Genomic DNA, 69,817 nt, shown 5'->3' with positions numbered 1-69,817 from the left:
TCTGGGAAGCGGCCTTGGGTACCATCTCAGGAACCCACTCTCGGACTGCTGGAACCTCTGTCCTTCTGGGCCTGGATTCCACAGTGACCACAGTTTGAAGTGGAGACGTATCTCACCTTGACACATAAAATTATAGTTTATCTTTAAAAGGAAATAACACCTCTTTTTCTCAAAAAGAGCTTCCGTTTCCCGGGAGGAAGGAAGGGAGATAGGGCTGTGGCTTTTCAGGCCTCCCCAATGTCCTTATGAACTGCAGTAGAATTAGACACCATCCCACTTCAGCATGGAAAGACCTCTGGCACCCTCACTCCCTATAGCAGGTTTTATCTCCTAAAGAATGCCACAGAAATACATCCCATCCCATACATTCTTCTAGAACCTTGCTACTCGCCCATCAAGAGGTGTCCTCCCTGAAGCAGGGAACCTTGTGACTGCCCCAGTCCAGAGAGTACTGTGGAAGTAAGTACTGCCATGTGACTTCTGGGTGCCAGGTTTTAAAAATGTTGTGCCCTTCCATCTCCATCTCTTGGGACACTTGCTCTTGGAAGCCAACCCACCAGGCTGTGAGGAAGCCCAAGCAACTTGTGGAGAGGCCCACTTGGAGAGGGTCCATGGGCCCAGCCCCACGGCCCTGGCTGAGCGCCCAGTGGATAGCCAGGACCGACTTGCCAGGCCTGTGAGTGAACCATGTTGAGGCAGATTCTCCAGCCCCCATTAGGCCTTTAGATCAGTGGTCCCCAAACTTTTTGGCACCAGGGGCTGGTTTCGTGGAAGACAATTTTTTCATGGACGGCGGGCGGCGGGGATGGTTCAGGAGGTAATGCGAGTCATGGGGAGTCATAGGGAGAGGCAAATGAAGCTTTGCTCATTCACCTGCCACTTACTTCCTACTGTGAAGTCCGGTTCCTAACAGGCCGTGGACCTGTACAGGTCTGTGGCCTGGGGGTTGGGGACCCCTGCTTTAGATGACTGTAGTCCCAGCTGACGTCAGGACTATAATCTTGTGAGAAAGACCCCAAGCCAGAATCCCCCCAGCTTAGCCACTTCCAAATCCATAGAAACTGTGAGTGATAGTAAATGTTTATTGCTATCTTGAGCCACTGAGTTGTGGGGCACTTTGTTATGCAGCAGTAGCAGAGTAAGACAGGAAACAATTAACAATGACTGTCACAATGAGTAAATAGAGAAAACTGGTCTGTAGATGGAAAAGATGACAGAAAAGAAAAAAGAAGGGATTCATTTCCTGGAGAGAATGGAGATTAATGGCAATTTTTACTTTTTAAGCTTTTGAATATTTTTCAAATTAAATAATGTTACAGTAAGGATGCTATTGAAGGGATTTCCCTGGTGGCGCAGTCAAGCTCCCAATGCGGGGGCCCTGGGTTCAATCCCTGGCCAGGGAACTAGATCCCACATGCAAGCCGCAACTAAGGAGCCTGCCGGCGGCAACTAAGACCCAGGGCAACCAAGTAAATAAATAAATAAAATAAATATATTTTTTTAAAAAGGATGCTTTTGAAGCCTGGAGTTTTAGAGAGTGTGTCAGAGGGGCTAGGCCTGGGACAGCCATAGTCCCAATCACCTTCCTGAAGACGAGGCTGCTGCAAAGACCCCAAATGGGTCATGTGCCAGATAAAGGTGTGCCATGGAGATGGGTCCACCTAACGGTCTCCACCCAGCCTCTCAGAGGAGGGTCTGAGGGTCTCGCCCCTTGGGGTCTCTCCCTGAGCCGTGAGGGGAGTCTCAAATCAGTCTCTAAGTCAAACAGAATAGGTCAAGCCCCTTGAAAATCCCTCAGCTCACACGTAGGGTCCAGACCTCAGACCCAAGCCCACCATCTTGGTCTTTCCCTCCCCAGGATCAAAAGACATCCCTTTTCTTTGATCCAGACTAGGTCAGTCATTTCTTGGTTTAACCCTAAATGTAATAGCCTAGAGCAACAACCGTTGTTCTGTGGATCAGGAATTTTGATGGGGCGCAGAAGGGATGGTTTGTTTCTGCTCCACTGATACTTGGGCCTCAGCTGGGAGGTCTGGAGGCGGCAAGACCTGAGAAACAGCTGCAAGATGCTTCTTCACCCATAGGCTGGCTTCCAGATCAGGGTGGTTGGAAGTCTTACACGGAAGCTCAGGGCTCCAAGAGGGAGCCTGTGATGGGTGCACTGCAGGACAGCCTGGGGAGGCCGCTGCCTTTTAGGACCAGAGGTCACACCACTCCCCTTGCGCGGGGCTCTATGGGTTGAAGCAGTCGCCAGCTGCCCAGAGTCAATGGGAGCCTTATCAAAAGGTTTGCGGCCATTTTTAAAAACTGCAACAAAATTGCAACAATATTTTAAACTGCCTTGTGATACTGCAACAATTTCTGCCTTGAAGAGTGAGCTCCCCTTCAGCTTGGCAGCCTCAGGGGATCCCCAGGTCCCTCCCATTTGCCACTGTGTCCCAGGCACACTGAAACTGCTGTAGGTAGAATTGTGTACATCACTGGGATGGTTCAGATGAGCCTGGCTCCCTCCCTCTCCCCACCCAGGAGTCTGGGCTGCAGTCTCTGAGTCAGGCCCTCCCAGCCTGGGAGTTACTGCTTCATAATGACACGTGGGTGGACAAAGGTCTTGAAGGAGAGACTTCAAGGACACAGCAGAATGTGTGGACCCATGCACTGAGGACCCATGCACTGAGGGGCTGCATGCCCCGAGGCACTGAATGTCACGGAGCACTGTCCAGAGCCAGGGGCATCCTTGTCCCCTTGGAGAGGAGCCTTTGGAGGGCTTGCCTCCTGGTGACCCACCAGAGCCAATGCAAACCACTCAAAGGGCCTCCGTCAGCCGTTTCCAGTGGGAACTATTTCTGGACTTTCAGGAAATGACTTCTGGTTAGAGATGGCTGCCTCTTGGCTGCTCTCAAGTTACCTGAAATGTGATTAAAACTAATTCATTTTCAACTTCTCCTTTCCTTTTCCTTGGGGGAAAACATTTCTTTTTCTTTCTTTTTCTCCCCCTGGAACACCAATAGCCCTGGTTGTGCAGTTCTCTGCTTTACATACGAAAGAAGTTTCATACCAAAGACCAAATCCCAAGTCAGAAAGCTCCGGTTCAAAGAGCCTCGAGTAGAAAGAACCAACTCATACTACATTTGGAAAAAATTTTATTTAGTTATTTATTATTTTTTTAAAAAATTTTTTATTTTACTTTATTTTATTTATTTATTTATGGCGGTGTTGGGTCTTTGTTGCTGGGTGCGGGCTTTCTCTAGTTGCGGCGAGCGGGGGCTACTCTTCGTTGTGGTGCGCGGGCTTCTCATTGCGGTGGCTTCTCTTGTTGCGGAGCATGGGCTCTAGGCGTGCGGGCTTCAGTAGTTGTGGCATGCGGGCTCAGTAGTTGTGGCTCGCAGGCTCTAGATCGCAGGCTCAGTAGTTGCGGCACACAGGCTTAGTTGCTCCACAGCATGTGGGATCTTCCCGGACCAGGGATCAAACCCGTGTCCCCTGCAGTGGCACGTGGATTCTTAACCACTGCACCACCAGGGAAGCCTGGAAAAAATTTTAAATCAACTAGTTGAACTGTAAAATCAGGTCTAATAGCTACTGACTCTTTCAATGTACCATCCTACGTAGGAAGCCCAAGCCCAGAAAACCAAGTGAATGTACAAGGATGTGATCCCGAAGGTGACCCCAGACGCCCGGTGCACAAACTGAAGTGCCCACCTGACTGGGCATGACCCAGCCCCACCTTCTAACTCCCTTCAGCACTAACAAAAAAAATACTGCTTCCCTTGGGTCCTGTCAATCATCCTTCAGTTCTTCACTGAAGAAGGACTTCACTGAAGTCCTACATGCAGACAGCCAAGAATTTTGAGAATTTTGTTGAGTCTTTATCCTACATCGTTCATGGCAAATCCACCCATTCCCATTAATGGGAATACTTATCAGACAGGATTCCCATGAGAGCCCAGAATGGGCTAACCTGGCTCTTATTTAATGGATCTGATAAATCCCCACATTAATTAGCTAGCTTCCCAGAGGCTGGAGATGCAGGCACCATGGTGAGGCCAAAGAACCCGGGCTCTGCATCTTGCTAGGTATGGCCTTGGGGAATTCTCTCTGCCTGACTGAGGCTCGGTTTTCTCACCTGTAGAGTGGGAGGGAGTGGCCCCTTTCTTGTGCCTTTTCCACGTGTGTCAACGTGTCAGGGGGGCTATGAAGCATTACCTGAAGGTTGGGACTTATTGACCTTCACTGGTGCTGGGAAAGGATCTCAGAGTCAACTCAAAAGGATAAAATGCAGCATCTGGCCCAGAGCATCCACCAGGGAGGGGATTACGAGTTACGAATGGCAGACTACTAGGGGTTTATTGTCGGGGCAGAGGGGGCGGTGCACAAAAGAACAGACAATTACCATTGAGACCAGAGACCCTCCCAGATCATCGTGATGTAGGGGGGGATCCCGCGTCGCTTGTGCTCAGGAGTGGGAGCCATCTGCTCCAGCAAGCCTGGAAGGGACTATCCATCATTTTAACATGCTTTCCTCATACATTTGTTGCCGACTCTGTAAATATCTCTTAAGTCTTTCGATGGCTGGGTCTCAGAAGCATTTCTGGTTTTAATCTTTCCCCATGTAAACGTGCACCAGATGTGAAGCTGGCTTTCATCATTTGGGCCCTGATGAATTATTCTGCACTCCAGGACCACTGGGAGACAGGACGTGGAAATGGTTTTCTGCTCCACCCCCATGTCATACAACAGAGAATGGCTTGTTCTCCTATTAGCATGGCAAGCCATCAGTGACTCCCTGGGAAGGAGGAAGGATGATGCCCAGAGCTGGCACCCCTGGCTGCCACCAGGAAGCCAGCCCCAGAGAAGAACACTATAGCACAAAGCACAGGCCTCACTCCACATGCCACCAAGCCCTCTCCTCATATGCCTTCTTCTGTTGTTTTCCTTCCATCCCCTCCACCCCCTCCCACCTTCGTATTAGTGAAGGTAGGCTAAGCTGCAGTAACAGGTAGGCCCTGGATTATTATGGCTGAAACACAGTGACCATCTGCGAGCACCCTGGGCCAGATTTCTGGGTTCCAGCCTCCTCTATTTCGTGACTTCATCATCCCCTAGGGCTTTGTTTACATAAGCATCCAGCAGGCAGAAAGGAAATGAGAAGATGCAGGAGAGAGATCCACTCTCTTAAAAGCCCACAGCCCCTCTGCTCATAGTCCCGCCCTGCGGACCTAATTACCTGGTCACACCTAACTGCACAGGTGTGTCGGAAGTATGGTTGCTCACTGCTGTGGAAAGAGGGGATGGATTTTGTTGATGTCTTAGTCCATTTGGGCTGCTGTAACAGAATACCATAGACTGGGCAGCTTATAAACAGCAAATATTTATTCCTCACAGTTCTGGAGGCTGGAAGTCCAAGATCAAGGTACCAAGCATGTTCGATGTCTGATGAGGACCTGGTTCATAGATGGCTGTCTTCTCACTATGTCCCCACACGCAGAAGGGGTGAGGGAGCTCTGTGGGGGTCCTTTATAGGGACACTAATCCCATTCATGAGGGTCCCACCCTTATGACCTAATCACCTCACAAAGGCCCACCTCCTAATAGCATCATTGGGGGTTAGGTTTCAACATATGAATTTGGGGGGGGGGGACACAAACATTCCATTGAAAGTAGTTGGGAGGCTGGTAGTCTCTGACATGATCTTTCAATATTAGTTTTTCCTTACATCAAAGTTCTACATGCAGATAGCTTAAAGCTGCAAGGTTAGGAAACATAGCCGTCCCTAATCCCTTCCCTTCCCTCCTTCCCCCTCCCCAGAGACAATCCTTCTTGCCTCTTTTACCTGATTGTTTCCACAACTCAAACAGTATATGCATTTGTTTCCTTTTGCTGCATACTAAATTGCCACAAGCCTAGCTGGAAACACACATTTATGACCTGTGGTTCTGTAGTCAGAAGTCTGGGCCTGGTGCAGCTGGGTTTTCTGTCTCAGGCCAAAACCAAGGTATTGCCTGAACCATGTTCTCCTCTGGGGCCTGAGGCCCTATTCCAAGCTCAGGTGGCTGTGGCAGGATTCTGTTCTTTGTGGTTGTAGGACTGAGGTCCTCTGTTCCTGACAGCCTGCTGTCAGCTGGAGGCCACTCCCAGCCCCTCATGTTCCTTGCCATGAGGCCTTTCTACCTTCAAAGCCAGCAACAGAGAATCTCCCATGCCTCAAATCCCACTCCTGCTTCCAATCTCCCTGACCTCCCTGTCTCTGACCCTAGACCCAGATGAGAGGGCTCATGTGATTGGGTCAGGCTCACTCAGATAATCTTCCCCATCTTAAGGTCAACTGATGTGGCACTTAATTCACATCTGCAAAAGCCCTTCACAGAAACACCTGGGTTGGTGTTGGGCTGACTGGGAGGAGGTGTGGACACCAGGGGTGGGGAGGAGGGGGGCCACGGTGGAATTCTGCCATCACACATGATCACACTGCCGCCTCCCGAGGTTTTGGTCTGGGGTGATGTTGGTTGATCTCCACGATGTAGGTGTGGACTTGGCTCCCTTTCCTCCTGCCGCCTCTGCCCACGTGGGCATGTCTGGGGGCCCTGTTCCTCCATTAGATCGATGTTCCTTGTTTACAATGATCATTACGGAAATACTGTCTGCAACTGAACCAAGTGGTCAGTGACAATGGACCTTCTTTTGTTCTCTTTGGAGCTCTTGATTATCTTCCGTTTGCTTAGTTTTCTATCTCCTTACCATTAATCCAACCCCAAACTCTTTGCCAGTTTTCTCAATAGCCTCTCAGGTCACATCAGGTTTTGTGGAAAACATTAACGCTTTCGGCATAGCTCAGCTCCTTGCCTTCTGGGGACATCGTGGGTCTGCCCCTGGCTCCCTGTGGGCAGGATGGTCCATGTGACTAGCTAAGAGCACAAGTGATGTGCATCATTTCTGGGCCAAGCATTTAATTGCCAGACCTTCCTTCTTCCCTCTGCTGTGGTGACTGCCAGTGTTCCAGAGAGGGATTGCTCTGTCCCTCTGGATGCTGGGGTGGGAATGATCATGCCACAGAGCAGAGTGCTCAGCCGACCCTCCAGGTACTGAGAACTAAACTTATGGTATATGAAGCCACTGAGTTTTGGAACTATTTGTTACTGAAGCATAACTTAGCTGCTCCTGACTGGTACAGAAAACGGTAACCAGGAGTGGGGCATGGCTGCAATAGAAAGAAAGGCATGTGACATTGGCATAAAGGCTGGTCCAGTGGGCAGTAAGGACACTGATTGTGGAGGCTGGAAGGATGGCCATCACAAAGCCAGTGGTAGAACGTTGGGTACATTGTCACCTGGGATAACTTAGAAGTTTCAGAGACTAAAGAGACTTGAGAGTGTTCCTCTACCATCAAAGACCAAGAGGCTGAAAGAAGCTGCAATTCAGTTGAGACAAATATGTCTTGTGACGCCCTTGAGAGTGGCCACTGACAATGAAGCAAGCTGGAATCGAACAGATTAGGTAAGACATTAACTAGAGTTTTGAGGAACTAGTAGGGCAAAAAAAGACATGTACAAGCACTAATACAGTTTGTGGCTGGAACTTAAGATGACCCTTCATCTCTAACCTTCTATAGGCTGAAAGCGGGCTGGGGAAACTGCTCAGCCTCCAAGGAGAGCATATTCCCATTGCCCCTCTCCCGCAACATGCAGCCAAGGAGGATGATGGTGGAGGAGGAACCCCGCAAGGTGGAGCATGGCCCGTAGAACAATTGGGTGGCCGGGGGACTGGGACTATTCACCCAGTCACTCCAGGATGAGGGGCAAAATCTGCCCAGCAGGGTCTCAGAATTGCTAATGGACACTGTCTGCTGGGATCTCCCCCTCCTCCCCTTTCTGAATTGGGCTGTTTGTTGTGTCATTCTGTCCCTTTCCATCACTGAATGCTGAGATTGTGTATTGGAGCTGTGAGTGGGGTGGAGCCGCCTACAGAGGTCCTCGATCTCGAGCAGGATGCTACCTCCCTTGGCCTCGAGTCCCTGTTTTCCTTCTCATCTCCGATTTCCCTGTCTCTGGCCCCTAGGTCAGGATTTAAAAGTTTTCCCACCTGGGGAGGGGGACAGTGTATCTTGTGTGAAAGGAGGCATGAGGGACACCTCTGGGTCCCTCTACCATGGCGACCAGCATGTTCTAGACAGAGGTAGGCGTCCCCAGGCGACTCACGATGGATGTGTAGCATGGCCAGAAAAAACCTTTGAGATTTGCAGGTGGTTTGTATTTCGGGACCAGCTTCTCCTGATGGATACAGGGATCCTGTCTATTTCACCTCCTGAAGAAGTGCCCGTGGAGCATTTGACCTGCTCCAGCCTGGCCTGGTGGCCCTCTGCACCCCTCCCCTCCCTTCTGCATTGAATGCCTCCTTCCTGGATCACATGCCTCCCTCTTTCTCGGTTGGCTTCTTTATTTTGGTGAAGAATTATCTCTGGTAGCATCCTACCATGAGAAAGAATCCATGGGTAAAATTTTTGAGATCTCATTCATCTCAAAGTACTTGGTTTATATTTTCACTGGGTAAAGACTGGAGAATAACTTTCCTTTAGATTCTCAAGGCTTTGCCTCTCGCCTTCTGGCCCCTGACCATCTCTATGTGACCTACTTCTAATGTCAGGACACTTTGGTCCCCATTATTCTGAACTTCCAACAGTGATGTGCCTTGGGGTAGAACTATTTTTTCCCATTGAGCTCCCTGTGGGCCCTTTCAGTGCATGCTCCTGAGTTTTAGAGATTTTTTAAGGATGAATTAAATGATGATTCCCCCCATTTCCACCTCCCGCCACCCGTGTTTCTCCAATCACTCTTTTGGGGTTCCTATTATTTGATCAATGGACTTTCTGGATGGTCCCCTTTTATTTTTTTCTCTCCTATCTCCCATTTTTGGGGTTCCTTTTGTTCTGCTTTCATAGAGATTTCCTCAACTTTATCTTCCAATCCCTCTCTGGAGGTTTTTTTTTTTCATTTCCGCTACTTTAAATTTCCAAGAACACTTCTTGTTTGTTCTCTGAATGTTTCTTTATATGTGGCCTCCCTTCATGGGTTGCCATATTTTCTCTGACGACATTATTGATGACTACGTTGCCATGTACTTCTCTCTGCATAGTCTCTGTTTCCTCCAAGTTGCTTTTAAAAAATCTATTGGAGCTTTAGGTTTCATGACACAGGCTTTCCTGAGATGCTGGGTCAGCTTCGGCTGCCTGTGAAACCCCGATTAGAAGCTCTGCACACGTGGGGGCTCATTACCTGCGCCCTTCCCTCTAGGGTGGTCTGGCTGCTCCCTTGGGTAACCACACGTGTCAGAAAGTTTAGGTGTTCCCCTCAGCCTGGTCTAATGCCCCAGGAAAGACCCTTTCAGCCTCCTGGCTGCGGGCATTCTGAAAACCCAGAAGAGGGGATGGGGCATGGTCTCAGCATCTAACACCTATAGGTTCATTTAACCCCTCTGTTCCTATTATGGCACCTCTGCCCTTAATTGTGAATGGTATCTCTCAGCCCAAGATGTGCCCTTTTACCTTCTTTAGATGACAGACATCCAGTCTTTTATCAGGATGGGGAAGGCAGCACAGATCTGGTGAGAGGATCTGGGCATCTGGGTGCTTCTTAAGCAGACTTTATGCCAGTTATTATCTTAGCCCCCATTCACACCCACATCCAGAGGTGCCTAGTGCCATCCATTGGTGAACCTTCTGGGGACTCCAGAGTTTGTTCTTGGCTTTCCTTCCTGGCTACCATTTCAAGATTTCGTTTTCTCAGGCCTGCTAAGTATTTTAGCTTCAACAACCGTGTTGCAGTTACTTCTTCCCTTGCTTGCCCCATTCTTGCCAATTTCTGCCTTAGAGCAAGCAAACTTACTGCTGTGTCAGGAGGCTCCAAAAGTCAGAGTCAACACATACCATCAGTCCCCCACCTGCAGCGGAAACCTCAGCCCCCTTTCCAGTCCAGCCTCTTCACTCCAGACACATCCCCATCCACTTGCTCTGGGCTGATCCTCCCTACCCTGCTTTTGTTTATCCTGTTCCTTCCATCTGACACTAGATACTCACCCACCTCATACATACAGAAGCCACCTCTGTCAAAATCCTCTTAAGCAAGGAAAACACGGGCCGGTGGCTATGGTGAGATTTTCCTCTGGGGAAGAGAACTGTATGTATCTGGAAGATACTCCCATGTGGGACTGGGGTAGTCTGCTGGGCCCTGGGGCCTCCTTCCATAAACAATCATTTATTTATTTATTTTATTTTATAAAACATTTATTCATTTGGTTGCACCGGGTTTTGGTTGCAGCAGGCGGGCTCCTTAGTTGCGGCATGCATGTGGGATCTAGTTCCCTGACCAGATATCGAACCCGGGCCCCCTGCATTGCAAGCGTGGAGTCTTAACCACTGGACCACCAGGGAAGTCCCCATGAACAATCATTAAAGGCCTGAGAAATAAGCCAAGGGGCTGAGTTTTGCCTCCAGAATGCCACGGGGGCACAGCCAAAATCCTCAGGGAGGCTGCATCCATGCGGAGGCCTGTGGGCTGTTTCGGGCTGTGGATGGGGGTGGGGTATGTGTCAGTGCAGACGACCCTTGACCCAGGCCTGCCTCTCCTCACCCAGGGCAGGTGTCTTGTCCATGGTCAAAGCCCAATGCCTAGAAGGGTGCCTACTCCTAGGTGTGTGCAGGCTGGGGTGTCCCGAGGGATCATGGAGAAAGTGGGGAGATGTGGTACCTTGAAAACTGGGCAGAATCCTGCTGGCTGGAGAGGGATGGGGAGAGGATGGGTGGCTGGTAAGTCAGCGTAGAGCCAGCTCCATCCTTAATGAAGTGACTGATTGTGACATGTGGTGAGACTGCAGGAACATTCTGAATCATTATTTGGTCAGAACACAAATCTCTTAAATGTCATCAACACGGTCTGCCTGGGAGAAGAATGACTACTTCCTGCCAATAGGAGACCGTCTTAGAGGAACCTGACCCAGCTGGCTGGTACAGAGCCCACCTCTGAATAGCATGCTGTGTGGTCTTCCCAGGGGCACGGACTCCACCAGGGAGAGGGAACTTTAGGGTTTTAGTCACAGATACCCAGGGCGCCCAAACGTCCACACCAGTTTACAGGTCACCATGACATGCAACGCAGAATGCCTGTCTCCGTTCCTCCTTAGTGACCTGGAAAGAGATTTTTCTACCCAGGCCCCAAATTAATTCTGTGAGAATGGCTGCTATTAATTTTGTGCGCAGAATGACTTTGCCCCACCCACCCCTATTCTCCGGTCCGAAGGGATCCGGTGCCTGGGCTGCCCTCCCTCTCCAGGCTCCCCGCGGGCAGCTGACATGTTTGAACGTCCATTAAGAGCTGCAGACGCCAGCCAGTCTCCCCGGGTCAGGGGTTTGCTGCTATCGGTTCCGGCCTCTACCCTCTACGGTGATGGCCTAGGCCTGTAGCAGAACGGCGGGGAGGCGCCTAGAGAGAGTGAGGGTGAGGGCGCCGGTGAGAGCCAAGGGCAAGTGGGCGGGGCGGGGCAGGGAGCATTTCCTCCGCGAGGCCCGACAGTGGGTGGGTGGGGCGCGGTGGGCGGGGCCCTCGCAGCCGGTGGCTTTTGAGGCCTCCCCGGCCGAGGTGGGAGAGGGGCAGCCGGGAGAAGTTGGCAGCGGGCCTGGGGAGGGGAGGCGGAGGAAGGGGCCCTGCGTTCCCTAAGCGGCGGCGCCGACGCCCCGGCACGTAGTTCACTCCTGCGAACACAAGACGCGGTGGACACATCACCCGCGCTGCCAGGCTAACCACCAGCTTGGGGCCAGTCGGGCTCCGGATGACCCGGGCTCAAGGGCAGGGCGGCGCGGCTCGATTCCCGGCCGCCGGACGGTCGGGGAGCTGCGGGTCCCGCCGGCGGGAGCGGCCCCTCCCCACCCGAGACCCCGCTCCCGGCCGGGCAGGGCCGAGCGCCGGACTCAGCAGGGGAGGAGCGTGCAGCGGACGAGCGGTCTGCCTCGCGGCGAGGCCGCCCAAGAACCCGGCTTCGGCGTGGTGCGGCAGGGTTGTTCCGCGCCGGCTGGAGCGGACACGCCTCCTCGCCGGGCACCTCACTCCGCAGAGGAAAGGGAGAAGCGGAGGTGAGCCCCGCAGGGCGAGCTCTCCGCCGCGCCCAGCACAGGCGGGGCTGGAGGGACAAAGGGGCGCCCTCCAGAGCGCTCGTCTCCGCGCCGGGGTTCAAGGCTGTCACGGTACAAAAGCTCCGACAGGAAAATACCCCGCAGGGTCCCCGCCGCGGAAGGGAGGGGGCGCGGCCCCGCCCCAGCCCCAGCCCCAGCCCACCGCCCTCGGACGTCGTGCGTCAGCGTGCCCGGCTCCGGGCTCCAATTTCCGCCCCTCCTCCCGCCGGCCAAGGGGGCACGCCCATTGGCACGCGCACGCCCCGAGGCCGGGTGGGCGCCTCTCTCTGTACGGATTGGCCCTGCCGCGAACCCGCGAACCAATGGCGTTCGCCTTTGTCCTCGGCCACGCCTCCTCCCCAGGCGTGGGCGCGTGACCGCTCCATCCCGCCGATGCGCGCTCCGGGATCCCCGCCCCCTCCGCGTGCGCAGCTCCCCGCTGCCGCCGCCGCCGCCTGTAACCTGCGCCGCCAGGATGTGGCTGGGGGCTGACGTCGGGTCCAGATGTGGCCCCGGCCCCGCCCACCCCCGGGGCCGGGCCGCCCACACCGAGCAGCGGCGCGCGCGGCGGCTGTCCCGCCTGCCACAATGCGCGGCGAGGCTGCGGCCGCGACTTGGCGCGGCCGTCCCTAACGTCGCCACTCGGCATCCTTAGGACAGGCCTCCCCTGACGCCCCGCGGGGACCCCACTCGCCCGCGCCCCCCAGGCGCTCACTCTTCGGTGCCCAGCCAGGCGGGCGCCTCGCAGACGCGGAGCCGCGCGGGTGACGGCAGAGGCGGCTGCGCGCCCAGCCCAGCCCGCGGAGAGGGCGCGCCGCGCCCCCGCCCCCTGCCAGCTCTCCGGAGGCCGTGGGTGCGGATGCGCCGCTGACGACTCGCAGCGACCAGCAGTGCCGCCCGCCCGCCGGCCGGAGCCCGCAGCATGGCAGCCGCCGCCTATGTGGACCACTTCGCCGCCGAGTGCCTCGTGTCCATGTCGAGCCGCGCGGTCGTGCACGGGCCGCGGGAGGGGCCTCAGCCTGGACCCGAGGGTGCGGCCGCTGTCGCCGCCACGCTGCCCCGCGTCGAAGAGCGCCGCGACGGCAAGGACAGCGCCTCGCTCTTCGTAGTGGCGCGGATCCTGGCGGACCTTAACCAACAAGCGCCGGCGCCCGCCCCCGCGGAGCGCAGAGAGGGCGCCGCGGCCCGGAAGGCGAGGACCCCCTGCCGCCTGCCGCCCGCGCCACCACCCGCCCCCGAGCCCGCCTCCCCCGGCGCCGGTGGCGCGGCGGCCGCGCCCCTCAGCCCGGCGTGGAGCGAGCCCGAGCCCGAGGCGGGGCTGGAGCCGGAGCGAGAGCCGGGGCCCGCGGGGAGCGGCGAGCCCGGCCTCAGACAAAGGGGCCGGCGGGGTCGAAGTCGCGCCGACCTCGAGTCCCCGCAGAGAAAGCACAAGTGCCACTACGCGGGCTGCGAGAAAGTTTACGGGAAATCCTCGCACCTCAAGGCGCACCTGAGAACTCACACAGGTCAGTGGGGCGGCCCGGGGCCAGTGCGAGTTACCCGGCCACGCCCCCGGAGCCGCCGGCGGGTAGCGAGGGGAGGTCGGGCCGGGAAGGGTCGGGGCCTCGCCCCTTTCCCAGCCGCTTGGGTCTGCGGGCGACATCCCGCGCACCGCGCGAGGCGGGTCCCGGCGCTGGGAGCCGGCGACCGCGCCCCCGCCGGGCACGCCCCCTCCCCGGGCGCGCTCGGGCGGGGCCGCGGGGGCGATCGTCGTCATCTGGGCCGGGGCCGGGGCCGGGGACCCCGCCCAGGCCGGGGGGGCGCAAGGGCAGGTGCCGGCTAGCTGGGTGGGGGCCGCGGGTGCCGCCCGGGGAGGTGGGCGGCCCGGGAGCCGCGGGGGAGGGGTGTCCTCGCCCGGCCCCTCCCTCGCCGGCCGGGCGCGCGCTCGGGTGGGGAGGGGCCGGCCCGGGCGCGCGGCGGGCGGAGTTCACGCGGGGACAGGGCTGCCTCCAGCCACTCGGCACATTCTTCGCTCTCCTCTTCCTGTAATTTTTCCAGCGCTCTAAGTTTTAATTTGTCGAAACCAGAGCCAGTGGCGGCCGACGCGGGGGGCGGTCCTGGGTCCTCTCCCGCGGCTCTTTGTGGGAGCCCCGCCCATCCGGCCGGCGGGGGCGCGCTGGACCCGAGGGGTTCCTGGGGCCCGCTGCGCTTTCTCCCGAAAGGAGCGCCCTGCCTCCTGCCCGTAGGTCTGCGCCGCCCACCTCCCCGCCGTGCTCTCACCTGCCGGGGCCGGATGCGGGCAGGCAGCACCTGCACGGGGGCGGGCGGCCGGAGCCGGCAGCCTGGGATCCGCGGACCGCCGCCCGCCCCCGACCCCAGGGCAGCACTTCCCTTCGCGCGAGTCTGGGACTGTGTCGTTGATTCCTCTGTGGTTGTTTTTTGTTTTTTAAACACAAAAGTGGAAACAATCTTTTAATGGTTAAACAACCTTTCTTCCCCAGTTTGGTTTAAAGAATTGTGTATTTCATCTGAGCTCACGCGAACTCTTCTGGACACTTAGGTCTTCCACCTTTGGGACAGTTTTTAAGCCTTTATACTGTTAACTTCGTGATCAAAGGTTTAGGTTTCTCATTTGTAAAACAGCTCACAAACTGATTACATGACTGATTTAAAAACCGCAGTAGGCTTCAAGAACCTAGAGCTGAAAGGCTTTTTCTGCCGGTACATTTGGAGCTGAGTCGGCCCAAGGTCTTCGGGTGTCAGGTACCGCGGATCTCACGACCGCTTCCCCGCGAGGCTGTCCCCTCATTTCTGGTCCCACGCTGTGGCCGCTCAAACCACGTGGCAGGTGGTGGGGTCGCGGGTGAAGGCGGGCCGTTTCTAGGCTGTCTGAGTCAGAGTTCGGGCTGTGTGGACTCTTGAGGGGGGTGGGGACGTTACTGCAAGAGTGGGTGTGGTCGTGGGGGAGGGGCGAAGCTAGGTTTGGAGCCAGGCGGACCCCAAGTACCCGGGCGGGGCCAGCGTTTGGGGTGCGGCTGGGGTTGAGTACCCCGTTGAGGCGAGGCCAGTACTGGGTAGGGAACTTGATTGGAAAACCTTTCTGCAGCCACTTTTACTGTGGCCTTCCACCCGGCAGCACCCGGTAGCCAGCTTCGCGAATTGCGGAGGGACTGGCCCGGGGCGGGGCTCGCCCGGGCCTCCGCCGGGGCATGCCTTCCGGGTTGTCTCAGCCCCCCTGGTCCAGGGTCCGTGTGCCCTGCGCAGCACAGGGCAGGATGGCTAGATGCTTGGGTCAGGGGCGCTGGGAACCCACGCCTTCGCAGTGGGATGGAAGCCAGCCTCTCTGGGGTGCCTGGAAGCCCAAGGCAGTCAGAAGAGGATGGATCCATACGTTGCCTGCAAAGTGCTATGTCTGTTCTTAGAGCAGGGAGCCGGCCCCAACCTCCAGGTGTGCAGAAACTCGGAGCTCTACCTCCAGAGCAGTTGCAGACCTCCAAGTCAGGAGTGCACAGGGTTTCCTTGGGGCCCTCGGAAATGCAGATTTCCAGGTCCCAGATGCCGACTGCAGTTTAAGGGGTCCCCCAGGTGAATCTGCTTATGAACCAAGAATCCACCTCTGGTCCAGGGCACCTCCAGGAAGCCCATTTCCAGGCTGAGCCCAGGTGTGCAGAGCGTAAGTCACTGGTGTTCATAGAGGGGACAGAGGCAGCCCACAGAAGGGAGAGGAGAGGCAAGTTGGCTGCAGGGGGTGACCGAGAGGTGACCCTGGGAAGACCCGAGCAGCAGACCCTGGTTTGTGGGCTCCCAGAGTGTTCTGCGGTGGGAGGGGTGGTCTTTGCAGGCAGTGGCTCAGGTCATGCCAGGCATTTCATTAGGGACCCCCCTACCCCCATAGCGATTGTATGGTGGGGAGTGAATACCAAAATGACCTTTAGCCAAGGAGGCAGTTGGCACCTTGCTCTGCCTAGCTTTGTGACCAGGGACTGGTCCCCAGGTCTCCCTGCAGCTTGGTAATGTCTCCCTTGACCACCTGGAAGGTTTGCGGGAAACGAGGGTGTGTGTGTGTGTGTGTGTGTGTATGTGTATGTGTATATGTATATATATATATATATATGTGAAATTCCTTTGGGAGTTCTTAGGGTCATCTTTTTTTTTTTTTTTTTGATGTGGACCATTTTTAAAGTCTTTATTGAATTTGTTACAATATTGCTTCTGTTCTATGTTTTGGTTTTTTGGCTGCGGGGCATGTGGGATCTTAGCTCCCCAACCAGGAATTGAACCCTCACCCCCTGCATTGGAAGGTGAAGTCTTAACCACTGGGCTGCTAGGGAAGTCTCCTAGGGGCATCTTTGACTCTGGGGGAACCTGGGCTTCCTGGCTCTGCTCTGATCTCCCACCCCCACCCCTAACCGACTGCACGCAAAGAGCTGCTGCTTGTCCTGGTTAGCTGTGTGGCCGTGTGGTCCCCCAATGGTCATCCTAGGAACTCATGACTTTCTGTCACATTTAGGTAACTGTTGATGTTATAGCAAGCTCACGATAAAACAAAACAGACACAAACGTCTTTGCAACTTGAGCCCCTTGTTATTTGGTTGATCGTAACTTCCCAGCCCAAACCTGGGAGGTTTGCTAAGACTCGCTTTGGGGACTGCCTAGACCAGGAGCAGATTTTCTTGGAGGCCGAAGGGCTTTGATTTGCAAATTCAAGGACTTAGAGAAGGGAAGCTCTGGATCCCTCTGAGGGCAGACTCCCCGCCCGCCCCCCGCAGCTGGCCAGGTCGCACATATTGGAGGAGGTTCCTACCTGTTGTCCAGGATGGGGCGGGGGGCGGGGGGCGGGGGGGGGCTTGGTGAGCACCTAGCAGAGTGGCCCCAGTCTTTCTAGGCAGACATATCACAAATACATTCCTATTTGTTCCCACAAAGGATTGTTTTCAGAATGTCTCTGTGCCCTGTTTTCCCTCCAGCGCTAGTAGCCAAAACCTCTCCTTGCACCCTGGGCTGGGCCGGTCTCAGCAGCTCTGGGGGCCTGGCCAGGAAGGTGGGCACTGTGTTGGACACAGCCCCTCTCTCCTGCAGCCGCAGAGAGATGTTCCTGGCCACCTGGCCCTGTGTGGGGTGGGGTGGAAAGTAGAGTGAGACTTCACTGTCTCAGCCATTTCCTGTGATAATTTGGGGCAGGATTTGTTTGAAGTTTACACTGACCCACTGAACGAGGGATTCGATCCCCAGTGAGATTACTGGGGCAAGGATTTAGGTCCCCTTCCCCAACCCGAGCTCTGGCTTTAGAACATGGTTTCCAAGCACACTGCCCGCCCGGACCCCTGGCAGGTGCTCCCCTGGGCAGCTGCGTTGCAAAGGCAGCCTGTCAGAGTGGAGGGTGGCTGGCCAGGATCTCCTTCACCCAGAGCAAACCAAGCTGGCAGAGGGCCAGCACTTTGTCTAGGACACGGCCAGGCCAGCAGCTCCCGCCCCTGCTCGCCCACAGTCCCAGGCTGCCAGTGGGCCTAGTTGTGAAACTCTTCAAACAGTGCAGAAGTGTGTAGACAGAATGTGCAACCCTCCCCTCCCCCAGCTAACCACTGTTGCCCTTTACTGGTGCGTCCCTTTCCAGACCCTTTTCATGGATTTTTGTGTATACACGCAAGCACGTGCATCCACGGAGTAGGTGATTTTAAAACACACATGTAGGACCCACCAAACACATTCCACCGAGGCTTTTGTCCTGTGTGTTTGCTCAGTGAGGCAGCTTCGTTCTTTTTCCTGGCTGCATAGTACTCCAGGGTGCAGCTGTGTGGCTGTACTGTCACTTACCTAGTCTCTTACCTGCTGGAAGCACAGCTGCGCTGCTTTTCTTGTTTGTTTGCTGTTAGAAGCCGTGCAGCAGTAGACTCTGGTGTGTGTCTCGGTGTCCAGTTGGCATTCGTGTGGGATTGAGACCTGGTGGTGGTAGTGACGGGGGCATAGGCGGCGTTTAAATGTGTGGTAGAGCTAGCTACTATGTTGACTTAAAGGACACATTATGTTTTGAAAGGAAACAGGTTGACAGATCTTGGTCTCCCCAGTGTTAAGGTTCCTGCTGTGTCTCTGGCTGACTTTTTTTTTTTGAACTTCTCCCAGTTCTCCTTTTGTACACGTGAAAGCATCATATTGAGAACATTTGAAACAAACTCAACAAAACCATTGTTACTCTCGCATCCCTCACGATCGGCTGTCCTACCATCCTGACTCAGCTTACCCGGTAGCCCGCAGCCCCTGCCGCAGTGAGGTGTGCCCCCGGGGGCCTCCTGGCACGGCCTGCACTGGGCGGGGGTGGGGGGCACCGATGTGATGCCATTTGCTCCCCCCTCCCCTGGCTGAAAGCGGATTTGAGGCCCTCCCTCCTGTGTGAGCACCTGATAGGACCACGCTTCACTTAGCCAGAGGCCCTGTGTGTGTGGCTTCAAGCCTCTTCAAACCAACAGGGTTGGGGGAACCAACAGGGTTGGGGGCCCTGCCCCTTCAGAGAAGGTGCTGCTGAGTCCACTCGTGGCGGCCCACACGCTCTCAGGACCTGTCTGCTCTGACTTGACTCTGAATCCCGGTGGTTGTTTGATTCCTAGACGTGGCAAGGGTGAGAGACGTTGCTGGTGCTAAAAGCAAGGGAGGAAGCAAACCAAAGGGTTATTCACACGCACACATGTGTGTTTAAATATATAACTTGAGAAACCCCACAAAACCCCACAGCACTAGAGCAGACCCAGGGCATCTGCAGAGGCTGTGAGGTCCTCCCTGCCGTCCCTGGGGCCTGCGCTCTGTGACACCTGACCTTCCCAACAAAGATCTGGAGCTCTCAGGGCACTGTTAAGGTGTGTCTGGTTTGTGCCCTAAGAAGGCAGTGAAAATAGTTTTTAAAATAAAAACTTATAGAATGACGCACTCAGTGCTCATGCTGTGTCCTGCACATCCACGCGGCTTGCCAGGGGCTGGGCCTTCAATTTGCAGTACTTTCCAGTACGCTGTTTCATCTTCACAAGGACCCTATGGAACAGGCACTGTAATTATTACTAATTTTTAGATAAGGACACTCAGGCTCAGACGGGTTAAGAAATATGCTGGAGGTTGCACAACAGATGAGGGTGGAGCCTCCCCGCTTTGGGGTGTGGGTGTGCCCGCGTGCCCGTCTCGACCGGGTTCCAGGGGACGGCAGATGAGCAGGGCCTCAGGTTGTTAGAAGCCTAAGTGCCCCTCGCACACCGTTTCTCCCACAAATTCTCATTACTTCTGAAACATAAAGGGATTGTACGATGAGCATTCAAATACTCTTCTTCTCGAGTCATTAGTTAATATTCTGTCACACTTTTAAAAAATCCTTTGTTCCGTCTTTCCCACTTTCTCTCTCTAAATATTATGTTTTCTCTCTCCCCTGCCTCTCATCTCTCTAAATGTTACACATTATCTAACATACAGTCCATATTCAGTTTCCCTAGTGACCCTCCCAGGTGGCCCATACAGGAGCCGGGATGCGGTTAATCACACATTGCATTTGGTTGTCCTAATTCTTTAGTGTCCCTCAATCTGACACTAAGGGACACTAGTGTGCCCCCCCATCTTTTGGTCTTTGGTGCATTGGCATTTTAGGGATCCAAGCCAGTTGTCTTGTAGAACGATCCCACAATCTGCATTAGTCTTGTTTCCTCATGATTAGATCCACTTTAAACAATCTTCGGTCAAAACTACAACGCAGGTGATGCTGGGCCCTCTGTGCACCACAGTGCTGGATCGTGGGTGAAGGGGAGCCTGCCAGGCTCCTCCGCTGTACAGGGCTGTTCTCTTCTTGACGATAAGTGACACTCTGAGACCGTGGCTTTCCAGAGGGCCAGGGCGCTGCTGGTCCTTCACGGAGCCAGGTACCGTGCTGGGCGCCGTCTGCTCACCTTTATTCAGCCCCTTCTGCCCAGTCCACCTGCCAGGCTTCTGTTCATCCTCCAGTGTCCTTGACTGGACAGGTGCTGGGTTTTTCAGGTTTGTTGTTGCAAGTCTTTTTAAAGTAAAAGGGCAGCTCAAGAGAGTCTTAGGAGCTCCTTCCCCCAAACAAACCAGATCCCCTGATTTTACGTTGAATCAGATGTTTCCAGATGGTATTTGTAGCAGCTCAGGAGGTGTTCGTGGGCATGTTCTTCTCGGTCAGCCCACCCACACCTCGGCTCTGTGCCTACTGGTGACCTGTCTCCCAGGCCTGGGCGGGTGGGGCCTGCAGCCGGTGACACACTTAATGTCCTGGTGGGTCTCAATATGCCTTCCAGAAAAAACCCAAATACGGATCTAAGTCCACACACCTGAGCCTGTTTTCCTTTCCTTTCACAGCCCCAAATGGGATTATTTTCTTGAGAAGTCAATGTCCCGTCAAGATGGGAACAAACTTCTGAGTGTTCGCCCAGCCTGGCGGGTCAGAAGCAGCTGCTGCAGTGTGACTGGGATGGGGCAGTGGGGACAGAGGCCCCCAGAGCTGAGCGCTGGGCTCAGAAGGCCTTGGCCGCTGCCCTGGGCCAATACAGTGGAGGCTGGAACTCTGACTTTTTACCCTGCAGGCAGTGATTTGATGCGAGGTACTTAACATAGGACAGAAGGACTCCTCACCCAACCCCGAGTTCTGCCACTTGGCTGACACACACACACACACACACACACACGAACACACGGTACCCTGTCTGTTGTGGCTGACCTGAGCATCCAAGGCTGGAGCGTGTTTCTGTGGAACCCATGACTCCCAGTTCCGTGGTCAGTTTTACATGTCGGGGCCCACCCTCCCCCCCAGCGTAGAGATCCTGCAGTGAGGAGGCTGCGTCCCCTCGCTCCTCTGGTGGCTGGGCTCTGCCGTGTCCTCCACCTGCTCCCGGTCCCCTGCCGACCCGGGTGGGCTGGGGCATCCGCCCCGTTCGCCACGGGCCTCGTGTGCGTGGTGCGGGCGGCCTGGCCCAGTGCGGCGTCTGCGCTGACATCGTTCTGAACGCACAGCACAAGGCACGCTCCAGGTTTTTACTGTGGTGTGTGTGCGGGGGGCGGAGGTGGGGGATCTGTTTATTGTTCTCCTTTTTTGAAGTTCATCACGCAAAAAACACTTGCTCACCAGGAACTTGGCCGCACTCTGTGGCCACTGGCCAGCCTGTCCCAAGGTGACCTGTTCGGAAAAGTGCTGAGACTTGATGCCTCAGTTTAAATGTCCCTGCGCTGCTGTCACAGGGGCGTGGCCTGCCTGCACAGATGGGCGACCCCGTGGTCCCCGAGCACAGGGCCCAGGCCTGTCTCCTGGAGCCAGAGCCCAGGGCGCGTCATGTGAGAGCTTTGCAAGTTGGCAGTCACTCACCAGAGAGCGAGTGGCTCTGCCTGTGTCAGGCTCCTGCCTCGGAAGGGGCTTCTGGCGCAGGCCTTTGTCCTGCAGACGTGGCCAGTGGGAAGGAAGCTCAGGTGTGGAAGAGGGTGAAGCGGGCTCAGGACCTCAGGGGGCTTCCTGACCCCACCCGGGGCGGGGCCCCAGCAGGGTGCCGGCTGGGCAGCCTGGCAGGGACCTGGGGCCCGGTATGGGGCTCCTCATGCCCTTGGGTTAAGTTGACCCGAGGTCATTCTCCTCCAGTGGGAGCAGTACAGGAATTTCCTCCTCCTGTAAATTCCTTCTCTGAGCTTTTCACTTGTTTTTAACTCTCTTTTATTGTATAAATGCTCACTAATAAAAAAAAAAAAAAAGGATAAAGAACTTGTTTGGGGGCCAGAGAAAGAAGCTAAAGTTAATGGCAGATCAAGAATAGAGGTTTTTGCAAGAAAGTGTTGGGAAAGAGAGGAACCAGAAAAGGCGCACACAAGCCTCAGCACTCAGCCCACTAGGAGGGGCGGAGCGGGGCCCAGGGGCCCAGGCGTGTCCTTGGTGGGGAGTGGTGTTTTGCCTGGGCCTTTGGCTGGCTGAGTTGCTCAAAACCAAGTCTGAGATCAGGGAGAGGGTCTGGGAGGGGCGGGGTTAGCACCGTGGGTGCTCTCTTATCAGCAACAAACCTCACAGGTTTTCACTGGAGGAGGGACAGTGAGTGTGAATGAGTCACGTAGTTGCCACTGATACTGTCACTGAGTGATGGGCAGTCTGGCTACTTACGAGCCCCACGTGCTTCCCTAACTTCTGCCCATTGTCCTCCATCCCCAACCGGCCACTCTGGTTTGCCCACTGGTCGTGGGTGGTCCTCTCCCACTGGGCATGCTGAGTGAGCATGGCAGGGCGGCGGGACTCAGGCGGTGTAGACGCCATCCACAGGTCCCCTCCACCCATCACTGAGGTCTCACCTGAGTCCCACTCTGGAAGGATTTCCCCGTGTTTGTTCATCAGTTGCCATTTTTGTCACTTAGCACAGGCGTTGTGGTGTTAGGAGGCCCCCAGGGACTCCAGCTCCTGCAGCCCTGGGTGCCAAGGGTGGTCCCCCAGTTTTCCTTGTCTTTTCCAGAGTGCTCTGTCTGGGCGGCTTGCATGGCAAATCCTGTTTTCTAAAGTTGCCTTGGGAATTCCCTGGCAGTCCAGTGGTTAGGGCTCTGCACTTCCATTGTAGGGGGCATGGGTTCGATCCCTGGTTGAAGAACTAAGATCCCGCATGCTGTGCGGCACAGCCAAAAAATTTTAAAAAATAAAGTTGCCTTGTTGCTTGGCCTAAGGCACCGGGGATATTCCCCCAGGAGAGTCTGAGGGCCTTTGCAGGATGCCATCTTTTACAATGATGAAATGTCTTTTAGCATTTTCTCCGAGCCCTCTTCGAGGTGGGGCCCTGAGCGTTCACAGCATAGGCCTCATGCTGTTGTGTTGGCGATCAGGGTGGTTGCCCTAAGTTACTGTCAGGCCTCTGGGGTTTACAGGAAATTCAGCTTTGGCTTCTTACAGGTGCTGATTTGAAGCTGTCCTTCCCTGATACTGGGCTGGGTGTTACATGCTAGCATCCTGCTTTGGACAGGTTGCATCAGTCTTAAGTTCACTCACTTTAGCCTTTGGAAAATGTCACCCTTTCTCTCCCTTTCCCTGATCGTCTCCCTGACTCTTGAACCAAGTGTTTTAACTCCTTCCCATATTCAGCTCCTCCCGTCACGTGTTCAGCACTGCACGGGGCCTCGGGAGGCAGACACGTGTGTGCACGTGTGTGTGTCCGAGCATGCGTACCAAAGCTCAGGACAGTTGTTTCTGTGGAAGGAAGCCCGTCGGGAGGCCTCTGGCCAGGTGGCTCCTGCTGCAGCACGCAGGGGGGTTGTCATGCCGAGGCTTGCCCTGCAGGAGCAGGAGGAAGGCGCAGTGTGTGTCCAGCTGAGGCTATAGGGGCAGCGCTGGCCTTAGGGTGGAGCGGGCACCCTGGAGTCGAGCTGGAGGTTGTGAATTCCCGGGCCCCAGTGGGGTACTTGTTCTGGGGCCATTCTGCCCTCGATCGGGGCCAGCAGCCTGGCATGGGGGTCTGGCTGTGGCTGGCCGCACGGACCTGAGCTGAGCTCTGGCTGCCCAGCGGAGGGTGCAGCCTGGTCCTCACATTTCCTCCTCCCTGCCCCCTCCTCCCCCTCCTCCTTTCCTTCCTCGTCCTCCTCCCCTTCTCCCTCCACCCCCCTCCCTCCTCCTCTCCTCACACCTGGGGTCTAAGCACATTTTTAATCTGCCCTCAGGGGTTTCCAGTCCTCGGGACAGGGGAGGGTCGGTGTGCTGGGGAGCAGGTCCCAGGAGGCTGGGGAGACCTGGAGACACCTCTCCTTTGTTCTGTGGCCTGGCTCAGCCCCGGAGACCAACCGGCAGAGGTCTGGGGTGGGGCTGTGGCTTCCTCCTCCGTCCTCTGGGCCCCTGGGGACACCCTGGCAGCCCTTCCTGTGGGGTGTTAGAGGCAGTGGCCTAGCTGTTCCTGGTAGGTCAGCATCCTCCCACACAGCAGAGGGAGAGGTAAACACTGGGTCCCCTTGGCAACCGGCTGAGCCGGGGCTTAAAGTACTTGTGGCAAGAGAAGCTCTCGTTGTCTCATGTTTCTAGGATGGGCTTCTATTTTGATTTTTTTTTTCTTTAATTAGCTGGAGTGACTAAGATACCAAGATGCCTGACCTGGTTCCTAGAATTTCTTAATAAACATTTATATTCCCTTTACAGGAGGCATGTTTCTTGCAGTGATTCATGGGCATTTTCTTTTAAACTGTGGAGAGGCCCTGGCATGGCAGGGCGGGGGTGGCACAAAGGGCCCCCACTGCTGACAGCTGGCACGGTCGCAGGCCGGGGCGCTGGCAGGGTCGCAGCCCGGGAGTGCTCGCGTAAACACTGCCCCGGGATTGTGTTGACTTGGAGGTTGATGACACTCCATCGAGAGTTTTGGGGAGGTGCCTCTCTCATCTCGGGATGTTCAGAGCCCCGTAACAAGCGTCCAGAAGTCTGTCTGAGCCCAAGCCACGCTCTCCCCACCAGATGCCAAGTTCTCCTGGGAGGCCAAGGTATGAACTAGTTTACACCTTGGTACAAGATGACACTTTGGTGTTTGATGTTAAGCCCTAACTGCTCTCGTAGGTGGCTAGGCTGGATGTCCCATCTCAGTGGGAGTGCCTGAGAGGGTCCGGGCCAGGACGGGGGCCCCTCTCTGTGGGTGAGACTCAGCGGCAGGCCTTGCCCTTTACCTGGGGCTGCCTTGGGCTGCCCTGCTCCATCCACCTGTGAATTAGCTCCTGCAGAGGCGCCTGCCCCCACCGAGGAGGTGCCAGGTGAGTCTACAAGAAAGCTGACCTCACCGATTTTATCATGAGTGGAGCCGACCCAGGAGGCCGTCTGCAGAGGCACGGCAGGTTTGTGTCCAGGGGCCCGTCTTCACGGTGGGTGTGCAGGCCCCTTGGCTCCCTACCCTCGGCACAGACAGGGCTGCCCCGTGGGCCCCCACTCCGGCCTCCCTGTCGACCCCACGCGTGTAGCTGCGTGGGAAGCAGCTCCCTGCGGAGGGGTCTGTTGCGGTCACCAGGGGCAGGGTGTCAGGGGTTCTGTCTGGTGCCCGGTGCCCTGTGCCCTTTGTAAGTCCTGACCGTCTGGACTTTGGACTTGGAGTCCCGTGCTGTTGCTGCGTCTCGTCCCGGGCTCACGGAAGCTTGACTCCACACGTGCTGTGTCTTAGTAACCTTGGTCAGGGGCCTCTCAGTGTTTTGTTTTTATCAGAGAAAGGTCTTTTTGTCTGATTGTGCATAGTCATTTAAACAGAGGCAAAGTGCAGTATTGCTGAGGACGCCTGGCCTTGGCGGGAGAACAGATGGAGTCTGGCTCCAGCTTCTCAGCTGTGAAGCAGGTTGGGCATGCTGACCTCTGTCCTCTGAGAGTGTGTGCAAGGCACCCATTGGGAGGTGTGTGTTTGTGTGTGGGGGGTGTGTGTAGGGGGTGTATGTGTGTATATGTAGTGTGTGTTGTGTGCATGTGTGTGTGTGGTGTGTGTGTCTGTGTTTAACCTGTGGGAACAGAATTTCACCCACTGCAGTGTTGCTCGTGGGTACCTGAATGGACAGACAGTTCTGCTGACTTCTCTTTTGGAAAGAAACAGATGATTCAGAACCACTTTTTTGAAGCAGGTGCCAGCTCATGTCTCAGGGCCTCCTGGAGCTGCCCTGTGGCTCTGCATGTGGGTGAGCTGTGTCCCAGCCTCAGCTCCCACCTGTCAAGTGCCGGTCCGTCCTGGGCCACAGAAAGGCAGTGCAGACAGCGTGGCTCCCAAGTCCTGTTGCTATGGAAACTCGTTGCCCAAAGGCTGTGCTTAGGCTAGGGAGTGGTGCCCATGCAGGTGAGCCTCATTTGTTACCAGGTACCAGCTGCTCGGCCCTGGCCACACTCTTTTAAAGACAGAAGCCGCCGAACTGGAACCTTTTTTTTTTTTTTTTTAAATAATTAATTTTTGGCTGCGTTGGGTTTTCGTTGTTGTGCGTGGGCTTTCTCTAGTTGCGGCAAGCAGGGGCTACTCTTCATTGCAGCGTGCGGGCTTCTCATTGCAGTGGCTTCTCTTGGTGCGGAGCATGGGCTCTAGGCGTGTGGGCCTCAGTAGTGTGGCTTGTGGGCTCTAGAGCGCAGGCTCAGTTGTTGTGGCGCACAGCTTGTGGGACTTAGTTGCTCCGCGGCATGTGGGATCTTCCCAGACCAGGGCTCGAACCTGTGTCCCCTGCGTTGGCAGGAGGATACTTAACCACTGCACCACCAGGGAAGTCCCTGAACTGGAACCTTGAGGTGACAACCCCGGTCTCCGTCCCCAGGGCAGCTCTGGGTGTGCCTGCGGCCTGGGGTAGAAGCAGGGGTGGCGCCCTCCACCTCCTCTCTGCTGGGCATCACTGGTCTCTACCGTCTCATGGTGATGAGTGGCTATGCCATTCCTGCCAGATGACTCCACCCGGATGGATGGGGCGCTCTGGGTGGGGCTTCCAGAAGCCGGCCGTCGTTGGGAGAGGTGCCCACCTCGGGGAGGCCCCAGCTCCTTGATGGCTTTCGTGACTGGCAGCCTCTTCAGTTGGAAGGCTAGAGATCTTGTTTGCAGTGGAAGCGGCCCCTTAAGGTAGAGAGCACCTGTCTCCGCGGCCAGGGGATCCCGCTCAGGACTGACAGTCGCTGTTTGACGGCTTCCTGGGCTGCCGGTCTCAGCAGCATCGCGCCTCTTGTTTGCAGGGGTAATTGCTCTCAGGAGCTTAGGGCCATCTGCGGATTTTTTCCCCCTTTCTTCTCTCTCTTTTGGGCCACAGTTTTATGTTTTCAGATACGAGAATTGTTTCCTAGAGGGAAGCACGAAAGCACTCTTGAGGCTGGCTTTTCAGCTGTGGAACCACACAGTTTGTGCCCCTTTCCTGCTAGGTTTTCACTCTCGCATAAGTGCGTTTGGCATCAAGATGCTTCCTGTGTGGTCTGAGGGGACAACGTTGAAGGAGTATGAGAGCTGAGGGCCTGTATCCTGAGGTGACACCTGGGCACCAGTGTGGCCGTCCTTCCTCTGTCCTGGCATCTCGTTTCAGAGGACATTTGTGAGTGCCCCAGTGGGGCAGGGGCTGTCCCAGGGGTTTGCTCGAACGGAGGACGGTACCGAGGACCTGCGTCCCTCCCCTGCTCGTGTGGGCTGGAGTGACCAGGCCCTCGGTGTGGAGAGGCCCCTGAGCCCGGCGTACCCAGCACTCCTGTAGCTTTGTACCTGCAAGGCCTCACCCTGCCCTGCCACACCCAGCGACACCTGAGCCCCTCCCCACCCCTGCCCTCAGGATGCTCACCTGCTTGGGAAGGCAAGGAGGCGCGAGTGGGGTCCAGCCTTGTGTGGGGACCACAGTGGGAAGGCGCTTCTGCCCTCGCGTGTGCCCACCTGTGCCGGCAGCACCCTGGGCCACAGTGATGCCGACCGGGATTCACGTGTTAGGGTATGATTTCCAAGCACAGGAAATGGCCAGGGAGGGTTTTTTGCTCACGCGGCCCAGAGCTGTTAAGAGGCGGCCAGCCAGGTCTTGGGATGCTCTCTGGTTTGCAGGCTCCAGCGGTGGTCCCTGCTGACCCCGTGGAGGATGGAGTCTCGCAAAGCCTGGGGCGGATGGCCCGAGGGCGCCTTGGCTCCCAGGCCAGGACTGGTGTCTCTTGGTCCTGGTTCCTGCATCGCTTGGGGAGGTGTCTGCTTTTCCATCTTCCTTGGGGGCAGAGTTGTCCCTCAGGGGCCCCTCCCTGCCTGCTGTGCCTGGTGCCTGCGTGGTCGGAGCCTGTCAGTCCTGCCCCAGAGGCAGGCCTCGCGCCCCCGCCTCCTGTGCACACAGGGACGCCGGTTTGTCCTGACATCTTGTCCACCCCCCAACTCCTGCTCCAGGACTGGGGGTCAGCAGAGTGGTTTCCTGAGCGTCTTCATCACTGCCCTCGCCCCCATTTTCAGGCCAGGGCCGTAGCGCCGACGTGTCCTGTAAGTCCAGCTGGGGTGCTGGGAGCAGGCTGGGAACGGGCCGCAGCCAGGCGCTCGGTATTTGGGGTGGCCTGCCCCTGCCCCACCGATGTGGGCCTGGCTCATGGGGGGTCACCCCCTGCTCGGGAGCTGGGCTGAGGGCCCTGTTTCCACCGGTGAGAAGGGAGAGCTCCGGGAGGCCTGGGCTGTCCTTCAACACTCCTCCCTGAGGCCAAACGCCAGGGTCACAGGATCTGTCCTAAGAATGTGGAGAATGAGTCCTGGTTCTGAGGCTTACAGATTTTTTTCCCTGAAAGCAGTAGAACCTTTCTGTCAGCACATCTCAGTGGATTCCAGGGCAGTAAGGAGCGGGAAGGATGGCCAGCAGGGGTGGGGCGGGAGGGGCTGTGGCCAGGGCCCCTCTGTGCTCCTGGAGGGTAGTGCCGGCCACCCCAAGGCTGGGGCAGGGTCCTGCCTCTACATGGCGGGCCAAGGTCCAGCCCCCGAGGCCGTAGGCTGGGTGCCCCGACGCTTGGGGCCAGGCCGGGGAGTTGGGGCCTGTGGTCTGGGGCAGGTGCTTCCTCTCGGGCCTTTCTCAGGCTTGTGGTCGAGGAGGCAGTGATGGGACCCGGGCCACACTGAGGGGCAGAGTGGGCCGGCCAGGAGGCACGTGAGGTCACACGCTCTCGGGCAGTGGGGTCCCGGGCCCCGCTGCAGCCCGGCCCAGGAGCACTGGGCTGTCGAGGGGAGAGAAGGGCTGCGGGTCAAGGTGACAGGGCCGGGGCTGGGGGCTGGCCTGGTCAGTGGCCCACACGGACCCACGTGTGCAGCTGTGTTTGTGGGGTGCCTGGACAATGCCGGGGCGGGGGGCGGTGGGGTGGTTCTTCACTGTCCCCTGAGTGCTACCGAGACCCTGCCTGTGGCTGGCATTTCTGTCCCTAGAGGACTTGGTGCTGCAAGGCCAGCGCCATGCAGCCCTGTCCCTGTGAGCTGCCCTGGGCCTGGGAGGCCTGCACCCCTCCCCGAACACCCCCCACCACCACCACCACCGTGGGGCCCTGTGCACAGCGTGTGTTGAGGGCACCCTGGGGTGAAAGGAGGCACTGAGTGAGGGTGAGGAGTGGGTGGGGTCTCGAAAGGCGGAGAGCTGAGCCGCTCCTGCTGCCCTGGCCCCTTCACCGGCGACAGTGGGAGGCCTGATGTCCCCGCTGGGCAGCACCCTCCTGGCCTGTGGGTGTCGCTGCCGTGAGGCCGAGCTGAGTCCCCGCAGCAGGTGCGGGTTGGCGCCTCCCAACACAGGAGACCGCTGACCCAGGGCGCCCACTCAGCTGGCTGGTGGCAGGTCTCCATGTTTTATCCACACCTTCCCATGTATGACTGGGAGCCCTCCTGGGTGGGCCTCAGCCCCCACTGGCTCGTCGCCTCTCCTACCCCGCGGGTGAAGACTCTGATCCCAGTTCTAGGGGAAGGGCGTCGGAGGACAGGCTTTTCCTCGTGCGTCCCGAGCACCCGAGTGTGCCCACGAGCCCCAGTCCTGGCAAAGGCCCCCGCCGCCTGGCACCCGAGTGAGCCTCCAGCCTGTCTGTCTCCACGGGAACCCGTCCTACACAGGACACCAGGTCGATGATCTGGGCTCCACTGCTTCTGGGAAGATCACCCATCTGTGGTTGCAGAAAGTATCCTCTTCCTTTTCCTGATCTCTCCACCCCACCCCGCCGCCGCCACCACACACACACACACACACACACACACACACACACACACACACACACACACACACACACACACACACACACACACACACACACACACACACACACACACACACACACACACACACACACACACACACACACACACACACACACACACACACACACACACACACACACACACACACACACACACACACACACACACACACCCTCCCTCTCTCTCTCTCTCTCTCTCAGCTCCGTGCGCCTCCTTAGCACCAGCTGCCTTTCCTCCCAGGCTGGTCCCCATCCCCTTGGTGAGAAGTAAGACGGACGTGCTCAGGACTCCTCCCCGTGCCACCATCCACATTCAGTCATCCCTGGGCCACCGTCCCCAGCTGCAGCCTGGCTCCACTCATCTCCCTGGGCCTGGTCCTGCTGGAGCCCCACTGCCACCTCTTCCTTCTCCCTCTTCGTACCTGGACCTCGGCCTCTCGGCCTCGGGGGCTTCCAGGCCAGGGGCAAGCCCTGCCACCCTCACCCCAGCCTCTGCTCTAGGGAGGGGCTCCCATGAGGTGATACCCACATTGTCACAGCGGCTAACTTCCATGCCTCCTCTTTCAAAGGCATCACCTTCAACTGAAGAAGAAATGAAAGCATCACCTGTTCTCCGAACCTTTCAGTTTGCAGGCAAGGCTGGCCCGGGCCCCCGGTCGTCGGCCCATGTGGTCAGTCCATGGGTGGGCTGGTGGCCCTGTGGCGCCGGCTTCCCCACCCAATGCGCCACAGCCCCTGCCATCGGGGAGGTGCCTACGGGAGCAGTGGGTTGGGTGGCCATCAGGAGAGGGGCTTGGGGGGGGGTGCACAGGGGCCCTGCCTGTTGGCCTTCAGCCAGGGCTGTGGTGGGCCAGGTCTGTGACGGGGCCACACTCAGGAGGTAGGAGTGCTCAGGGGATAAGAAACCGCTCAGGGAGGCACGGAGCTGGGGCTCAGTGTCTCCCCAGCATCACAGGCATCCCCCCAGAGCTCCTCTGGCAGCACCAAGGCTCCCGAGGAGAAGGCTCCTGTGCTGAGGCCACCCTGGGCTGGCGGAGGTTTGGGAAGCGCCATTCTTGGCGCTTGTGGGTGGGGAGAGGGGAAGGGGGGGTCTTTCCAAAGCTATGAGCCAGGTTCCTGTAAGGGAGGAGGGCTTGGGGGTGGACTCTGGGGGGTGTGGGAGCAGAGAGGCACCGCCCAGCCACTGGGGCCGGGGTGGGGGGAGGGTGGTGTGCAAAGGGCAAGTCAGAGGGGCCCCTCCGGAGGCAGGTCTGGGCTGGAGGGGTGTTGCCTTGGTGATGAGAGCCAGGCCCAGAGTGTGGGCATCCAGGGGTCGTGAGGGATGGTGGGAAGGGGAGTCCTGTGCAGGCTCCTTACCAGCAGGGTCTGGCTGGGGGCACCAAGGGAGGGGAGAGAAGGGGGGCGGGGGCGGAGCGGCATGACTCAGGAGGCCAGGAGAAGAAGAAAGGAGAAGTGGGTGTCACGGTGCTCTTCGTGTCCCCCGGCTTCTGGGCCTCAGGACTGCATGTGTGCCCCTCCCCTCCATGGGCATCTTTGGGGGAATGCACAGCCCCCGCCCAGGAGGAGGGAAGGTGTGTTTCCAGCAGCCCTCCTCATGCTCGAGTGCTTGCAGCCGGGCTTTCCTGACGGCTCCCCGCGGTCAGCCTCAGCTCTGATGGCTTCCTCCTCCTCTTGCTGGGCGCCCCTTGTCTACTTCTGAAGGCAAGACCCAAACCCTGGGTTTCTCTGCTGGTGAGGAAAGTGAACAGCGCACAGGACTTGGCAGGATGTCAGGCTGCCCACGGGAGGGAAGAGAAGAGGATTCGGCGAAGCACACTGGAGTGGCTGTTGGCGTCTGCTACCCCCTCCGACTTGGTTTTGCGCTAAAGTGACAGCAGAACCCAAGGGTCTGGCTGTGTCAGCCCAGCCCTCGTGCTCTCTGGGAGGAGGAGGGCCACGCATGGCACACGTGCACACATGTTCTTATTGAAAATATGTTAACTGCAAATGATTTGGGAAATTTTAGAAAAGCTCAAAAAAGAGGGGTTATGTGGCACCCAGTTGTACCTCCCAGAGCAGTTGCTTGGCCCTGTCCTTACCCTTGGGGGACAGTTCACCAGTGTTCAGCCCCAGAAGCCCTCCGGGCGCCCGAGCCTGGCCGCGAGGTCACAGCCACCTGCCCAGACGTGACTGCTCGCCAGCCTCCACGCCTTGGGCTCTGCTTTGCAGCCGTGGTGGCCGCCGTGGGCTGTTTGTGGAGGCCTGCGTTCTGTCTAGAACTGAAGTGCAGCTGTGGGGAGGAGTGGGGGCCTACCGCCCACCCACAGGGGCTTTGGAGCATCACGGCGTGCGACTGTCATTCCGCCGGGGGCGTCCCGGGACCCATGGAAGTGCTGCTGCCCCGAGCTCTCCAGGCACCCGCCCGCGGTCCTGACCCGGGCACCCTGTTGTTCCCAGAGCAGCTCCTGCCCGGCCCCTGTGGGAAGTGTGTGCCCGTGGGGCTGCGGCGGGAGGAGTAGTCCTCCGGTCGGTTGAGCGGCTGTCGTCCAGGGGGCCGGGGATTTCGGGCGTGCTTGCCCAGCCCTGGACCCTGGTCTCTGGGCCTGGCCGGTGTCAGCCTGTCAGCCCTGGTTGGCCACCTCCGCTCTGATGCTTGCCCTGGCCTCTTGCCGCGTGAGCCTGCGGGGGTGCCCACCAGGTGGCTGAGGAGGAGATGGGGACCCACCGGGAGGATGGGAGTCAGAAGCACGGGTGGCAGGAGGGGGCTTCAGTCCCTCCAGGCTGCTTCCCGACCCTCTCTTGGGCCTGTGGGGCTCGCTGGGGTCACAGCTTCCGGCGCCTCTCCAGCCAGTGTGAGGTTGGGTGTGAATTAACTAAAGCAGACAAGGTCGAGCGTCCCTAGAATTCCACAAAGCCAGACGGCAGAATCAGCAGTCAGCCGTGTGTCCTTGGCTGAACCAGAAGCACTAGGAGAGTTGCCGAAGCCACCAAGTCCTGGGAGAAGCCGTCACAGAAGTTGTGGCCATTCCTCTGGACGGTGTGACTCTTCTCTACTGTGTGAGGCCCTTCGGAGGGTCCCAGAGTCCCCGAGCTTTCAGAGCGGTCTGGCCTGTGGCCTTTGTTTTGAAGCCGGTATGCAAGTTGTAGGCCGGAGGGGAAGGGTCTGCCTGAGTCACAGCAGGGAGTGGGCATGGGGACCCAGGGAGCCTGGCGTGGGGGAGGGTCATCCCATAGGTGGCCCAGGCTCCTCCACACGTGGACAGCTGTCCTCAGTGGCCTGGGGACGTCTGTGAGCTTCATTTCATTACAGGTCTCGGGGGACGTGTGTGAGGTTTCAGGCAGGGTGCCCCCCTTAGGTCCTGTCTTCACCCACTCGTGTTTAGAGAAAGCAGTTGGGCGTGTAAAGAAGCCTCCTGGCTGACTTCAGGGGGTCCACAGGGTGGCTTTGGTGTGGGGACAGCCTTCCAGGAGGGCCTTGGGTGGCCCGGGCCAGTGCGAGAGGCGAGGCCCACCAGGTTCTGAGATGCCCTGCAGCCGGGCCAGAAGCCAGGGTGCTGGTGGGGCTGCAGCAGTTTTGAACTTGTGAGGAGCCCAGCTTTGAGGACCTTTCTGCAAGAACACGATAGTGATGGCAAGACTAAGGACACCAGGAGGGTGGACAGCCACGCGGAGAGCTCCATAGTGTCCCCGGCAATGACATGCCTTTTCAGGTGACCCAAATCCACCATCCCTGGACCGGATGGCAGCTTCTGAGTTGGGTCCCATCAACAGTTGGAAAATGTGTGCTCCACCCATGTTATGATTCGCTCTTGGTGCTCTGGGACCAGGTTCGATGTGAGAGTGTTCCTGTTTCTCGTAAGAAGTTGACTTTACTGGAAGACTGCAATTTCAGTGCGTTGCATTTGTTTTTATTTCTGATTAAAAAAGTCAAGCATGTTCGTGAAAGAGGATTTGGGAGACAGGAAAGTATTAAGAGAAAACTTAACACGGACGAAAAACAATAACTTTAATCCCACGAGTTACTACGTTAACAGGTCAGCCTGTGTCTATTTTAACAATAAAACGTGGGATCGTCCCACACGGTCATTTTACGTTTGGCCCTTTCCCACTCACTGTAACATTCTGTCATGGTCACATCTCCAAAGTGCCTACTGGCTCTTGGACCTGGCCTTTCATGGTTGCCCAGTGCGTCCTCATCTGTTCGTCCCTGGTGTCCTAACCGGGCCCTGGGTTGAGGAGCTGTGACACCTCCTGTGACTTGCTCTTCTGTCACCCAGGTTGGGCTTGTCCTTGTGATTGTCCTGGGAGCCAGCAAGGGAATGTGCATTTAGGGGCAAATTGCCTTCTAGAAAGGAAGAATGAGTCTGACACTACCAGCAATGTGTGAGAGCACCCAGCCGGCATCCTGGCAGGAAGGGTGTTCTTAGGTGTCCAAGGTGATAAATGGAATATTTATAAATGGAATGGAATATTTATAAATGGAATATTTCCTGCCATATCAATAAACAAAGGATGTCACAGTCACCAATGATTGCAGCCCTCCAGCGTGAGCTGGTGAGCCCTGAGAAAACTCAGGGCTGAAAAGAATACCTACCATCTAGCAGCCATCAGACTGCAGCCACTCCCTGCCGTGAGCCCTGAGGAAACTCAGGATGTGAAAATGCCGGCCCCAGATAGCTGAGGTGCATATCAAAGGAATGATTTCAGTGAGCCCAGCATCTTCCTACACATAGAAAAGCGCTAAATTCCTTAACTTGAGATATCTGGTTTTCTTTATTTAACAAAAATTTTTTGACATTCCCAGTTACTTGCTCTTTGTTGCAAAATTCCTATATATCTTAGTTCCTCCCCTCCCCTCCCCTCCTCGGAGCAGTTTCTCAGAGCTATCTGAAACGGTCTCCAGGGCTGCAGTCTTCATTTTGCCCCAAATACAACTTAATTCGGAGCTCTCACGTTGTGTATATATATATTTTTTATGTCGACAAAGGGCTTTGCAGGACTTGGCTGGCTGGGAAGGCCCCAGACCCACTCTTTACCCCAGGACGCTCAGACTGCCCTGTCGTACACCCCATCTCCCTGCCCTCAGGGCTGGAGGGCGTGTGGTTTGGCCTCAGACGCCACTGTCTCCTGGCCCTGGGAAGGCGGCCGCAGAAGCTTTGCTCATCTCTGGGGCTCAGGCCACGCCCAGAGCTTTCCATCTCTCCTCAGCGCTGGCGTCCGCTGGGGACTCTCTGCCTGGACTCCGATTCCACCCCTCAAGCCCCCCTGGCTCCCTGCTCTGAACACATGGCTCTGGTGGCCAGGGCGGTGGCCGGCCAGGCCCTGGTCAGCACTTCTGGAAATGTAAACGCAGCCTTGGCCGGCCCCCCCGGGGGAGTGTGGGTCTGGGCCCTCCTGGCTAGGTATGGGCTGGCACGCGCCCTGCGGCAGCTTCGGTGACTGAGATGAGTGCACGTGTGACAGTGGAGTCACATACGGTGGCTCCAGCTCCTGGCGCTGGGCTGGCCCCGTGGAAGGGTCTCCGGCAGCCGCTGTGTCTTAGGGACGAAGACCCGTCCTCGGGGCCAGGGCCTCCCCGTGGCCTCTGCGTTCCAGGCCCCTGCGGGCTTTAGCAAAGGCTGTGCATCCGACGGGCCAAGCCGAGTGCCTTTAGAAGTGAAGGGGGATGTTGCTTCCAGGTCCCAGGACCGTTGGGTGTGACCTCTAGGGAAGTGCAGCTCCCTGACCGCCTAGTGCCGATGAGGCCGGCTGCCCTCCTCTTGTCCATCTGCGGCCACCGTGCAGCCGGCCCCCCTGGGGGCGGTCGGGAGTCAAAAGCACCCGCCTCCTAGCCACGCCCTGTGTGCTCAGGGCCTCTCCTCCCTCTGCCCACCCCCCCCCCCCGCCGTGTGACCTGGCGTGTCGCAGACCCTCGTTGGGCCTGATTTCCTGGTCTGTCCCCAGTTTTACTGGGTCAGGTGAAAAGGCGAGTCCCCGTGGAACTAGGCAGGAGCTCGGAGGCCTGGCTTCACGGCACAGCCACGGGGGTTTACAACTGCTGAGGTCAGCTGCCCACGCCCGCCCCCACGCCCCCCGCCTCCACGGGAGAAGAAGTCAGCCAGGCCAGTGCCAGGGAAGTCACCAAGGCCATGGGGGAGAAGGCCCGCTCGAAGGGCGGCAGCAGGAAGTCCCCGTGGGAGGGAGGAGGGGGGGCCCTGCTGGGCAGAGGCCCTGCCATCTGGCTGGCCCACCCCGAGCTGCCCCGTGTCTGGCCTGGTCTCGGCGGGGGTTGGGCAGCTTCCAGATTTGTTTTCATTTTCAATTCCCTTTATTGCTCAAACCACCTCAGGGCCACAGAAAACAAATCGTTATCCTCAGCCGACCTCAGATTCCTGGCCTCAATTGTTTGCCGTTTGCTAATTTTAGCTTCTGATCATTTCCACCCTCGTCCTCCCCCCAAAGGGAGACACACACCAAGAATAGCGCCAGGAAGGGGGGCGGTGGTGTCTGTGGCCAGAGTTCCCACAGCCATATGGCCGGGAGTGGGGGAGGCCCGGGGCCTGCCGCGGGGACCCCCAGGCCCTCTCAGCGGGGACCCTACACCCTTAGGGCACGGACGTGAGGAAGAGGAGGACTCTTCTGTTTCTCCTTTTAAACAGAAGCCAGGCTGTTTCTGGGAACGCTCCCACTCCCCCATGGTCCTGCCTGGCTCTCGGACCCCTGGAGGCTGCAACTCCCCAGCCTCCCAGCCTCCAGGGCCAAGGAGACGTGGAGAGTCTGGGGTCCAACATGGCTCTTGGCTCAGCCAGGCCCGCTCCCCGCCCAGTGCCCAGGGCCCCAGCCCGGCCTGCAGGCCACCACCCTGGCCTCAAGAGGGCGGGCCCGGAACCACTGACCAAAGCCCAGCCTGGGGCGTGGCGAGCGGGCCTCAGGGACTGGGGGAGGGGTAAGGTCCAGTGAGCAGGGTGGCCTCTGGGCCAGGCCTGCTGGACAAGAGAGCAGAGCCTGCGAGCAGCACCCCCCAGCCCCGCCGCTTTCCGTTCTCTGCAGGGGATGCCGGACACCCCCTAACATGTCAGAGCGCCCCCATTCGGAAACCAAAGTCTTACGTGTTTCAGGCTAGAGTAGCGCCGAGTAACGTGGAATAAAGACAGTCGAAGCCCGAAGCACGCCACACACACCCCCCACCGGTGACCAGGGGAGTGGGGAGGGTCCCCCGCCTGCCCCTGCGCCCACCCACCGTCAGAGCCGCGTCGCGGGGAGCAGGTAGCTCCCAGGACACGGCCACCTGACTCCTGACATGGGTACCTGATGTGCTCCTCTCTCCTTGGAACTGTGGGCGCGGTCTCAATCGGGGCTGCCTGGCCCAGGTTCTGGACCTGAACGTGGCCTCGTTGTTGCACACCCTGGATGACGGCCCACCTCTGTGTTCTCGGGCTCTCTGGGCTCCTTTACCTGGATCCTTCCATTTTCTTAACTTTTGCTCTCTTGTCATCCATTTATTTGTCTTTAGCTCATTTTTTATGAGACTTTCTCAGTGTTCTCTTGCAACCCTGAGTTGAGATTTGAGTCTCTGCCGTAGCCCCCTGCTGTGTCCTTGCTTTCAGACTCAGTTTCTGGGTCTCCTCTCTTTAAGGAGCATCCTGTTCTTGCTTCACAGACACCATATCTTACCTCTGAGCATGAATGACAGCTCTGGAAGTTTCATCTCCGCCCCTCTGCATCCCCTGGGCTGCTTTTTTCCGCTGGCCTGTTTGGCTCTCTGGCCCGCCCGCCCATGTCAGAGGCTCTTCTCAGATGTCTGATGGTCGGTGGTGACTCGGAGGGCTACCCAGAAGCTGGGAGCTGCCTGGGGGTGTATCTGCCACAGCCCTGGGAGGGAAAGCCCCTTGCCTTCACAGGCGCCACTGCTGCCTCGGGCTGCGTTGTCTAGCCCACCAGCCAGGGCCCTCCTTTTGTTTTTGTCTAGAGATGTTATCCAGGAAGGACAGCCAGAGCCCCAGCCAGCAGTCTTCTCAGGGCAAACAAGAAGGCAGCTGTGTGGGGAGAGGAGAGGGCTGCCCCAGAGGGTGGTGATCGCATGACTCTGCTGGTCCTGCAACGTTGGAACTCACTCCGGGTGGGGAGGACATGCCCTGAGCAAGCATGAAAAGCAGAGTGGATAAAGCCCCCTCTATCATGAAAATGCACCTCGTAGTTCATCCAGAACTCATTGGCCAGAATCAGTTTTCAAGGCCCATCATAGCTGCAAGGGAGTCGGGCAGGAAGCATTTTAACCTGGTGCATTGCTGCTGCCAAAGCTAAACTTGTGTTGTCTGGAAAGAGAAGACTCTAAAGTATAAAAAAACAAAAAGAAAAAGAAGACCCAGACGGTGGGTGCTGGGCCAGTGAGCGCTTAGCTGTTTCTGCCACAGTCACCAGGCAGCTCCTACACGTTTGTCCTTGGAATGGGCAAGTGTTGAGCAGGGAAGTGTCTGGCTGGCAAAGGTGGCCACTGTGTGAGCCAGTGCTAACACTTCCGAGGAACCTCAGAAATCACTTACTTTCACCAGCATTTACTTTTTTACCCAAGTGGCACTGTACTAGCCCTTTGCAGTATCTAAGAAGTATTGACTTATTGCTCAGAAATAAGCCACATGGTCACTGCTGTCGTGATCACAAAATGTGAGTGCAATGGGTTTTCTGTAATTCACTATTTGAACTATAGCTGTCAGCTCTCTTTAGGCTTCTCTTGGCTGGGACAGGTTCCCAGACTTTCCTTGCTTCCCCTGACCTTGACAGTTGTGAGGGATGGTAGCCAGGGATTGTGTAGAATGTCCCTCAATTTACATTTGTCTGGTGTTTGTCTTGGGGTGAGACTGGGTTTATGGCTTTGGGGGGAAACTACCGCAGAGGTGAAGTGCTCTTCTCATCACTTCATATCAGTAGGAGAGTGGTACCCACGTGACTTACTGCTGATACTTATTTTGTTGCTCAAACGTTCCAGCCTTGGGCAGGGACTGGGTCAGGTTAGCTCCTGTGTCCCTTGGACCTGCCCCCCTCATGTTGGCTTCTGTGCACTTCCTCACTTTCTGGCCTCACAAGCTGCTTCAGGCTCGTCTTGTGTGTTTCCCGCTCTAGTCCTAGGATGAGCCATTCCTCCACAGATCCCTGTTTCCTTTTACTGGAAAGTGGTATTTAGAAACCAAGATCTGGGTGCTGTGGTGCTCCTTGCTCCCAGGGTGTTGCTGCTTCTAGCCCTTCCCGGTGGACAGAGCCAGGAAACATGGATGAGTCCTAGCCTTTATACCGTTACTCATTTATCCCTCTGTGTGCACGTGGGTCTACGCATGGGTTCACACCGTCTCATGAGTTCATGACGTCTCAGACTCCAGGGCAACCCCCCAGGAAGGGCTCACTGGCCTCCCCCTGGTTCAGCTATAACCACCCTCTCCAACAGCAAGACACAGGCTCCCACCACCCACCGTGCGTTCACCTGTTTGTTCAGCCTCAGCATACTTGTGAAGCATTTCGGGGATTGTCTACCCTGGATTCTCTCGTGAGAAGCTAGAGCTTTGTTCAAGTGCAGTTCCTCCTGTCGGCTCCTTGTCCCTGCCCAACCCACCACCCCCAGAGGCCATGCCATGTGTTTGTAATAGGGCCAGAGTCTGCTGTCCCAGTCTGCCTTCCATCCTGGGATCCCCAGCCGCCTTTACAGACTAAACATTTGCAAATGTTCAAGCGCATTCATGGTGAAGTACAGTCTATGGGTTTTGACAAATGCAGAGAGTCTGGTATCCACCATCCCAGCACCAGGCACAACAGTTTCATCGCCCTAAAAATGCCCCTGTGTGGTCAACCACTTCCCAATCCTTCAACCCCTAGAACCCCTGGTGCGTGTTCTGTCCTTAGTTTTACCTTTGGCAGAAGGTCATATGCACAGTCATACAAGGTATAGATTTTGGGGTCTAGCTTTTTCGACTTAGCAAGATGCATTTAAGATGCATCCGTTTGTGTGTGCATGAATCAGTGGTTCCTTTCTTTTTATGGTTGAATCGTGCTCCATTGTGTGGATGCAGCTCGTGTTCATCCAGTCACCTGCAGAAAATGCTGACTTCCAGTGTTGGCCGATTGTGAATAAAAGGGTCTTTCCCTCGGCGAATGCCTAGGAGTGGAATTGCTGCCTTGTCTAGTGAGTCTGTGTTTTAACTTCATGAGAAAACTGTCAAACCGTCTTATAAAATGACTGTCCCACATTGCATTGTCACCAGCAGCAAATGAGAGTTCCAGCTACTACTCCACCAGCGTTTAGCACGGTCAGTTTTTTGGATTTTAGCCGTTCTCACTTGTGTGTAGTGCCATTTCGTGGTTTTACTTGCATTTCCTTGATGGCAAATGATATTGAGCGCTTTTTACATGGTGTTTGCCATCTATACATCTTCTTCAGTTGAGTTTGGATCTTTTGTTCAGTGTTACAATCAAATGTTCACTTATTGTTGAGATTTAAGAGTTCTTTATATATTTTGGATACGAGTTCCCTTTGCTTTTGATCAGCCTCACGTGAAGAACATTTTTATCAAGTAAATAAACCTGGATCTTTAATTTTGGATTCCAAACTCATGTCCTTGCCTTTCTGGGGTGTTTGAGAAAATCTCTGATGAGATAGCCTGAAAGGCCTGAAATGTCCGTCCCAGGCTGTCAGCAGCTGCCAGGGCTAGTGTGCAGCAGATCACAGATTCCCAGGCAGGGGATGCTCCCCCCAAGACTGCAGGCAAGGAGGCCGGGGCCTTGACCGAGTTGCTCCTCTCAGCTCGGGGGAAGATGCTCGCAACTTCTCTTTGGAGGCAGTAGTGATGTGACCATCAAACAGAGAGGAAAGAAGTGGAAACATCTGCGTCTGTTCTTTGGGTTCAGCTCACGAGTCACTCAGGGCATTCAATCACTTGGAGAAAGTCCCTTGTGGGTAGCAGTCCGGGATCTGGAAGCTTTTGGGGTGGGAGCCGATATGCCTCTCCCTGCATTTCCCTTTAGGGGAAACATGGGGTTGTGAGTCAGTCGTGTGTGTGTGTGTGTGTGTGTGTGTGTGACACACAGAGACACAGAGCCAGACTCCAGAGCCCTTTTCTGGAGTGGCTGCTGGCCACCTGCTGGCAGAAACCATTGGTATTTTATTATTGCTGTTTGAAAAGGGGACCTTGGGAACGGAAATTTTCCAGTGTGTTTTGTAACCCTTAGCAAGCGCAGGGAAAACACCTTTCTGAAATTCCTGGCATGTGGTCCTTTTGACCTTTGCAGGCATGTGCGCCCGTGCGTGTAAATGAGCGCTGCTCCCTCAGCAGAGGCCAGGGGTGCTGGCTTCCATGGAAGCAGGCCCAGTCAGCTGAGCTGGAGTTTGGTGGGACTGTTATTCTGTAACAGAAGTCTGTAATATCTGTATACGTATATAGATATGTATGGACATGTATGTATACGTCACGGATGTATTGCATTCTTTCTGACTGCAAAAAGCAGTGCAGTAGAAAACTACAGGAATTCAGAAAGGACGTGTGTGAGTCCCGTCTTCCCTAGATCACCCAAGATAACCGTGCGTCCTTCCTGTAGTTACACCTCTGCAGCACGTGCATCTCCCACGTGCACAGGACAGTAGGGCTCAGCCACTCAGTGGTCTGTGTTTCTGGTTGGCCCGTGGGAATGGAACTGCGTGTAAGTGGACCCCTGCCTGTGGTTTGCGAGAACATCAGAGAGACAGCCGGCCGGCTCCATGCTCACCCGCCCCACCCAACACGTGAAACCTGGTTCCGGTGACCTTGGGGGCGACTCCAAGGAGCACCATCTCGGGGTCCCGGGGGAAGGGGGCAGCTTTCACTGGCCCTCCCTAGGCATTGGTCCCCTGCGGACCTGTAGAGGAAGGGGTCGCTCCAGCCCTGAGGTTTCTGGGGGCACTGCAGGGATGGGGATTTCAGAATGGCTTCTGCTTTCCTTCCTGGCCCGTGTCCCCAGGGTCAGCTCCCTTGGACACCTGCTCCAGGCTGGGCCGGAGGAGGGCATAGGGACAGGTGGAGGGCCAGGCAGGATGTGAGGAGAAGGGCAGGCCCTAGCCAGGCCTGTGACATGGGAGGGGCCGGCCTTTGTCCCCTGATCTGGAAGGCCCCCGAGAGTGCTGTTCTCCCCCGTCAGAGTGGGCAGCGTGGACCTCTTCAGGTGGGGAGAGGGCTGGGCGGTGGGGCGGTGGGTGGCCCCCCCTGCGCCGTGTGTGCAGCCCGGGATGCACGGAACAGCACCCGGGTTTGCTGCAGGGCAAGGCCTCCGGCCTACTGCTCCAGCGTCTGCTCTCCGCAAACAAAATTGGGTATAAACTGCTCCAAGTGGCCGAGGCTAGCGGGGCATTGGTGGGTCTGGTGACCTGGGCTGCTGAGGGTGGGGCCCGGGAGCTTTCCTGGGCTCTTTCCTGGGTGTCTGGGGTAGGTAGGTCCTCTGCATCTTCAACTGTTGTAGCAAAAGTAGGTCAGTGACTGAGGGTTTGTTTTGCCTCAGCTCCCTCAAAAACCAAAGGCATTTTAGACTATAGTATAATGGCTTATTCATTTTTATTCTGATTTATTTGCTTTATGAAGTCAGCTCTGAAAAGTCCATTGTTTGGCTCTGTTTTGTTTGAGCCTCGTGACTCTTTTCCCTGAGGGAAACAGGGCCTGCTTCTTGCACCTGGAACAGGCCAGGTGTAGGTGCCGGGCCTGGAGGCGGGGTGCCGGGCTCTGGTTTTGAGGGTGCTGCCTCTGGGCGCCCAGTCCTTGCAGACAGGCCAGCCTCTCAGGAGAGAGCCGCCCGGCGCTTCGCCCACGTTGGGTGCAGGCAGGGACACCCCTGCTCAGGCTGGGGGGCTGCTGGCTCCTCCCTGGGGAGCCGAGGGGGGCCTTGTGGCGTGAGTGGGGAGGGTGGTCTCGGCGGGGCAGGTGCTGGCCTCTGGGCCCCGTCTGGGTGATGGGCCAGTGGCCTCCAGGGTTCCTCTCCTGCTTTCACCTGGGACGTTGTGGCCGAGGTCAGCATGGGCAGCTGGCCACAGCCGAGCCCGGTCCACGGTGGGAAGGAGGAAAGCTGAACGCGGGCCAGCCACGCCTTGTGTGAGCTGGGGGAGGTCACTCTGTCTTTTGACCTCAGTCCCCGTCTCTGAGATGGTCCGTCCTGACCCCTGCCTGCGTCTTGGGGTGGGTGGGGTCCCAAGTAGCGCACCTCGAGAGTACACGCCTGTGCGCCGTGGGGTCCCTGCCAGCCAGGCCCCCCCCCCCCCCCCCCCGGGAGGCACAGCGGGGAGGAACTGAGGGCTGGGGGAGGGGGCCCAGGAAGAGGAAGTGGGGCCAGAGTGGTTACACAGGCTGTGTGGAGAAGCGGGTGAGAGCAGGGCGCTTCTGTGCCTTTGGTGAATGGCACAGGAAGGGGGTCGCGTGGCCCACTGGACCAGGCCCTCTGCCAGGGGCCCCGGCTGACCTTGAAGAGTTGGCTTCTTTAGGGCGGGGGTGGCCAGGTTGGCCAGGGGCTTGGCCTGCGGTCTGGCTCCGGAGTGAGTCTCCTCGGACCTCTCCGTGCGGCCGCCGGTGACTGTGCCACCCCCGACGTCCCAGTCCCGCAAGACCCCAGAGGCTTTTCCGCGCTGTGCCCGCTCCCCCTGCCCCGCGCACGCCCTGCCCTCATCCTGGCTTTTTTTGGTCCGAGAGGAAACCCTTTCCCAGAAGCCTGAATAGGACCCCCAGTTCCTACCTCTTCACCGAGCCCTGGCAGAGGACACCGATTCTCCTGCCTGGAACTTGGGGTCTGCGTCCTGACAGTGGGGTGAATTCGCCTGGGTTGCAAGGGGAGGAAGGGTGGCAGCCGGCGCCTGCCCCGTCCACCTGGGCTGGTTCCAAAGGGTCAGTCAGTCGTGGGAGGGTGGACAGAGCGACTTTTATGACAGGAGCCTGGGGGACCTCCAGCGCATGATTACAGCCCTGGGTCTGCTGCTGTTAGAATGCGTCGCCGCGGTCTTTTAAGTCAGGCCGTATCTGTCAAACTCTTTATCAGGGAATGCCTTCCAACCCCATTTGCAGTGGGACCAGGGGCTCTGGAGCCCTGGAGTCCTGCCCTAGGAACTCCTTCTAGAAAAGCAGATTGGACTTAATTGCTGTTCCTGAGTTTCTCACGCTCTCAGGCCCACCCCCCTGCCAGGTTCTAAGGGGAGCCCTTCGACTGGTATCTGTGGCGGTGAGATTTGGGATGTGCTGTGGAAACAGCCTGGCCAGGAATGCGAGCGTTGTTCATTTAACACCCGCTTTTCAATTTGTGTTATTTGTGGCTACCATTTCCTAGTTTGCTACAGATTTCTGTTTTTAATTTTTTGAATAGGTAAATACACTGTGTGTTTCAAAATCCGGGGGGTTTAAGTCGTCTCCCAAGGAAAGTTCTCTAAGTCCTCCTTGCCCTCTGTGCGCTCAGCTCTCTGCCCCCACCATCCTCGGCTCCAGGTTCTCAGATGCCCGCCCAGAGCACCTCTGCAGACACAGGCAGACGCGCGTGGGTGTGCACGCAGTACTCAGCCTCCTGACCGCGCGTTCTGCTCGGGACCTCGCTTTTCTCACTCAGCGCTGTCCCTCAGAGACCTTTCCGTCTCAGTTCAGAACGTGTTCCACTCCTTCTTCACAGGATTCTGTCTTACAGGTGTCTGTTAAATTTATGTAACGGGCCCTGGAAGGGCATGAATTGTTTTGAGGCTTTTGCTGCACCGCGTAGTCAGGCACACATCCCATCTTGTAGGTGTGCAGGTGTGTCTGTAGGATAGCTCCCCCAAGTTGTGAGTTCAGAGGATACACACGTCTGTCATTTGGATAGTTATTGCCAAGTTGGCCTCCGTAGAGATTGTGGCAGTTTGTACTTCCATCAGCAAAGTGTGGGAGTACCTGTTCCCACCGTCTCAGCACCCTGATAGGTGAAAAGTCAGGTGTCTCTGGGGGTTCATTTATATTTGTCTCCTGATGGGTGATGTTGAGCACCTTTTCAGATGTTCAGGAGTCATTGTACCTCCTGTTTATGAACTGTCAGCCACAGCCCTTGCCTATTTTTCTATTATTATGTTTTCCTTTTAATTTCTGTGAACTCTTCCTGTATTGGAGATTAGCCCTTTGTAACAAGAGCTGCAGATATATTTTTCTGTTTATTTTTTGCCTTTACTTGTGACTTTGTCCGTGGAGACATATTTTATACTTTGTTGTCAAATTTATCAATCTTTTCACTTATGGGTTTTAGACTTTGATTTATAGAAAGAACTTCTATCTTAGCATTTTAAAGGAATGTTCTCAGGTTTTCCCCTAGAACATCTGTGGTTTCACTTTTCCCATTTAAATCTTTGACCCATTCAGAACTTAGCCTGGTTTAAGGTGTGAAGCATGGACCGGTTGTTACCTAGTTGTCCTAAGACATTTTTGGACACTGCCCCTCTGCCTTGCCTTAGGTGTCACTGCTTTCTGCTACACAGTTCCTATGATCTTAGAATCTGGTCCAGGCATTTCCGCTGTGCTCCACTGCCGGTCAGCAGCTTGTGCAACGGCATGTTGTATCTGGTGGTCCAGTCCCCCCACCTCATTCTTCTTCTTCAGCATTTTTCTGGCTGTTTCTATTTGTTTATTTTTCTGAATGAATTTTAGGATCAAGTTATCCTATTCCAAAACAAAGCAAGGCAAAGCAACAACCAAAAACGTCTACTATTAAGAATACACCTGCATCCATTGTACAAACGTGGAGACACATCTGCAGAAGGCGGATTTTCTCGTTTAACCCGTGCCCCCAGGCTGTGTGTAGCAGTCTCCAGCCAGGTGCCGCCTCCCTTCATGTCCTGCCAGCCCTGGCATGTGCGAGAGTACACAGGAGCGTGTGATGAGCCACACGCGTGCACCACAGCAGCGGTGGAGGAGAGCACCCAGGGCAGGGGCAAGGCCAGGGCCAGGCTGTTTCAGCGGAGATGAGTACGCTCCCAGGAGCCCCACCAGCGAGAACAGCATATCTGCTCTGAGCACCTGTGTGTTCTCCCACTTAACCCTCACAGTTACCGTGCGATGCGGCCATGACAAAGGAGTAGGCGCGCAGGAGTCTGGGAGGAGCAGGTGCTGCCCCCTGCAGGGGCTGCTTCCATGCAGAAATCGCCTCTTCTGCTGCCTGCTGAGTCCTGGGGTGAGGGGGACCCCACTGAGTGGCAGCTCTCTTTCCTGGGCCTCACCTCCCTCACCTGTACAATGGTGGGTAAGAGCTTGCAGCCTGGACTTCCCAGGAGACGGGGCATCTGTGTGTCAGCTCCATGTGGGTCTGTAAACCACCAGCAGAGTAGCCAAATGGCCTCCTAAAGAAAATAGGAAAGTCAGCCTACCCCTCAGAGGACAGGCCTTTCTGCTGACCCCAAGGCTGCCAGCTTTGGCTTTCCTTAGAGGCTGGCGGTTGATCGGCCCCAGTGGTTGGCCATCTGCCGAGATGCCTCAGAGTGGGAGGGAGAGCGGGCCTCCCAGGAGTGAAGAACGTGGCCGTTTTGAGGTTGGGAGCTGGAAGCAGCCCTATGCTGGCGACCACAGATTGGAGCTATCTATTGATGAATGACAGGCCTCTTGCTAGCAGCGAGTAGCTGGGGCCTGGGAGCCCGGGAGCAGCTGTTTCTCTGTGGAGGCCTCTCCCTGTGCCACCCTCTGACTCTCTGGACCAGCCCTGCCTCTCACCATCACCCCCCCAGACACACACCTGCACGGATGCCTTGTGCTCACTGAGTTCTGCTCTTGCAGGCCTGGGTACCCCTGCACCATCTGCTTTTCTGTCCCGGGGCCCCTGGTCAGAGATGCCTCTCCTCCCTTCTCCCTTCCACGGAGGGAAGCTCAGCCAGGCTTCCCCGAGCCCGGGCCAGTAGAGCCCGGCACTCACTGCCCAGAAGGGGCCCTGTTCTGCAGATGCTGCTCTGGTCCTGGCTCAGGGCACACACACACCCCAACTCCCCGCCCCTGACTGCCCACCAGAGGCTCACACACAGCAAAGAGCCACGATGGTCTTTTTTGTAGGTGCTGCTGGGGCCAGCACCTCCCTTCACCCTGTGGAGGCTGGCAGTTTGGCCGAGGCTGGATGGGGCGAGGGAGGTCACGGGGAACACGCCCTTGACGGAGGGCGAGCAGGAGGCGGTCTGAGCCGGAGCATGCGCACTAGTGAGCCCAGCTGCACCTGCGGGGGGCGGGGCCAAAGGGGAGGGGCTCCGCGAGGAGCCTCTTGTGGCTTCTCGGAGAGAACATACTGTTCCCGCCCAGGCCTGCGGCTTGGGCAAGAGTGTGGGACGCCCTGTTCCCTGATAAGATGAGGCAACTGCTCTCAGCCGCCTCGCAGGGTGCCAGGGAACATTTATGTAACCCCCGCCCTGCGTGCCCCCGGCCCGCCCCCACGACCCGCTACCTGCGTGCTCCCGCCCCCAACTATCCACCTCCCGCCACTGTCTACCCCCAGGCCGGGCCCCCCAGCTCCTCCCCACACTGCGCCCCCAACGGCCAGCACCAGCAGGTCCTCGGCCTGCCCCCACCGTTACCCACACCCCTCAGTCCTGGCTCCTTGGGGCCTAGCACCCGCTGGCGGGTTCCCACCCTCCAGCCCTTGGGTCCCCAGGGCCGCCCACAGTGACCCTGGCTCTCCCTCCTCCCTGTGCATCCAGCCCCCTTCCTCCTTCCCTCACTAGGCCCTCTCGCCATCCTGTCCCACTGCCCCCTCCGCCCACACACCTGCCGCCCTCCTGGCTTCTGAAGGGGGAGGCGGGCAGAGCGAGCTGAAGTGCGCCCACCCCAGGCTTGGGCTCCAGGGAGGCTGCAGGAGGCCTGGGCTTCCTTCAGGGGTCTGGGGTCTGGGTCCCTTGTGCGCTGGGCCTAGCGCCCTCCGGTGGCAGCCCCGCGGTACCGCTGCTGTCTGCCGGTCACATCCCAGGAGGAGGCAGGTGCGGAACTGGAGCCTGGCCAGGAGGAGGCTCGGCTTTGTTTGGTGCACGGGTGCACGCCCCGCCGGTCCCGGACCTGCTGGCCCCTGCCCCGCTCTGGGTGCAACCACCCCTCCCCTAGCTCAGCTCAGCCACGTGCCACCTGGGGTCAGTCCCTGAGCGGCAGTGGCGGTTTTCAAAGTGAGGCCCAGAGACACCTGCAGGTACTCCAGACCCTTCCAGGGGGCGATAAGGTCAGAACTATTTTCATAACAATAGCATTATTTGTCCTTTATTTTCTCAAAAGAATACAGTGGAATGTTCCAGAGGCTGCGTGATGTGTGATGACATCACCCCTCTGACCGCTACTGGAATGTGTGCTTGAGTTTAAATGGTTTTGTTTTAATTTCTGTGATAAATGTCAATGGACATAACCCAGGTGAACAAAATCTCCCCGGGTTCCTTACTAAAAGGGTGAGCAGTGCTGCTGTGGAGGTCTCTTGGTCTCTGTCCCCCTGTACCGGCTGCCTTTGCCCCATCCGTTCACAGTTCTCCCGCTGCTCCTGGTCAGCCTCCCGGGTGCCGCTTGAATGTCACCACCCAGAGGCCAGCCAAGCGAGACCCGGTGCTGCTCCTCGCCAGCCTGAATCATAACTTCTGAATGGCTTATCCGTCTGTCTGTGGACCAGCTTATTGGCCACCTGGAACGGGCTGACAGAAGAATAGAGGACGGGCCAGGGAGAGCCCTGTCTGTCGACATCACACCCACGTTCCCAGGGCTGGGCATTGCTCTTGTGCTCCATAAAAGTGTCGTGCTGCTGATGCCCCAGTAGGCCAAGGGCTGCGTGCTGGCCGAGTAGCGATGCTGGGCTTTCCCCACCTTCTGCCACCAGGCTGCCTGGCACCAACATCCCATCCTGTTGGATGCTGCCTTTCGCTGCTGCCCTGGGGTCATGCATCCCATCTCTCATTATATACATCTAACATGCCTCCCGGGGTTGCAGCATAAGGACCCTGAAAAGGACAAGCCTCCCAGTGAGGACATAGGGTTTATCAGGAAGCAAGGCTGAGTGTGGCTTTGGGTTGGTTCTGTGCCCAGCACCCCCAACCCCTGCCCCTCCCGGCAGGCCCAAATCTGAGGAGACCTAGTTGACAAGAATAATAGACAAGAGCAAAAATAACATCTCGGGAGTAAGCACTGGGCCTGTACCAGGCACAGTGCCAAGGGCTGGTTGTGTGCAACCCTGTAGAATCCCCACGTGGACCCCACTGTGAGGATGGGGCACTGTGTTCATTTCCTGTGGCTTTTGTAACCAATTAACCACAAACTGGGTGGCTTAGAACAACAGAAGTATGCTCTCTCACTGTTCTGGAGCGCAGAAGTGTGAAGTCAAAGTGTTGGCAGCGTTAGTTCCCTCTCCCAGTGTCTGGTGGCTGCCCCAGACTCCGAGTCCCCTGGCTTATGGGTACATCACTCCCTGGAGTCCTTTCCCCTTTTCTTCTAATGTTTGTGATCGCATCTCATGATCCCTACCTTAATTGCATCTGCAAAGACCTTTTTCCCAAATAAGGTCATATTGACAGGTTCCAGGGGTCAGGACTTGGATGTATCTTTGGTGGGGCCACTATTTACCCCCCCCCCCGCAGGGCAGTGAGGCCTATGTCTGAGGCCACGCATCAGTACACCGTGGAGAGAGGAGCTGAGCCTCATCTGTTGGACCTGGTGCACCAAAGTCTTGAGTGCAGCGCCGGTCACGTGAAAGGACACCACTCTATTTCGTGCTGGACCTTTCCAAGCACTTAAATGATAACTGTGCACTGTGAATCTCCTAGGGTGGGATTAGTGTGCGGCACCTCTGAAACTTTGTATTGATTCTTTCCCCCCCCCCAGAACCGATTAACAGTTTTAAAATTCTAACTTTTCTTTAAATATGGTTTGGTGTTGGGCTAGATATTTAAAGAATTATTTTTCAGCATTCCTTTTTATTGTTATCAAAAACATAAATGCATATGATTTGTCTAAACGACACATAACACAAAAGAGTTTGCAGCAGCAAAAAAATCCTCTTCCCAATCCAGCCTTATTCTCTAGAGATCAATACTGCTCTGATTTTAGCTGTCTTGGTGGTTACTGCCATAAATAAAACTGTATGATTTTATTACTGTTTCTCATTTTATCAACTTTAGATGCCATCCGTTATCTCCCTACCCTGAAATTTAAGGAATTACCTCATTCCTACCTCTCCCCCACCTCCTCCTGAATTGATGGTTATATGATTGTTTTTAATTCTTTTGTTGATTATTCTTATAGCTTTTAACCTCATTTAGAGATTTCCTTTGACTGCACATGTGTGTATTCCTACCTTTCCCTTAAACCCACATTCTCTCCTGGGGCCACGAATCAGTGGTATGGGCTTTGTCTATAAGTTGGATTCTAAACACTGACAAATAGTGCTAGGGTTCACATGATCACGACTGTGTGAAGATTGCTTCCGTATGCCAGGGCCTGTGTTGGGAACTGCATTCCCTTCTGCCACCTCATGGGGTTGTTGTGAAGGATAAGTAATACACAAAAAGCCCCTAAAACAGTGTTTGGCTCGGAGCTCTTCCTTCATTGCTCATAATCATGTGGCATTTTAGTTTGCTTCTAATTTAGACAATTTTCTTACATGTCTTCTATTTTTCCTGGAGTTACTAATTGCCTCTCTTTTTTCTCTTTAACCAAAGAATAGTATGTGCCTTGCCCGTGTCCTGAAATGTATTCAGCCTCTTGATCATACTCTATGGCACATGGAACTCCCTTTCTTCTTGTAACCCTCCCTCTGTGATTCCTGGCCCACAGCTCCAGTGGCCCACCAAGTCTCCCTCACTCTTGTCCTGGGATGACCCTTCATTGTTCACTTACCTCCCTGGCCTCTCAGTTTTTTCTTATTTTTGCTAGAGTGTGCAAGGTAAACTTGGGAGGCTGTGTTTCTCTGTCATCTAGCAGCTAGTGTAACTTACTAGAAGTCTGGTGTGTGTCCCAGCCTTGTTCCCTCCCGGGCCTCCTGCTTCTCCCCTTTCTCTCCAGTAAGTTTTGGAATCTCCTCTTCCTACCTAGTGTTCTGACACTGCAGATATTCTCACAGCATGAGCCTTTACTCACTCCCCCGGCCCACCTCTGTGCTAATAACACTTTCCATGTTAGTTTCCTGTCTCCTTTTTTTACTCTGACAGATACTGTTCTATTGTTTCTTTGGTAATTTCCTCTTCTCCATTTTTTTTGTTCTTTTCCTCAGCGTCTTCTGTTAGTTAGATGTTGTACCCACAGGATTGATTCCCTGTGACGCTGAACTTCTAGCTCTTACTGTTAGTAACAGATGGGAAGTGATGGTTTGCTCTCTTGCTTGATTGTGAAACCACCCCGCCCCACCCTGCCCGCCCCCCACCCCATAACAGAAAATCAATAAGGAGAGCAAACAGCCACACACAGCTCTCAGCTTCAGCTTTGCTAGGAGACAGAGAACACTGCGGCATTCACATATTTTCTAGAGCTGTTTTTTTGTTCTCTTTTTCTGGGATATTTCCTTGAGTATGTTTCCAGCTTTTCTATGGAATTTTTGTTTGGGCAGCAATACTCCCAACTTCTAAACACTATTTTTTGTTCTCTGAACTTCCTTTTTATCCTGTTTGCTTTATGCATAAAATTTTATCTGAAATTTCTTTGAGAATGCTGATTAGAATTTTTAGCTTAATATTCTCTTCTGTTTCCCGGCTTTACTCTTTTTTCCTCTGGAGTCAGTGGTTTTGTTGCTCTTGGCCTTTCCCTTTCATGCCACTGGTTTTCCTTGGATATCTGGCCATCTTTGGGTGTCTGTTTATATTTAAGGTTGATGGGCTCATTTGGAGTGGGCGGTGTAGATTTCCTCTGCTGAGCACTGGTGGACCAGCTTCAAGGGCTGGCTCTCAGCTTCAGGGCCAGAGTCCGGGAGGGAGGGGGAGAAACGGGGCAGGAAAGTGTACTGTGTGGCCACCCCCAGTGCCAGAGGGCTGCATTCTGGGGTGCTAGAACCCCCTGCTGGTTCTCCCTGTGCAATTGATGTCTTTTGTGTGTGTGCGTGGTTCAGAGTTTGCCTGGGTAAAGGCTGGCCTGCCCCTTGCCCTGAGCAGGGGATGGGAGGGAGGGGCGAGGTCCTGACTGTAGCCAGCCTTCCTCACCGTATCCCTCTTCTAGGTGTCACCCCGCAGTCTCCTCCTCTGCTGCCTGTTGGCCATGTTGGAACATCTCTGAGAGGAGGAGCAGCAGACTCTAGTTGGAGCCTGTTGTGGTAAACAGACATACCGGTCATAGACTCTCAGGCCCTGGAAATAGTCCATCCTGACCCATTCATGTTACAGATGAGGAGACTGTGGACCATCTGAATGGTGGCTGGGCGCTGGCGTCAGCAAATTGTCTGCAGGCCCTGCAGGGCTTGGGGGCTCTGGAGTAGGGCTCCTGCTGGGGCCAGGGTGGTGTGGCCAAACTTGCAGGCCTGCGAGCTCTCCCTGATCCCTCCACCCTCTCCTCCTAGCTCCCCTTCTTAGAGCCCAGGGACCGGCCTGTGCTCCCCACCACCGCCTAGGGACAGCTGACCCTGCAGAGGTGCTGCGTGGCACGCCGTGCCGGGTACTTGAGGGGGCCGCAGCACCTGGCATGCTGCCATTTCCTCCCGGGAGATGTCTGCTTACATCCACCCTGCGGACAGGAGGGCGCTGGCGCCCACACCTGTACCCTGAAGGATTTGTCGCCGAGGCTGGTGGAGACGGGGCACCGAGGGAGGTGCGCAGGGAGGGAGGGGCAGGCTTGGGGTGTGGGCTGTAACTGACCCTCCCTCTGCCGTGTCGCCCACAGGGGAGCGCCCCTTCGCCTGCAGCTGGCAGGACTGCAACAAGAAGTTCGCGCGCTCTGACGAGCTGGCGCGGCACTACCGCACGCACACGGGCGAGAAGAAGTTCAGCTGCCCCATCTGCGACAAGCGCTTCATGCGCAGCGACCACCTGACCAAGCACGCGCGCCGCCACGCCAACTTCCACCCAGGGATGCTGCAGCGGCGCGGCGGGGGCTCGCGGACCGGCTCGCTCAGCGACTACAGCCGCTCGGACGCCAGCAGCCCCACCATCAGCCCGGCCAGCTCGCCCTGAGCGCCTGCGTTGGGGCGGGGTGGGGCGGGGCCTGCGGCAAGCCACGCCCCATCCTTACCACGCCCACCCTAGGCCCCACCCAGCCCCGCGGCCCCTCCTCCTTACCACAGCCATGAGCAGATGCTCTCACTTCCTCCCGTGATTCCGTGTCGTTTCCTTTTGTAATCAGAAGAGAGAACTTTATGAAGTCAATGACAACAAAAAAACGATTTTCTTCACCTCAGGTGTCAAATTTGTAAAAAAAACAACGAAAAAATTCCAAAAAACACCATCCACGATTGCACAAGAGACATACCCACGAAGGTGATTCAGCGGTGTTGAACCCCCCCTTTCTCAGGGATGGACATGTTCCACGAGGTCAGTGAGGACACCCCCTTCCTGCCGCCTTACTCTGTACATAGATTTGCACTCTGGAATTTCCTTTTAGGTTTGGGCACACATTGGGGGCAAAGCAGTGCAGGTGGAGCTCAGCGCAGGCGGCGGGTAGGCCGGTTGGTTAGTTTGGAGCCGTGGTCACCGACCTTGTGCTTCCAGGGCAGACCCCTAAGCAGGGCCCGCGGCTCCCTCTTCCTGCCCCCTTCCCAGCTTCAGCCTCGCCCCAGCTGGCAGTGGGCTCAGAATGCAGACGGCTCAGAGGGACGCCTTAAGCCGTGATGGGTAAGGGGAGCACTCCCCAGGGAGACTGTAGGGGTCCTCGCTTCCGGGACCCTGCCCAGGTCCCCCTCGGAGCGCTGGAAGCAGAGATGCAAACCCGTGTTGGGCAGCAGGCCGCACCATCTGAGGTCCACATGGCCAGGGCCCCCGCCCGCTGCTGTGTCCCCGCAGAAGGCCCCAGGACCTTCCACTATTAACACCACGTTCTCTGACTGGCCTCCTACCAGGGTGTCCGAAGGTGTCATTGGTGCGTCCAGTTCCCACGTTCTCCCCGACCGGCCCTGCTCTTGGGATGCCTTTGTTTGACACGATGGGTAAAGCGGGGCCACCCAGCCAGACGCTCTGTGTATGTGGCTTGCTGTGGCCACGCTCGGCACTTCACAGAGACTGTTCCATAGCAAGAGACCGGAACATTGTGACTTGGAACTTTGTGGGGTGGCGAGGCGGATGTCATGGGAAATGCAGTCGGAGAACGTGCATTCTCTTTCCTCCCTGGGGAGCACTGGACGGAAGTTGTGGGAAACGCTTTTTTCAGACCCACCGTGTCCCCAGCTCAGAATTAGCGAACCCTCAGCTTCTCCATGAGCCCTGTGTCCCCTGGACTCCTCCCTTCCCCTCCTCTTTTTCCCCTCCTACCTGGGAGGCCCTGGCCCACCCCCGGCCTGTGGGGCACTAGGGTGCAGGGCCCCCACCGCCAGCCTTCCCGTGCTGACAGGGGCGGGCAGAGAGCCGGGGACGTCTCTCCCGGAGCTCTGACCTGGGCAGGTGGATCAGGCCGGGCTCCAGCGCGCTCCTCAGCGGAGAGCTGAAGCCACCACCTGCCCAGTCACCTCCCTTCCCTTCCTCCAGGGAGTCGGGGCCTGTAAATACAAGTCCCCAGGACAGTGTGTGTGAGTGTGTGTGTGTGTTGGGGCAGGGGGTGTGGGTTTGGGAAGGACTTGGGGTATCTTGCAGAGACCTCTGTTCATTGCGATGAGGAGGAATGATCCTTGGGACCTCAGAGGGCCGTAGAGGGGCTTCCCTGAGCCCAGAGTGCCTTGGTTGTGGTCATCCTGCTTCCACCCCCAGCCAATCACGGCGAGGGATGCAGCACAGAGGAACCCCGGAGACCCAGGCCCAGCTGGTGCTCGTAGCCCCTGGGCGGCTCCAGAGCAGATGGGCACCCTCTGTCCCTAGCAGCCAGGGGCAGGCTGTCTGCAGCGCTCCGGGTGCCCATTTCTAACTCTGCTGTGTGTCAGCTGGGATCAGCCAGTGGTGTGGTGGTGGCTTCTGAGTAGCATGGTAGCTCCCGAGCTGGGCGGGAGCATTGCTCTTGCTATGGGTGGGAACCAGGCAGGAATGGCGGGTGAGGGGGGTGGCCCCACCCTGGCTCTCTTTGGGCTGTGTGACAGCCCTGCTCGCGTTTGGTCCAGGAGAGAGAACGGGACGTGCTGGCCACCTGGACGGAGCTGCGCCCTGAGCACCTGGGGTGAGAGCTCTTCACGCCCGGTTCCAAAGTGAGGCCCGGAAGGGCCCTCGGAGGTCCCTCCCAAAGTTGTTTCTGGGTGGGGCAGAGAAAGCCACACTCCGAATACACTTCATGTCTCAGGAACTCACATTCCAGGTTCAGGAATTTTATTCCAAAGTCCTTTGGTGTGCTCGCCACGCACGGGTCCCTGAAGGCAGGGAGAAGGAGCCGCGTGCCCCGAGGGGCCAGGCTTCTTGTGACCTGCCTGCAGCATCGCGGAGGAAGAAGGGTTTCCGACCCGCCTGCTCTCTGCGTATAGGAAGGGGGCAAAAGGACTCTAAACCCAGTCATCTTGGAATAAAAGAAGAGTGGTTTGTTTTAGAGGCGGGGTGGGGGGTTGGGGGAGGGAGAGCGGACGTTTGCTGTTTCCAAAGAGAGCACTTAATTTAATGTTTCCTCTTAAGTGACCCAGGGCTGTTCCGTCTGATAGATGGAAGGGTGACATTGCCTTAAAACAGAAATATGCAGGCGTTGGCTATTTTCGGCAGGTGAGTGTGTCTTCGTTCCCAAAGTAGTTCTCGTCTAATGGCAGGGTGCGGTCCTTCTGAAGCGGGCCTGGTGGGGAGGTGGGCCGCTGCTCTTCTGCTTCAGGGCACCTGGAGGGAACTCCCGCCCTGCAGCCCCAAGCACTCGGCCTGGGGTTCCAGCCAGCAGGCAACCTGACTCATCTGGGGCTAAAATTCATCTCACTTGAAGGGTGGGAGAAATCCATGAATCTCAGGCTAAGTTCGAATGGGCTCTTGCTAGCATCTCATCATCACAACACGTGGAGCGCATGTGGAAGAGAAGAGGGTGGCAGGCCCCGAAAGGCCACACTCACTCAGGACCCCCCCCCCCCCACCCAGGAAAGCAGTTACACGGTGGGTGACCCTGCTGAACAGCCTGCATTTTTTTCTAAGATGTAGAATGTCTTCCCGGCCTGGGTCTGTTTCAGGGTCTTTCATTTTTCTGGTTTATGGCCATGCTTGCTGGCTTCAGTGTGACTGAGGAACCCTCAGGACTCCTAGAAACAGTAGTGAAAACTCAAACCTTTCTTTTGTGGCCAACTCCAGTGCTTGCAAGGCCAAGGGGGCAGAGATCTCAAAACAGAGGTTGCCTGAGTGAAGGGAGAGTTCCCCTCCAAAAAGGCCTACAAGTGATCCTGGACTCAACCAGGGGGCTGGTGTTCAGCCCATGTTCCAAACAAGGAAGCCCTCTTTGCGTCAGCCATATTAGGGTTATCAGCTCCCCATACACCTACCCTATTCTACAGCCATCGGGAAAAACGCAGCCCCTTCCACAAAGGACCCTGGGGTCCTCTCCTGTTGGGTGCTATGTAGGAATGGCCAGTGATGCCCTTGATGGGAATGTGGTCCTGGAGGTGCCCTACCTACATCCTGCTGCACCCCACCCACGGCTCTCGGGGTGCACGATGACCCCCCTTTATTCTGAGGCCACGCATCCGGGCAGGTGCAGGATTCGCCAGGGTGCAGCCTCCAGGTGCAAACTTCAGCAGCACTGGGGTCCCCAGACCTCCCCGTGCCCTAGGTCACAGCTCAGACCAGGGAAGGTGATTTGGAGGTGGGGACAGACAGCTGGGCCACGGGTGGCCCCCAGCCCTCTTTTGGGGACACGCAGACAGGGCTGGTGGCTTTCTGGGTTCCAAGTGAAGTGCGGCAGAAGCGGGGTCTCCAAGTCTCCTCCCCCCCAGCCCAGTGTCTCCAGAAGACTGGCCGCTTTTCTTGCCAGAAGCAGGTGCTAAGGTGGCTGCCAGCATCAAAGCACGCCCCAGGGACTCGCCCCTAGAGCTCAGCAAACGAGAGGGCCACCGAACAGGGAAGCGTGATCTGAGCAATAGCGTCCCCTCATTTCTCAATTCCCGGTTTCGGCTGTGTTTACAAGGCTACCTGATGTTTTTGACTTCTGACAGCTTTCACTTTTTTTTTAAACCCTTTTTCCAAAGTCATTTAAAGACTGAGTGCTGGAAGGTTTGAAGGGCCTGATATATCTGTCACGTTGCAGCCAGTAAGAAATGCTTTGCAGGTCACCCACATCTTTCCGTCCAAAGATTCCACGTGCGATTCTGGTGACCGTATTTTCCAAAGCTAAAATCAAGGGTGTGGGCTGACACTTTTTGAATTCAGGATCACCCTGGGAAAAGCCAGGTCCTGTAACTGATTTTCCCGATTTCTGAGGCTGAGTTTCAAAGGTTTGTCCCAGACACATCCCAGAGAATTTTGTACCAGAATTCAGATGCACAATTCAGCTTACTACTGATTAATGCCTGAACACCGTTTAGGGAGAGGCCCTTCCCCCACCTGCTACTCTGCCTCTCATCAGAAGAGTTGGATTTGGTGGGAGACGTGAGCCCGGGGCCACACTTGGTTTCTACTGACCCCCATCGAGGTATTGGACTTGCAGTGTTCCCCTGACCCCACCCAGCCTCTCCCCTTCTCATGCAGCTTTAAAACCTTACTCCTTTTATTTAAAGATGAACAGGATGGGAGAAAGTGGCTTCCCCTGCCCGGCGCATCATGCATTCCCTGTGGGGGACACAGGATGCGTGGGGGGCAGCAGGGCCGCATAAGCAGCTTTCTCTCAGGGCTCGGGATGTCTTCCTAGTGACATGGCGACAGGCTGCTGCACGTGCTCGTTTGGAAACCAAGCTGAATGCCTGCCCGGCAACCACAGGTCTGGGTGAAGGCCGTCTCTCCCACGCAACCCAGGGACGCCTGTCCCAGGCCAGACTCCTCCCTCCGCAGCCTGCCTCCCATGCAGCAGGGGGCCACTAACCAGTGTGGCACCGACACCCGGGGGGAGGCGTCCATTCCTGGGTCAGGGTGCCTGTCTGGGTGTGTGGGTGGGAGGCTTTGCTCCCTCGCCTCACCTTGGAGAGTCCCTTGTGCCAAGTGCCGAGGACCCTGAGGGCTGGAGGCTTCGCTCTCCCGAGCAGCTGTGGGTTGTCGGGCGCGGGCCGCTGTGGCTCCCACGGGGCGGGGAATTGCTGTGTGCGTGGGCTGGGTGCACGCCGGGTCTCTGCCGCCCCCGGACTCTGCACAAAGGGCCCCTCCTCCTCCCAAAGCCATTGATGGAGCTTCTCTGGAATTGTTTGCCAAAATCCCAAGGTAGAATCCAAGGGTCCAAGACCATTTCCATCGAGCACGTGTTTTCCTTTTCCATAGGAACTTTTGTTGTTGTTTTTTTTAACCAGCACCACACCATGCTTCCGAAGGCCATGTTTCGTCTTTCCTGGATCACTACAGTGAAGTATTACAGTTGTACAGTTCCCAATCTGGCCTTGGCTTGCTCGGATAAAACTTTGTATGTATTTTGTAAGGCATAGATTCTATATTGTAATGATGTCCTATGCAAAAAGAAAAAAATTAACTAAATTGTAAATTTTATTGTTTTAACGTGTATGCATGTTTAGTGACGTTTACATTTTGAAATAAAATTTATGATTCATTATTTTATTTGCCAGAGCTGGTCCTTTGATGGGCATGCCTTGGAGAGGCTCTGGGAGGGGAGGGAACTGAAATGACCCAGCTCAAGCAGTTGGACGTAGTTGGCTGAGGGGCGGACACCAGCCTGGAACTGGCAGGCCTTAACACGGGGAGAGGGAGAAGGCTTTGCAGGGGGTGAGTGCTCTTCTGGCCATCTACTCCTCCGGGGCCCTCGGCTCATCACATTCCCCCTCCCACCCCACAGAAAGCTCAGCCTCAATCCCCAGGAGCGCTGAAAAGAAAGGCAGGTTCCCGTGCAGGGCATAGCGCTTGTCCAGAAAATGCCCTATATGCAGCTCACCTAGGTCCCCCAGGTCAGCCTTAGAGACTGACCCCGAACTGCTCTGCCACGGGGGCCAGCCTGGCACTGTGGAGACAGGGCCAGGGGTCCCCGGGATCTGGGGGGAGGGACAGCATCTGTTGATGCCAGAGCCCACTTAAATCTCCCGTGGTCATGAACTGCCCCAGCCGCTCTCCGAAGCAGGGCCTTTCCAAGACGGGCAGGGCAGGGAGAGGGCCTGTACCACGGCTGTGCTTCCGCCCCACGGTCGCAGCCCTACCAGGCACAGACCCAGGACTGTGATTCTTATCACCTCTTCTTCATACATAGGCTACATGAAAACCATGAAGAAACGTAAAATAGCAACAATGGAAGGCCTTGCAGTGGACGAAACATGCTTTTTCCTAAAGCTCCATCCACACCGGCAGGCGTTTCCTGATGAGAGCTTGTTTTCTTCGTTACAGACAAGGAGGAGGGGTGGGAAGGGAATGGCCCCTGGCACACACTGAACTGTCAGGGAAACAAGCACCCGTTTTCAAACAAAAGTCTTTCTGGTGCCGAGACGTGTGGAGCCAGCCCGGTCTTGGTGGGAGCGTGTTCCCAGGACGGCCGTGATTGCACCTTCTTGGAGACGGTTCCTGGTTGCTCAGAACTCCCCGGACAGCAGCACGCGAGACGGAGCCGCTTCCATAAATAATTGTGTGCTGAGAGCCCAAAAGCTTCGAAAACATTGATGGGAAAGAGCAGCCATCAGTCCTGATGTCACAGCAAAGGTTTGAAAGAGGTCGAGGGCTCTGCTGGGGTTCCTTTCCAAAAGATGGGGGTGGTGCTTGGCGTTCAGGAAGCCTCCATTTCAGGAACCTGGGATCCCTAGAGACCCAGAGAGGCGCCCAGTGGTGTAGAAGGAAGAAAATAAACAATAGGTTTTCCCGGTGCTTGAAAAGCAGATTTACTCGTGCGTGTCCACAAACAGAGCACGTAAGCAGTGTGGGGGAGGGTCTGTGGGGACAGGACCTCAGCCCTGGGCAGTGACCAGGTGTCAGAATAAAAGGTCAAACTGAAGGCAGTTAGGTGCAGCGCTGAGGGCATGGGGGGAGTTTGCACAGAGGCGTGGGGTGCACTAGGTGATGTACTGGTTAACAGAATTCAAAACAGCCAGCAGGATGACAGCACGTCCCTGACCAGAGCTGACAGTGGGCATGTGCTGCTCCCGGCTGGGACAGACCCATCTCACCGAATAAGGGGGAGACCCCGCCGGGCCAGCCTGGCCTGCTTCAGGTCTCCCGTGGTGGGGATGACCAGAGAGCTGCCTTTGAGCAGGTAGTGGGGTGGCATCTGGTGCAGGGCGTGTCCTCCCGGAGGGCAGAGGCTGGCTGAGCATTTCCCATCGCCTGGCACTGGCCCACAGGCCGTGAGCGCCCCGCTGCGGGGGGCGGGGAGGGGGGGGCGGCAGGGATCTGCATTCTGCAGGGGAGCCTGACCAGGAGGCAAAGGGAGGGCTGCAGTATTTTTCAGGGGGAAATCCGAAACTATCTCCCCATGGCCTTGGCAGTCCTGTTGGGGTGTGGGCTGGCCTTCGGTGAGCCGGGCTCGCAGCAGAGGGCCTTGAGTAACAGGTTAGACTGTGTAACTTATTCTGGGGACGTGGGTGGCTCAGTGCCCCGAGTCAAGCCCCCTCTGTCCTATGATAAACTTTCAGCCATTAGCACCACTCCGAAGGCTTTCCAAGTGGAAAGCATCCTGACCCAGTGACAGCACCCGGCTGCAGCCTCGTGGAACAGACAACCCGCAGCAGCGGCCCCAGGACCGGCAGGTGTTGATCGAGATGGTGCCGGAAGCACAGGGCCCTAGTTAGTTTCACGTCGTGGTCACCCTCATTCACGGGAGAGAGAGGCCCAGAGAAGCGGTGCTCTGGGCTTAGCCTGTAGCCCCTGCCCCCATCACAGTGTCTTCCATTCCCAGCATCAACAGTGGGGCAACAAGTTATTTATGAATTCCACAGGAGTCCTGGGTGAGTACCAACAATAAATACCAGTATGATTTGCATAATCAACAGGCTCCCCCTTGGACCTCTTAGGAAGTGTTGTCAACACACACACCAGTCACACAAGGGCTACTGCTTAGTGATCCATTACTCCTTCGGGAAAATAGGTACTGAGCTCGGGCCCTGATGAGCGGAAGCCACTCCCCTCACTTGTCCTGCTCTTTCTAACCATAAGCACATTCCAGAGTGTTAACTGTGTGGACCAGCCTGGAGGGTGGCTCATCCAGGGCTCCGCAGCTCTCTCCCAGCCACAGTCTGGGGAATTTCTTATGTGAACCTTCCACTCTGGGGACACAGCTGCTAGTGTGTGGCCTTTGACTGCAGTGGAAGCGCAACCCCCAAATTCTCGGCGGTGGGGTACACGGGCTGGGGAGGCACACACAGCAAGCGTCGGCCATGATGAGCCCTCACTGGGGTGGGGGTCGAAACTCACACTTCCATTACATATATTCTTATGAATGCAGCAAATATTAAGTAATAATAAATAACAATAATTATTAAATAATAAATAAAAATAAATAATAAAAAAGTTAAAGTTATCTGTTAAAATTACCAAAATGTTTAAAATAGTATCAATAGGAATAGGGGGTTAGTTAAATGAGCTATGTGATGTCCAATATGCCCAATATTCACTATATTATTAAATGAAAAGGCAGGTTATAAAACAACATGCAAAATATAATGACTTTTTTTTTTTTTTTTTTTTGGCTGCATCACTCGGCTTGTGGAAACTTAGTTCCCCGACCATGGATTGAACCGGGGCCCTCGGCAGTGAAAGCGCAGAGTCCTAACCACTGGACTGCCAGGGAATTCCACACATTTTATTTTTTAAAAATGTTCTCTAGGGCTTCCCTGTGGCGCAGTGGTTAAGAATCCACCTGCCAATGCAGGGGACACGGGTTCGAGCCCTGGTCCGGGAAGATCCCACATGCCGTGGAGCAACTAAGCCCGTGCGCCACAACTACTGAGCCTGCGCTCTAGAGCCCAGGAGCCACAACTCCTGAAGCCCAGGTGCCTAGAGCCCGTGCTCCGCAACAAGAGAAGCCACCGCAATAAGAAGTCCACGCACCGCAACGAGCCCCCGCTCACCGCAACTAGAGAAAGTCCGCGCACAGCAACGAAGACCCAACGCAGCCAAAAATAAATAAATACATAAAATAAATTTAAAAAAAAAAAACCTTAAAAAAATGTTCTCTACAGCTATATAATTGTGATTACATATTTATATGCACAGAAGAAATACTGGTAAAAGACATAAAAGTCAAGCAGTTGTTATCTTTAGGTAGTGAAAAATAGATTATTTTTGCTTACTTATTCTGGTTAATTCTCTGAATTTTCAAAACTCAGGTATAATGTTTGGAATTAAAATCACAATAGCACTTGTGTGAGGCTAAAAGTTTGCCCAAGCTAAGCTGGGGAGCACCCCATCCTCACCCCCAGGAGACGTCCACTAGCGTTCATGGCAGTGCCTTCGGGGAGAGCAAAACCCGGACACGCCCAAAGGTCCCCACGTGCGCCCACGTGAGAAGGGACATACCCAGTGGCTGCCTGCACATCCGTGCAATGGTGCCATGCAGAACTGAGGGCATTAACCTTACGATATCCAAAAACAGTGCTGCACAAAGAAAGCAAGCTGCAAACAGGAAGGCTTCCATAGCATCAAGCTTGTGAGAGCTGGGAAACACGTGGAGCAATGACCCTGTTCCTCGAGCATCGGTACCCACTGGCCAGGAGTACAGAGGATGCAGGGAGGACAGGGCGGGGTGGCTCAGAAAGGCCCAAGAGGCTTTCACCAGTACCTTCAACATAGCATTTACTTAGGATTAGAACTAGGTAGTGGGACCTCTGGGGTTGTCTCTTTCTCCATATTTGCTTCAGGTGTGAAACTTTGGACAATTTTACATCGTCCAAGGATGGGGCCGGCGTGAATCATCTGGGCTCCTCCAGGCAGGCCTGCAGGCTGTCCCTGCACTGGGCAGATCTCTGCTCCCGAATTAGGGCCGCTGCCAAGGAGCCTGGCACCCAGAGCACAGTCACCGGCTGGGACATAAGCCATGTGCAATGACCAGAAATAAAAATAGAACTGCTCCGGCTGGAGGGGAGGAGGGGGCTGAGCTCTTTGCTGGGAAGCCTCTGAAACAAGAGAAAGATTCATTGATCTGAGACTACAGAGGGATGCGGCCCTGAGTGCAGGGAGGGGTCCCAGTTACCTGCTCTGGTACCTGGAAGCATCCACTTGGGGGGTAGGGGTGGGGAACTGTTATAATTATTGTTATTCTTCACCCACCCACCCACCCTGCCCCCACTGGCACTGTGCCCTTAGGTAAATATTTGAAACTGGTTTTTTTTCCCCTTCTTGTATACAATAGGGTAAAGGATGCATGCTCTGTATTCATGGGTTGTAAAACTAATTGAGAAAGTGCCAATGAAAATACTTCACAAAGTAAAACAGCAAACTGTGTTTACTATATGGATTGTCCAGTCATGAACTTTGTGGACTTTGGAAGTAATTTGATCACTGGTTTCATGTTTAACATTTACGAATTTTAATCAAAGTAATACGTATGAACAAGGTTAAACAACCAAATAATTCCCCCCAAAACGCAGTGATAAAATGTCTCTTTCCTCCTCCTCCCACCCCTGACCTTCCCCCCCAAAGTTCCACCACACCAGAGCTAGTCCTTTTTTTTATCATTTCTGTTTTTAAATATCTTGTTGGTTATTCCCCAAAGCCTCAGTGGAATGCTTATCCGTCCTTGGGTTTTGTGATTAACGGGCTTCCTGATATGAAGGCTAAGTCTTCTCTGTGAACCTACAGTCACCCTCACTTCGGACCACTCCAGGAAGATATTTTTAGCATCCAGGGCCAACTGGGTGAACACATTCCCTCAGTAGCTTAAAATCCTATCTCATTTTAGTTTGCCTTATATTTGAAATTTCATTTGTAGTATACGTGTTTTTCCCTGTAGCTTTTAAATACCTTTCTTCCTTCTTGTTAGTAAACTAATCAGGTGCCTCTCCCAGAGCCTCAATTTCTTTGTTCCCAAACCTTCTCCCCAGCCCTCTCCCTGCTCCCGCCTGCAGAGCTGTCAACCCTGGCACTCCCTTTACCGCCCCCAGGAGGGTCATTCTGGAGTCCAAATAACATGTTTTTCTCTTAGTTTTCTTTCTCATTTTGCTGAAAAACATCCTCAAGTAACTGTCCAAGAAAGGATGTATGGGAGGTGTGTGTTTTTTTGAATCCTTGAAGGTGTGAAAATATCTTCATTCTGTCCCATACGTGACTGATAATTTGGCCAAGTACAGGCAGACCTTGCTTTATTGCACCTCGAAGATATTTTGTCTTTTACAAGTTGAAGGTCTGTGGCAACACTGTGTTGCCAGAAGACAGCATTTTTTAGCAATAAAGTATTTTTAACTAAGACAATGCTATCGCACACTTAATAGACTACAGTATAAACGTAAGTTTTATATACATTGGGAAGCCCCAAAATTTGTGTGACTCGCTTTATTGCAGTATTTGCTTTACTGCGGTGGTCTAGTCTGAACCCTCAGTCTCTCCGAGGTCTGCCTGTATGGAAAACTAGGTTCAAAATTACTGACTGTCTTCGTAACACCCATTGCTACCCACAGGAAGTCTGGTGCCAGTGTGATTCTCACTCCTTTGCAGCGAACATTTTACTTTTACCCTCTTTGGAATCTTTCAACCTTTTCTTACACTGTTGTTCCGGACTTTCATGCAGATATTTCTAAGGGCAGGTCATTTTTCCTTCATCCTGCATTCCGTAGACCATTCCGTCTGAAGACTCTGTGTCTCTTTAGGACTGGAAATGTTTTCTTCTTTTATTTTATTGCTAATTTTCCTCCCTCCATGTTCTCTCCTTTTTTGTTTCATACTAGTTGAAGGTAGACTTACTGAATCAACCTTCTGTACCCCCGACGACTCCTTACACTTTTTCTGTCCTTCTGCATTATCCTTGGATTTATCTTCCCTTTCCTCCTGATCTGCACCCTGAGCTGGAACAGCCTTTTTTACTCAAATCTCATGCCTCCTCTGAGACCCCGGCCACAGTGGGTGGTCTTCCAGCCTCTCCTGGCATCCCTGTCCCCAGGCAGTGCCCACGGCCCCTCAGCCAGAAGCACCTGCCCTGACCCTTACCGGGCTGCTGAAACAGGCACGATGAGCCTTCTCTACCAGGTGGGGGCTTTGGGGGTTGCGGCGGCTGTGAAGGGGGTGGAGGGGCTCTGGGGCTGGGAGATGGGACTATGGGGTGGGGCTGTGGAGGAACTCTATGGGGGGCTGTGCGGAGGGGGGCCGTGGGTCACTGCCCTGTCCAGGCCGGCAGGGGCTCCTAGAGGCAGGGACGGAGTGAGAAAAGGTCTGGGAGGGAGGGGCGGGGGGCCTCTCTCGCTTCCCAAGGCTTCAGGAAGTTCCTGGAATTCACGATCTGCTCCCAGAGGGGTTTTCTGGAGAAACCAGGAAGGCTCGGGATTCCCGCGTGGGCGGGCGGGTGTGGAGCAGTCGGCACCGGTGACAGCAGGGCGCCTCCTGCGAGCCGGACCGCCAGTCTCCGCGCCAAGCTCCCGAAGCTCTGCCCTCGCAGCTCCGCGGGGCTCCCGGGGAGACACCCCCCGCGCTGCGTCTCCACCGCCCACCGCATCCCCGCCCGCGCCCGGTGTCCCCTCCCACCCCGGAGCGCCCCGCCCCCCGCCTCCCGCGCCCCGCCCACTTCCTGGACTGGGCGGGCGGCCTGGCCCTCCACCCCCAACCGCTCCGGACTACCCGCGGCTGCTCCTGAAGCTTGTATTTCTATCCCCCCAATGTCTCTCAGCATTCTGGCTCTGAGGATATGTTGAAGCCACTCCAGCACACACACCACACACACACACTAACTATATGATAGAAAAACGATGCCATAGTCTTGGGTAATAATGACGGTAACCCTCTCTTGCATTGTTCTTTGCACTTTGTAATTTCAAGGTGTTTTTACTCACAGGAGCTCATCTAATGCTGATGAGGATCCCCGAGAGAGGGAAGGAGACTCCATCCTTCTAGCTTCCCGGCGCGAGAGAGGGGGTGGTTCTGAGGCTCAGCAGGCCACGTGACTGGCTGTCCGTCCGTCCTGACCGAGGCCCCAGCCCTCTCCCCCGACCCCACCAGCTCTTTGTAACCAGAATCTCCCAGGCTTCCCTGGTCTTGGCTTCCCTGGACCACAGTCCCCTGGGCTCCACCTGCTCAAGTGGTGCCCAGCTCCCCGCCGAGGCCTGCAGGGTGTCCCAGACGCACTATCTCTTCCACCCCTTCATGCCTGTCCTTTGGGGCCCTTGATGCTCTGCTTCATCCCGTGAGGTGAGGTGCCTTCCTCCATTCTGGAGCCCCCTGGGGCCATAGTGTCCAGAGGACCCCCAGGGATATCTTGGGGAGGACCCATAAATGGGCCACAAAGCAGAGTGGCTTGGGCAGGTGATGTTTTGGAAATTCAAAGAAGAGTCTGGTCACTTCAACAGTACGGGCTCTGCACGGGCCCCAGACATGGGTCAGGTGGGGCCTGGGCCAAGAGTCACTGACAGGCCACATATAGATCCGGGAGTCTCGCACATCCAGAGGCAGAGGGACAGGTCCTTTTCCGATGAGAACCTGCAAATGGCCCCCTTCCCACTCACGGCAGCGCTGGACCCCACCTGACCTGGCACCTGCCTCGCTCCCAGGGCTCTGCCTGGGCACCCCCTGCAGTTTCTGGCGACACAGCAAGTGGGCCTCCCCGGGCCTTCACACTTTCTGACCTCACGCTGTGCAAGCCTCCACTCAATGCTCAAGAGACAGGCCTTCCCTGAACCTGTCTAAAGAGAGGGCCCAGGGGACTTCCCTGGTGGCACAGGGGTTAAGAATCTGTCTGCCAACGCAGGGGACACGGGTTCGAGCCCTGGTCGGGGAAGATCCCACGTGCCACGGAGCAACTAAGCCCGGGCACCACAACTACTGAGCCTGCGCTCTAGAGCCCGCGTGCCACAACTACTGAGCCCGCACACCTAGAGCCCGTGCTCCGCAACAAGAGAAGCCACAGCAATGAGAAACCTGCACACCGCAACAAAGAGTAGCCCCCGCTTGCCGCAACTAGAGAAAGCCCACATGCAGCAACGAAGACCCAACGCAGCCAAAAAATAAATAAATAAATTTATTTTTTAAAAAAAGAGAGAGCGCCAACCCCTTCACTCTCGGCCCCTCCCTGCATCCCCCCTGGTGTAGGATGCACCGACCTCCTAGGCCCTAGGCCGTTGGGGCAACTCCCCTTCCCAGCACCCTCAGCTCCTCCCTCCGAGGGCCCCGCCTGCCCCTCCCCTCACCAGCCTCCCCCCCTTTACTGGGCTCCACCCCACTGTGCTCTGGGGTGAAGCTGCAGCTGCCTCTGCCCTCAAAGAGCAAAGAGAAGGCCGTGTGCCCAGCGGCAGGCAGAGCCTTCCAGCCGGCTGGTTTGGCCTTGAAGGCGAGGCTAATGAGTGTTCCCGCTCAAATCATGTTTGTTATGTCCCAGACACTGTTCTACATCCCTGACCTGTGCTGATGAGCTTGATTCCCGCAACAGCCGGTTTACAGATGAGAAGATGGAGGCGTCTGTGGACAGTCAGGCACCAGCTGCCGCTGGGGAGAGCGCACCCTCAGATCCCAGAACTTCCCCCAGGGAATCAAGCAACAGGCAGTCACGGGTGTTCACACCCACCAGGGAGTATTGTGCACCCATCAAAAAGCAGGACAGAGATGGAAACAGCCAGCATTAGGGGGCACTAAGTTAAAAAAAAAAAAAAAGGTAAAGTGCCAAATAGTACCTATAAGAAACTACCACTTGCGTAAAGCAGAAGACATTAAAAAAATTATATATATCATTATTTTTGCAAAAAGAAGGCTTGGGGATATTGGCAGAGGGGACAAGAGTGGAAGCAAAATTTCTCTGGGTGTACTTTTTTCCTATAACAACTTTATTGAGATATAATCCATATATCATACAATTCACCCATTTGATGTACACAATTCACTGGATTTTAGTATACTCCCAGACATGTGCAACCATCACTCCAAGGTTAGAACATTTTCATCACCTCAAAAACACACCCTTTAGCTCTCACCCTGCTGTTCCCCCAAGGCCCCCCGCCCTAAGCAACCACTAATCTACTTTCTGTGTCTGTAGATTTGCCTGTTCTGAATATTTCATCTAAATGGAACCCTACAATACATGGCCTTTTGTGGGGCTTCCCTGGTGGCACAGTGGTTAAGAATCCACCTGCCAGTGCAGGGGACACAGGTTCGAGCCCTGGTCCAGGAAGATCCCACATGCCGTGGAGCAACTAAGCCCATGCACCACAACTACTGAGCCCGCGCTCTAGAGCCCATGAGGCACAACTACTGAAGCCGACATGCCACAACTACTGAAGGCCGTGCACCTAGAGCCTGTGCTCTGCAACAAGAGAAGCCACCACAATGAGTAGCCCACACACCGCAATGAAGAGTAGCCCCTGCTCGCCGCAACTAGAGGAAGCCCGTGCACAGCAACGAAGACCCAACGCAGCCAAAAATTAATTAATTAATTAATTTAAAAAAATATATATATATGGCTTTCTGTGTTTAGCTTCTTTCACTTAACAAAATGTATTCAAGGTTCATCCATGTTCTAACACGTATCAGTTCTTCATTCCTTTTTATGGCTGAATAATAATTATTGTATGTATATACCACTTTTTTTTAATCCATTCATCAATTGACAGACGTTTGGGTTGTTTCTACCTTTTGGCTATGGTGAATGATGCTTCTATGAGCATCTGTGTACAAGTTTTTGTGTGGACACGTGTCCATTTCTTTTGGGACTACACCTAGGAGTGGAGTCGCTGGGTCATAGCTAAATCCGTGTTTAGCCATTTGAGGAACTGCCATACTGTTGCCATCTGCACCATTTTCCACTTCCACCAGCAGTGTATGAAAATTCCAATTATGCCACATCCTTGCCAACACTTGTTATTGTTTTTCTTTGAATGCACTGGGCCGGCCGGGTGGGTGAGGTTGTTGCCTGGAGGCTGGCTCTGGGCGGGTGCCCATGGCTGGTGGGTGGGACTTGCTTCCCACACACGTTGGTACTCGGGACACCTGGGGGTGCTGGGACACGCCTGTCGTCCTGTCCATGCTGCCGGACATCTGGCTGGGGTGGGCTGGGGCTAGTGGGCAGCACAGCCTGCTTGAGGCCCGTCCACTCTGGTTAGGGGAAGATGGCTAGGGCACAGTGCCCCATGTGACCAAGCAGCCACAGTCCTGTGTCACTGGGTTGGGAGAGAGTGAGTCAGATGCATTTTCAACACCTGCTGGCTCTGCTGACAGAGAGGAAGACCTGAAAAGGAATCCAGAACTGAGTGAAGGGGTACCTGGACCAGTTAAGTGTGGAGCCCCCAAGGTGGAGACTGCAAACTTCTGTGAATAGAGACAGGAATTAGGTGATGGGTCACCCGTGTCTAGGGACTTAACTGGGAGGACTCACCCTCTCCAGGATGGGAGAAGGGAATGGCAGAGCAAACGCACAGTGGACACAGCCTGCGGACAGGTGGGCACCGGGCAGGGCCTCTCCAGACATTAAAAATTCTGGCAGCCAAGAACGCAACCCAATATTCCTTGCAGAGGTAACTCTGATATTGTTTTGGATGACAAAACTGTAGAATTGTCCATCCAAATTTCTACAAGAAGCTAACCCACAGTTTTAACATTGTTAAGCAGATGCGTTTGGTCTCTTTGCAGCTTTCATATTTAAGATGATCTGGTCTGGCCAGCCTTGGAATTAGAATTTAAGGACATAACTGAGTAATTTAGTTTTGATATTTTTAACTTGAAATCTAAGTTCTTATGCAATATTGAAACACTCAGAAAATATGAGTCACTGCACTTAACGTAGTAGATTTATAAAATAGTACTTGAGCACTTGAGAGGGGTTTTTGTTATTGAGACTATTGAAATACTTAAAAATCAAGTTAAAAATTAAATGTACACAAGTAATGCAATGTGT

General features: G+C 55.7%; 1 protein-coding gene across 1 annotated transcript; it reads left to right on the top strand.

The window, feature by feature from the left end:
- Positions 1-12,697: 12,697 nt before the first annotated feature.
- KLF13 (KLF transcription factor 13) lies at positions 12,698-58,420 on the top strand. The gene is made up of 2 exons (XM_068559186.1): positions 12,698-13,659; positions 52,523-58,420. Exons 1-2 carry the CDS (start codon positions 13,077-13,079, stop codon positions 52,810-52,812), a joined length of 873 nt encoding a protein of 290 aa, XP_068415287.1. The 5' UTR covers positions 12,698-13,076; the 3' UTR covers positions 52,813-58,420.
- Positions 58,421-69,817: the final 11,397 nt, after the last annotated feature.

The sequence above is a fragment of the Eschrichtius robustus genome, chromosome 1 (genome assembly GCF_028021215.1).
Source record: "Eschrichtius robustus isolate mEscRob2 chromosome 1, mEscRob2.pri, whole genome shotgun sequence".
Lineage (NCBI taxonomy): Eukaryota > Metazoa > Chordata > Mammalia > Artiodactyla > Eschrichtiidae > Eschrichtius > Eschrichtius robustus.
The sequence above is the reverse complement of the archived record's forward strand: the minus strand, read 5'-3'. Positions and strand labels throughout refer to the sequence as shown.

What these genes read in the sequence shown, in the direction of transcription:
- KLF13 (XM_068559186.1), top strand. Translation starts at nt 13,077, where the DNA reads ATGGCAGCCGCCGCCTATGTGGACCACTTCGCCGCCGAGTGCCTCGTG. An exon ending in GCACCTGAGAACTCACACAG is followed by an intron (nt 13,660 to 52,522) that starts GTCAGTGGGGCG and finishes TGTCGCCCACAG; the next exon opens with GGGAGCGCCCCTTCGCCTGC.